The 59,077-nt window shown below is 53.5% G+C and overlaps 1 protein-coding gene and 2 pseudogenes across 1 annotated transcript; 1 reads left to right on the plus strand and 2 right to left on the minus strand.

Moving 5' to 3' along the window:
• Positions 1–6,611: 6,611 nt before the first annotated feature.
• Positions 6,612–12,014, minus strand: LOC149810239 (putative splicing factor 3A subunit 1). Its single transcript, XM_089994342.1, has 7 exons — positions 11,834–12,014; positions 10,894–11,437; positions 10,414–10,634; positions 9,166–9,365; positions 8,277–8,614; positions 6,839–7,688; positions 6,612–6,755 (listed from the first exon to the last, which is right to left on the minus strand). The coding sequence occupies exons 1-7, from the start codon at positions 12,012–12,014 to the stop codon at positions 6,612–6,614; spliced, it is 2,478 nt and encodes an 825-aa protein (XP_089850468.1).
• Positions 12,015–22,165: 10,151 nt separating this feature from the next.
• LOC149810240 (glycerate dehydrogenase HPR, peroxisomal pseudogene) lies at positions 22,166–25,800 on the plus strand (annotated as a pseudogene).
• A 29,336-nt stretch (positions 25,801–55,136) lies between these two features.
• On the minus strand, positions 55,137–57,859 carry LOC149810241 (uncharacterized; annotated as a pseudogene).
• Positions 57,860–59,077: the final 1,218 nt, after the last annotated feature.

A 59,077-nucleotide genomic window follows, 5' to 3' on the forward strand; every position in this document is an offset into this window, starting at 1 on the left:
GGTTTGCCACAAGCTCCCCTTGCCGTAAGTCACTCTTCCTCCTTTTGCTTTTCATGCTGCTTGCTCACCTACCTGGGAAAGAACCCTGCCGCATGAGGATGCCGTGCCACATCGTTGCCAAATCATATGCGCCATTGAATGTGCATACTTTCTGCTGCCCTCTGGGCCAGCACAAAGCGTTGCAGATCACATGCATGTGCAATGCCATATCTCAAGACACATGGACTGGCAGAAATGCTCATGGGACACCCTTTTTGGATTGATTGACTCGCAATAGTAGCACTAACTTCCAAGTAGGCCTTGGAGTTGCCAAGTCCGTAGTGTGGATATGGGAGTGTTGTAAACAAATACAGTGTCATCACAACGAGTCACGCTGCTCTTGGAACTGCAGACAAGGCAGCGTGAAAAGCCGCACTTGGGTTTGGCGATCTAGCTCGGCGGCAAGCAAGCACGCCTGAGGTTGCTGCCCTTTATCGATGAGCAAGCGCAGCACGCCATTGAGGTCAAACTCGTCTTTGAGAACCGGAAAGTGCATCAGCAGCGTAACGATGGGTGTCACGATCTTTGTGTAGCCGTTGTTGGCTCTGTTCAGCAGCCTGGCTGTGAGCTCTTTCAATACGGGAAGACCCCCGACCTCCTCGACGGTGAGACCCATCAATGTCGCGACTTTGACTGCCACTCGTGATGAGTCAACATCCGGGACCGCCAAGGTGAGGAATGACGCGACCGCAGCATCTCGGACAGCCCCGCTACTGGCACACAAGACCGAAACATAAAGGAACAGCACAAGCGTACGGCGAAGCCCAGATCTCGGTCATATGATGATACGAATGCCTCCAGACAAAGGCACAGCTGGTGAGCTGTGCGGCATGCCCCCTATTTTGAATTCAGTTGCGTTCACAGATCCATCATCATCACTGACTGTTCGCACTGACGCCCAAACCGCTGATGGAGGGTGCACACATGAGTGGGAAACTTGGGAGTTGTTGGTTCAAGTGTTTGCACTCCGAGCGGATCTTGTCACGACCATGACGGCATGATCAAGCATGCATCATATGCATGCTACTATCTAAGCCATCCCATGTATCCTTGTATGGGCTTCATGGAGAAGAGTATCCCATGTATGGCCTTGTATGTATGGCTCAACATGCTGCAATTTACGGAGAAACGTTTGGCATATGCCATCATTGTTAGTAGTATCAGCAGTACTGGTGGCAAACCTGGAGCAGCTTGCTGTGTTCTCGTGAAGCAACTCCATGAACAGGTGCCTCAGGTCCCTCCTGACCACGAGCACTGCCTGCAGGACGAACAGTGCTCGCTCCTCTAAACTGACCTACATTCCACATGCAACATTGTTAAAAGTTGAAGGAGGCGCCTCAGATTGCCATATATCCCGTGAGGTGCCAGTGTTGGATGGAGCAGCTTGAACATGCATGACAATGCGCAGATGAGTACCTGGACCCCTGAGAGAATTGAGTAGTGACAATTCTTTCAGTGGCTCTGTCTGTTTGAAGGTCAGACTGATATGACCACGATCATTTGTTGTTCGAAACGGCCAGGGTTGGTTCCATGCACGTACTGCTCGTACTTCCCAAGAACGTGAGACGACGGCCAGCGAGGAGGAACAACATAGCGCTTGAATTGCTGGCCAGGCTGGGAAAGGCTGACCTTGCTGAAACAGTATTCTTCCAGGGCTCGCTGAATAACCCTATAATTCACGCTCGGCAGCCTGAGCTCCTCGATGGCACAAGCTTCCACTTTTGCAACATCGAGATCACGAACAGCTTGACTGAGGAGGCCCCAGCGCACGTCCATTCGCTGTGAAAGGTCCATGATAACAAGGTCACATTACCCGCACAACATCATCCCCTATTATCTTGTGTCCTGCCACTCAAACGATCGTAGTGCATATCATACACAGAAGCGTGGGGGTCGCTCCATGCCGAATACCCTTATACTATTCCTGTGCAATTGTTCAACAGCAACAAACGAACGCTCTGGTAACGTTGTGCCAGCCGTGCCGAAGATGAAGATATCCCACCACATGTAAACTGGGGTCCGTCGGCTGCACAAAGCACTCAGACTGAGTCTCAGTCGTGCACAACACAAAAGCAACTGCCAACCCTATATATTGGCTACACATGGCTATCTGGAGATAATTGAGAATTGAAATGACTGAAAAAGCATGACAGAAAATCATGGGTGTAGGCTGGGATGCAAGCGTAAACAAGCATGCACTACTTAGAGATAATCACTGGTGTTTGCAGGGTGCTGGACGGCTTTTTTTGCTGTTGAACGTTCTACAGTTTCAGTGTGACACCCCACATGGGTCTGAGATAGGACAAGCTGAAAAAGGGCCCATGGTCAATTGCTCATGAGGAAACGACGAGTGGAGGCCATGCACCCCAAATTGATACGCACATGTGCAGGGAGTACTTAAGGGTGTTGCAGCCCTAGATACTTTGAATTTCGCGCTGGCAGTGCAATGATGTCATCGAATGCAGAATTTCGACAAGCAAGGTACGTAACACATTGTGAATCAACGGTTCAGTGGGTCGATCGCATGAATTGCTTCCATGTATATCACATGGTTGAGGGTGGCACTTTGAACTCACAGCTTTGAGAGTGGTTTGGTGATCGCTTAAGCGAGCAAAACTGCTGCAGCACACACAAACAACACCATCGGCTGATTCCAGGAAAAACCAAGTAAAGATGCCGTGGGAAGCTATATGTAATTGCCTATTTCAATTCGGCACTGGGCTATCATGAGAATTCTTCTGTATCAGAGACACAGCTGGGGCCAGGCACTCGTGAGGGAATGTTCGGCACTGGCCAGCAATGAGTCGCTATACTCATCTTGGACGCGTCGATCGAGCTGACGATATGCATTGTGTTACCTGATCTTCAATTTGACCCGCCATGGCACGCTTTCACATGTAGGCGACGAAACGTATTGGCCGATGCCGTGCTGTCCACTTGAGCACTGGTTGCCTGTATTTCGCACGAAGTAATGGCGTGCGGCTTTTCGCCCTGCACGTATGTCGAGATTAAAACGATATTAATGATGGTCATGCGTTGGTCCATGGCGGCATGGACACGTTGCCGTGTATGCGCGTTTCCCTTCTGGACAGGAATAAGTCTATCAGCGCGTACTTCATCTGGAAGCGGCAGTTCGACATGCATATACGTGTCTGAATCTTGACGCAGTCGTGTCACTTATCTTGCGGTGAACAGTGCCTTCAAGTGCGCAACACAATTATATGCGAACTGCAGAGGCGTCATGGAGCAGCAAGACACCTTCGACAGTCGTGCCCTTGCGCGAGGCCTTGTGTTGCCCTCGGCAGCTCCAACGTACGGCCCAAATCACAAGGACGTTATTTGGGATGGCAAGTCATTTCAGCTCGTTCCAAAAGGCGCCTCGCTGGGCCGCACACAAGACGCAGTTCTGCCGGGGGGAGCCGATGATTGGACACAGCGAGCTCCCTTGTTCGGAAAGCACGAAATTGATCGGTGGAAAGTACCGCACCATCAACCTGAGTTCCAACGTCAAAGAGGGGTACCTGTTCAAACCAGGAAATCGCTTCAACAATCGGGTGTGAACCCCTCAACTTTAGCCACGTTTTGGCATTTCCGCTCATCCAGCGAATGGAACCGTTGCTTGCCAGAACATGGCGAGATATGCACATGCCACACGCCAGATCCGAATGCTCGTGTGTGTCAGAGATGTTGCGTAGCTAGCGGCCTATGAGCTTTTGATTTTATATCCTATTTCCATGCAGCCCTCAAAGGTTGACCCTATCAATGTAGATGTGGTAAGTATCAGCATTGATGGCATGGAGTTGCAGTTGTGCCTGTCGAGGATTAGTACCATCTAGAAGGTACCTGAGGACACTGTTATATGGTCAATAGACAACGCATGCCCCGGTCAAGGTGAGTGTACACCATGGTGCAGCATACAGCCCTTGTGAGCTCAAAAAGTCGGCAACCCAGGCCAGCCAGGTTGCTGCTGGGGCCGCGAAGCCATGGACTTTGGGGGAGAAATGGGGGTTGATCCCCATTCTGGCTAATCACTGTCCTCCTCGGCATAGTGTTCGCTCACTTAGGCCTGGTGTGCTCCTATCTAGTTTGTGTCCTTGCTCTTTGCAGATGCAAAAAATCGACGCAGACATCGATGGCGAAGTGATCCTGACAAACAGCAAATTTCAGCCGTTGCTAAGGGACAAGGACCGCCAGTCATTGTTTGAGGGCAAGCTCATCTGGAAGTCAGACCGATTCAGTCATTTGCCGGGGCGGATTGGGCATGTCCAGTACGAATCGATGAGCAAGAAGCTGCTCCAGACATCAAGTTGGGAGCAGTCACGACCACAGAACTTCTATGCCCCAGGTTACAAGGAGTACACAACTAGGCCCATGGATTGGGACCGCATGATGGTGAGTCTTTGTCCTCCGTGTTCTAGTTAGAAAGTGCAATTCCATTCCATGCTACCGCTTGAGTCTAACAGTGCGGTTGCCTTTGACTTCGGGTACCCTACGACCCTGAAGGATTCCCCAACAGCCCTGTCTTGCAAGGCCTGTGTGCTCATGTGATGTCAGAATGCGGCGCGGATTGTGCGATGATGATGATGTATCTTTTTACGACCCTACCGCATCCACATGGACATTGGCAAATCCAAGAACTACTTGGGAATCAGTGCCACCATTACTTTCATCTAAGGCAGGCGTACCTGGACCAGCCTGACTTACCATATCCTGACCTGACATGTCTTCTCCATCGTCTTGTACCCTGCAAGAAAGGAGATCAGCCACAGCTGACCAAAAAAACGGCCCGTCAATTCCTTTGGGAGATCGTCGCAACCCATACTCAAAATCGTTGTCAAGAGATCAACTCCCAACAGAGATTCCGATGGGATTGCGATGGGATGCCCAACATTGAGAGCTATCAGGCCCACTCGCTTATGCTCCTCTGTCTCTCAAAACTGACTCCAAAGGGAAAATCAAAGCATTCGGCGACGGCAACCAGTCGTACGGTAAGCTACGTGCTTGTTACCGCCTTGCGAATTGCACTCTCAAAGACTTACAGGATGACCATGTTCTGCCAAATGATGAGAGTTTTGCAAGTCATAAGTATCTATGAGGCAAGGTATGTGCATGCCACATGTGGGCTTCTCTCCTGTATATGCAGCATGTAAGCCGCCCTTTCAGATATGGGTACGCTCCAATACTCAGTGAGTCACCGGCGGTGACCCCAGCCTTGCGGTTGGAACCTTACATTTACACAGGCAGGGCCCGATAACCCGAAAACAGGACACCTCACATCAAGCTTGCCCTCATTATAGGAGCTTGCAATCTACCATCTCCTCATCATGTGTGTCCAGAGACTGCCCACCCTTGAGAGTTCCTGTTGGGTATCTCATCGGTAGTGTCACCGCGCTGCACAAAAATGAACCAAATTGGGATGGAACAAAAACAATATAGTGACGAAATACATCAATGAACTGCTGCTGTGCAGGCCGCTGGGAGACCACTTCCCCCTGCTCCTTCTGGCACACATGTACTCCGAGAAATCGACGGTAGTAGCACCATTGTCCCAGACACACGTGCCCTTGCACGAGAGCATGACAACGAACGGCTTGTACCCGGCCGTGTCGGATGCGTGCCCAACGGGCCAGCAGCATACTCCGTTCATCCCACGGTAAACAAAGACCTTCGGTGGCTCACGCGTGTCACTGCGCAACGCACGCCTGGTTGCGTGCCTGTTCGTGGCCCTGCCGATGTACAGTACTTCGTGGACCGAGGATTTCAGCACTCCACGCGCCGGCTTGTCGTGACGAGGTGACTCAGCTCGTTTGTGAACATGCTCTGGCATGCTTGCCTTGGCAGGACGACGGCGAAGCAGCTTGCCAGAATCGTCTGGTTCGTGCTTTCCTCTTTGGGACAACGGCGCTGAAGGAGCTTGCCAGGTTTGCCTTGATCGAGGAGGATCACAACAGCAGTCCAAGTTGCAAGAAATTGTGCCTCCGGGGTCATTCGCATTCCCGAGGGGGATGGGGCCGGCAGTCCTGTTGCAGCGGCTGTCGCGTTTAGCCGCTGCAGCATTGGTTGTCCGCCACAAGTTTCATGGTTGAGATGCTTGCTGAATGTCTCATCGATGCAGGGCTAGCGGACCACTTCCCGCACAAGTCCTGAACTTCCTGATTTGTGGAGCAAAGCTTGATATTTGAGCTGCCGACAAACAGCTTATGATGTGCCATGTAGCAAGCAACAGTGAAGCAACTGCAGAAGCCCGGGGAGGGCCATCAATGTACCCAAAGTAGACTGGAAGCCTGGACAGTGCTCAGTATGATGTCAATTGACGTCTACGGCGCCAATGGTTATGCCATGTCGGCCCTTGGTGCTCAAGGCCGTGTACGGCACCTTACCTGAGAAATTTGCACGAATTTGTAGCCTGAGGGGATATAGTGACCATACGTGCATATGTAAACGTGTGGGTGGATGCATCCACAGATTGGAAAATTCTGCATGGCACTTTGCCATGCAGAATGCTGGTTGTGAGAAAAATGTCCCTGGCAAGCTGTGAAGGTGTTTGCTCATTGAAGTAGCATGGATTATGTTTAAGTGCGTGTTGCAGTATTGTTGTACATGACCCATGTATCACCGGTGTTTTGCCCACACAAAATGTCTGTGGACTGGGTATCACTCCAAAACCCAGTGATATCTGCATTCTGAGCAGGGTGGACTCGTACGGGATGCGCGTTCTGCACAAAAGGTTGCCCAATGTAATGCATGTTACCTAAGCAAACCGCTTCATGCCATATAGACACAAACGCAGCGGCATTACCCATACAGTAATAGTTACAAATAGCACTGCAAGGCCGAAAGTGCGGCAATTGCCACGGCAACCAACTGAACAATCACCTGCCCCGCGAGTCTTTCGACTCAAATGCAACGGCATGCCACGTGCGACATTGTAATGTGCCAAGCTAAGATCGTCCTTCAAAAAGCCGGCACCAGGCCGTTCTATTTTGAGCTTGTTTGCAGGAGTGTCCAGCATGCTTGCCAGCCGATTCTTGAGCTCAGAAACTAGCTCCCCAACGGACGTCATGTCCACCTGAAGCACTTGGCCATTGAAGGGCGCATCCCCTTCGTCTGCCACGTGCACAGTCACCTGGCAAGGCCCCGGATGCTGGCTCAAAAATTGCGCCTCCGGAAGAAGGGCCGTTGAATCTGTTTTCCGGCGCTTTGAGTCGGGCTCCTCGTGAGCTGGCGCGAGAGCAGGGAGAGCCCCATGCCCGGTTGGGGGCGGCGGGAAGTGGGGCTGCGGCATTGGCATCGGCGGCATGCCACTGGGGGGGGGGGGCATGGCCATCCCACCTGGGGGCCGTGGGAGGACCATTGGGCGCGCCATACCAGGTGGCGGCATCATCGGCATGGGGGGCCGCTGCAGGTGGCCCTGAGGGGGCCCCATCTGGCCCTGCGGCGGAGGGGGGAGGCCTCGAGGCGGCATGGACTGCCCCATCGGCGGCGGTGGCAGACCCTGCGGCCGGGGGGCGGACATCGGCGGGAGTGGGGGCTGCGACTGAGGCGGAGGGGCGCTGACGCCAGGCGGGTTGGCTGGCAGGGGCGCCAGCGTCGGCCCTGCACGTGCCGTGACAAAAGGCTTGAATGAAGAACATACTGAAATAAAAAGACTAATCCGCAAAATATAAAGTCAGAACTAGTCAATAACATCATACCGACCATGTTCCTGTTTGTATAGCTACTGTATTTGCACGTGGCGTGTTATGTGAGAGGCTTGACCCAGCGCACAAGTGCTTCACTCACACGAGTAACCATCCCTGTGCAGCAAGGTCAACATATGCCATATTGCCTTTGACAAGCACGATACGGGCACCATAGTGTACACACGCCTATTGGGGCGAACCATCTACTCGCCCATGCGTCGCAGAAAGGGCGTGGCCAAACAGCGTTGGCATTCAAAATAGTGAACCTACTACTTCCATACTAAAACATTCTTGGAGTTGCCAATGTCCATGTGGATGCGGTAATGTTGTCAAGATACGTCATTCATGACATAGACAATAGCAGGAAATAGTCAACAAGCAACCAAGACAGCACATTCGAAGAGATATGTTGTGAAGATACATCATTATCATCATCATTGATGAAGGCTTTGTTGACGAAAGTACAACAAACAAAGTCGCACCTCGGCCGGAGGGAAGCTGGGGATTGGCGGTTCCGACGGGCGCAGGGCCCAACTGCAGGGGGGAGGGTGGGACCGGTCCGGACGCGGGGGGGCCGCAGGGCCGTCCTTGGGCAGCGCGACCTGCTGGATTGCCGCTGTGAGCTCCTCCGATGACGAGCCAAAGACGTCCGGCCGAGTGCCGGCGAGCCGCGTCAGATTCGACATGATCTCCACATCGTTTGCCTTTGTCGTTTCTTTGATTTTGGCCAGCATGGACTCGCGCTGGTCCTTCCACTTCGGGTCGATGAGGTTGATGCGCATGTGCTCCTGCATCTCCGAGAGCGGCACAAGCTCTCCGGTGATAGGCGAAACCACATACTTGGTGGGATCGTATTGTTGCCCCGTTGGTGTGCGCTTGTAGTCTTTCACGACCTGCACAGCGGATAGACTGCTAGAGAGTCACCGATATCACTAGCGGTGATGCATATAGTTGCGCTCATCCTCAACACAGCACCCATATCCTGCTAGGGCGAGTAGACTGTATCCTGCTAAGTCTCCTACAGCACCCACAGCCAATCGTGTAAAAGTTTCAGCGAGAGCGGGAACAGCAAGGCGGCGCACATGTCAAGGCACCCACGTCGCATGCGATACTCGCAAGGACAGAGAAGAACGCAAGTTTGACATAGAATGCCTGTGATGAACTAGTTGTATGCGCGGCAATAGTGATAAATTGTGGCACATACATGCATTTCAACTTACTGTCTAACGTACCGAGAAGCCTTGGCAACACGTCAACAACGGATGGTACCGATCAGTACCAAAACCTGCCTGGCACTGCAAAGCGCTTCGTCAAAGCGTTTGATTTGCGTGTCCGGATGCCAAACAATGCATGGATTTGAGGGACAAAAATGGTGGTCGAAACCCGATCTGGCGAAGCACTGGCACTGCAGAGCGTCGCTGCAAGTCACGGCGGCGAAGCGCACCTTGACAGGCGCTTCAGCTTCATCGTCAGCTTCAACCACAACCTCTCCCGCTCGGCTCTCTGGAGGAGCCTGTGTCGGGGGTGCCAGCTGTCCTTGGGCCACCAGCGCTGCCTCCTCTTCGTCCATTTCAGTCGCCTCGCCGACCTTCTCTGCTTCTTTCGCTGCGCCACCCTCTTCGACTTCCTCCTCCTCCTCCTCCTCTGCAACGATAGTAAGCAGTGTGTCAGTTCTTGTTCATGCGCTCTACATGGCTGCGCCTAAAATGCATCCGTCTGGTACCATATATGCTGTTTTCATCATGTAGTTGTGCAGGCACTGATCCGACAAATGGGCAGCCAACTGCGCTTTTGTACCGCCCAATACATCGCTTATGTTGCGAGTAAATGGAGCCCGAAGATAGGAACACAAGGTGCAATGCCCAACGGAAGTTCGCAAAAATTGTGAGACTACCCCCTTAACTCTGTTAGCTATTCTGGGATTGCTGTGTTGTGGGTGCTGAACCGAGTGAGCCTCAGAGAGTGAGGTGGGGTCCTGCAAGGGGCAATACATGGAGAAGTCAGGCTACTACCCATGAGTCTACTGTGTTATTGCATGCACTAGGGAAGGGGTTGCAAAACAGTTTTCAAACGCGTCTCACAGACAAGCCAGCGCAAGCGGTTGTAGGCATAGTTACCCCTGGTGATCTATGTGCCGATGCTGTGCCATCCGTGTTGCGATGAGATGCAGGTATTGGCTGTGACGAAATGTTTCGAGATAGTCACTGAATCTCAGCCGTCCCGAACCTAGCGTACGCGATGATAACGCATATACTGCCCAGCATGACATTACCGGGTCAGCTTGGTGTGTTCCAACACTGACGATGTGTGACCAAGCAATCACGTTCCAGAGAGGAAGTCATATTAGCGGCTGAAACACTCCAATGCTTGCATGATGGATGCCATGCATCATGACTCATGAACCTGGAGTTTAGAATACGATCAAGAAAATAAGGAGACTACTGGGAATGGTGAGGCCCATTTACACAAAGCAAAGCGATGCACCATGCCCTCCGACAAGGACAGGCCGTGACAAGTTATACAGTTCCGCATGTGAGTTTCACGATCATTGCCATTTCAACAATCATTTTACAACCCGGAATGTAAAACACACTTCAACATCGCGCGCTTAATCTTATCCAATCGTGCGTCTTGGTTCGAATACCTGTCCCTTACAAACAATCGACAGGACACGGAAGCAACAGCAGCGCACCCTCGATGGGTCCAGCCTTGTTCATCTGGATGACGTCTTTGAGCGTGAGCGGCGGTGGCAGGGACGTTTCATCCTCCGTCTCCTCAAACTCAATGGTTCGTACAACGGTGAAGTCGTGCCAATCGATGACGAGCATGGCCATTCGCTCTCGTTCCCGCTCAGCTGCAACCTCGTCAGCTTCGGCTTCGCGTGCACGAGTCCACTCCAGTCGCCTCAAACACCTGCAGCAGGAAAATAGGGTCGAAGACACAGATGCAATCCAAGACAACAATCCGAGTCCGCAGCGCCGGAAAAGACGTGCTGATGATGATATATCTCTTTACAACACGACCGCACCATATGGATACTGGCATCTCCGAGAACTACTTGGGACTGCGTGCTCGTTCAATACAGGTGATTAGTGCAACATCGCGTGCAATTGCTTCAGAAGCACGGCACCAACAGCAGCGTGCGCCACGAATGAAGCATCTGCAAACGCACCGAGCAAGGATGGCGTCCCGGTCTGCGACGTCCTTCTCGAGTCCCTCTTTGATCTCCTTGGTGGGAAACAACACACGCGAGTACGCGTCTGTCAGCTGCGTGAAGAACGTGAAGAGCGAGTGAGTGGACTTGAGGAAGTAGAACTGAGGGTTGTGCTGTTCGCGGGACTGCAGTCCGGTCATAAATTGGCGACCGTTTCGAGCCACAAACTGAGCTGTCAGCTTAATGATGTCCAGATCTGAAGACATGAGGCCTGCAGGTGTGTGCACGGTGTACAGCTCGTCCGCGGGCTTCTCAAGGGCCTGTGTTGGGGGAGGTACGTCGGGAGCTGTCGTGGGCGGCAAAAGCGGTGCGACCACTGAAGCAGGAGCTGACGCGCCCACTGCAGACCCACCCGCCTGAAACGCTGCCTTTGCAGCCTCAGGACCGTCCTTGAACTCCATGATCTTGTATTTGTAGTATTTGTTGTAGGGGTCTGTGGGCTGCAGGAAGTTGAATTTGTTGCTTTTGGGCTGAGCCAAAATCTTCTTTTCAAAATCGGTTCCTGCAGCGAAAGCGAGCTAAAGGTTGCCACGTAGCATTGCAGACCAAGTCCTGCTGAGAACTGCATGATCTTGTGCTGATGACAGAGGGATACGGCGCGTTGATGCCCTGGTCCTCTCGTAGCATGCATTCGACTTGCTGGAACTCATCCAAGTAACCCTGGGCAGAGTACAGAAGGGCAGCACACTCCAGCTCCCACCGTGGGTATGTACTGCTCAAAAGTGTGCAAAAAATTTCCATGGTGATCACGTGCATCAAACCCTGTCTTTCTCTGACCCATCAGATTGCAATAGCCATGAGCACATGTGCCATGGATCAAAATGAGCGACAAGAGTTGACGCAAGCTACACAGAACTCGCGTGCTGCAGAGAAAACGTGTAAATGGTGATGAGCGTACCATTCTTGGCGACAAACTCTGCGGTTTTGTCAACGATGGCTCTGATGTCAGGTGGGGGTATGATGAGCCCGATCTGCCTTGTCTGGGTGTCCACCACTGAGAGTGCAGGCAAAGTTGCAGGAATGGTTGGAACGACCTCCCCAACTGCAATAATTGCCCCACTCTCTGCTGCCGTCGCCATGGTGATGTCTTTGATACCGACCTATGCCACGCCTACGCTGCGGAAGGCACACAGCAACACAAGAATACCTCAACGGCTAGCCAGAGTACCAAAGAAAGTCAAGGCAAACAGGTAACCAGAAACAGAACTTGGGGTGGAGCGATGTTTCGAACGACAACGGAAGGGGCAACAAATGTCCTGATCAGAAGAAAATGCTAGGCAAGACGAACTGATTAGTTCCAGTACACAACTTGCATGCTTCGCAAACTGATCTGCATTGTTGCGACACCGATGAGCAGACACTATCTCCCGAAGGAGAAATAGGAGCGGTATGACTCAGTCTCCTGCTACCCACATCACAAGTCCCACGCAGCCTGCAGGGCGGCAAGGGCATGAAGTCAACCACACCATGGATATATCCATTGAGCATTCGCTATGACGCAAGCTTACGCCGACAATGTTGGACCATGTCAAAGCGCACGTCGAAGAGCCCAGATCGTGCTCCCAATTTCGTGCTTCACATCATAGGGTACTCACGTTGATGCTTGTAGTTGCTAGAATATGCCGATTGATGTCAATTTCTCGCCTTACGTTGGTAGTACGACTGCCTTTGGTGCTTTGTGCTCGTGGCAATAGTGCTTGGGAATCCACATCACCATCAGCATAGTGTGCAATGTTGAGGTCACGGCTTGGGGAGTTCTGGAGGACTTGGGTTCAAGGAAGGCAGCTTGTGGGCGTGGACCGTGCAGGGAACAAATTTTACAGGTGCGCACATGTCAACACATGCATGATGATTTCTGGGAAACACAATCGACACCACGCCCCGTCTGAATTGAGCAAGCACCTGGCGTTGAACACCATGGTCCGGTCATGTTGCTAGTGAGATGTGAAAAGTACACGTACTGTCTGGGATACATAGACTGCAAGATGGGACAGCTGCCCAAAACTCGCACTTGCAATGCGGCATTGCCCGGCTTAGCAGCAGGGACAGTCATGCCCTCCTAAAGCACCGCCGCTTACGAAGGCCAAGTTGCCATATCTGCGGCGGGACATCACAGCATTGCCACTACACAGGACGATGCAGAGCTCTGAAAGACGCTGGTATCGAGTTCATCCTTGTGCACCACCTCACCAGCTCATACAGCCAATACATTGGAAAAAACGCCATGACTTTGAAGAGCATTTGCACACCGACTGTGAGCGTGCCTGTCCTACTCACCAGGGCCGTTCTATCAGCTTTGTCCTGGACTGCAAACGGCAAAACACTCACATAGCAGATGTCTTGCATTCCATGCGCTGTTCAGAATGATCAATTGACCTGGGTCTGTTTCGTCTTTGATTTTAAGTTTAGCAGGGTGGACGCAGATGGGACACAAATGACGACCGGGGGCGCGTTTTTGAAAAGCGTGAGGTGCAACTGTTCAAAGCATTCAACATGGCAGACTATGACCCTGACTGCTTGGCCCCTGAATGGCGCTCCTGGCTGAATGGCCACCGCGCGCAGGCTCCAACGCTTGAGGACATGGAACGGTGTGCGCCGAAAGCGGTCTTGGCACTGCTTCCCCAAACTTTGTTCCAGCCCCCATCCCTGTACGCAAAATTGATACATTTTCAGGCATCCGGATCCACAAATCGCAAGCCTGATGCAGCGCTAGCCATTGGAGTTGCTGATGCGCACCCAGTGGTGCTGCATCAAGGTCGTGCGACTTCCAGTGTGCGTGCAGTGCTGTTTGATACCCCGTTTCTTGGTGCATCATCCACACCACAGGAGCAAATGATAGGATAATAGGATTAGGAAGGGGAGTGGCTGTTTCTCTTCCTTTCCAGCGCCGTATTCTCCGCAGTTCTACGTGAACCATACGAAAAGTGAAGGGGTTGCAAAGATTTTTTCAGCTCAGGGCGCATGTGAGCCATCGTTATACGCATGCAATGCATGAACTTGCAACTACTCTGTCTAACCATGAAGTCTTCTGCTGGCGCGCTTACACTGGCGATGGCCGCCGCATCTACAATGTCGAAAGACAGTACAATCATACATAATTGCTGCAGCTGCTGCGAGACTGGGATTTTCTTCATGAAAATGATACATGCGGAGGTCGGGTGCTTGGCTGGTTGGGGGGCGTGGTGTTGGAACAGTGCAGTTGTGGTTGTTGCGAATGTGCGGTCACACTGCTTCTAAGCCCAGCAGTTCTGCAGGCTGCGACAGACCCGCGAGCAGGCCGCGGAGAACGCACGGGTGGTGGATGCGGAGGAGAGCAAGCGGCGCATCCGCAATGCCACTCTTGGGCAGCAGGTGGACGGCCCCAACATGGACGCGTTCCTGCGGCAATTGGTATGTACCTGGTCATTGCTTCGCCAGAATGGGTTTCGACCCCCAGTTCCATCCCAAAAACCCATGCATTTTCGAGCACCTTGAACCCCCGATTCACAGGTTCTGGCCAAACGCTGCATCTGGCATGCATTGCTGATGCATTCCTTGTCGTAGCTTTCACGTTCAAGTAGTGGTCGACAGCACGTGTATGCGCATACGACCCAAGCAATACCCAGGCTCTTGGGATGACGGAGAGATAACGTGTTTTCACAATGTTATCGCATCCTCAGAATTATCCAGTGTGTCCTCGTCACCGGTATGCACCTGAGGTTGCATGCGCTGTTCCACGGCATTTGGAACACGACAAGGTCGCTGAAGTGAACAACAAGGAAGGGGAACCATGGGTTACTGCATAGGTTACTGATGGTGGCATACATGTGCAGCTCTGACCTGAATCGTATGATGGCGATGTATCATTTTACAACACTACCGCGTACAAATAAACAAATTCACCCATTGCGCATCAAGCCATATGATAGGGTAATGCATGATCTGCCATGTGCCAAGGAAGTTCAGTGAAGTGTGTTTTGCCGAATGCTTATAAAGTTCCAGCCAGCTCATTCCAGTAAGCATCAGGTTATGCAATCTGTGTGACATGGTATTAAATGACTTGCAGGGCCACAACGAGGATGTCGGAAACATGGCCCAACGTTCACATGCCGCACGTGCCCCGGAAAATTCGGATACGTTTGAACCAGGACAATGGAACCCACGGCAAAAATGAATAACGCTGTGTGTTAATGTTTCGCCAGTGGAATGTAGACCTGCCATAACAGAAAGTGGTCCTATCCTCACTGTTTGTGCAGCTTGAGTACAAGACAGGAGGATTGTAACTGCTTGCTATGAACACGTATTTCGAGGTTTGCAGAGACCCTTGCAAGGCCGTTGACGTGGCCTTGAGGCGAAAATAATCTTTTGAAGTCCAAGGCCGCCTTCGTACGTGGCGTCCGCCGGGAGCTCAGCTGTGCTTTGTGCAAGGGCAACGCGCGCATATACTACAAGTCCCTCTCTCGTGTCTCTCGTGTCGCCGTGAACGTCGGCTCGGACTTCCATGCGGGGTGTGATGCACCGCAGGAAGATCCCGGCGTGGCTTAGGTTGCTAGTTTTCTTGTGTGTTTTGTCTTTGTTTGTGTCTTTGTTTTCAGTGTTAGTTTCTGTGTTTTTCCCTGTTTGCCAGCCCTGTCGCTTGTAATAAATCTGTTGAGGTTGCATCAGACAGCGGTACGCTGTAACCCTGTCCAATGTGCGGGTGTTTGCATCTCTCAGCATGGCCGCCTGGAGGTGGATAGGCAGCAAACGGTTGGCCATATGGCACCCAATGGAGAGAAGAATGCGGCCGCCCTAGCACTCAGCCTGGGAGTGCCGCCTCCATTTGCCTTCTGGGCAGTGAGGCTGCTCAATGGTTCAATCACCGCACGGTTACGCGCAAACAACAGCTCCCACATCTCACGCGATCCTTGTGGCATGTTGCAGGCCAGGTACAATTATGCTCAGGTAAAAACATCTGCTGCGGCCAGGTCATTGTCTAGATCGTTTTTAAAGTACCACCTTCACACAGTTGATGCGGATCTTACAACTGTTGAGATCTTACAATGTACGTTATCACTACAAACGCTAGTCTTGACTATTAGTCTCTTCCCCCAAAGACATAAAACATGTCCTTGAGTACATATAGCTGTATCTTCATGCACTGTGAGGTTGGCTATTCTGGCAGCCACCTCGAGCCTATCTATCATTTAGTATGACTCAACACTCCCCTGTGGCAGTGGAATATGCCACAAGCAATACAATGAGACACTAAACACAGTCAAGTCTACGGCCGGCTGTGGAGCACTCCCCTGTGGGATGCTCCCCTGTTACACTCCCCTGTGCGACGCTCCCCTGTTACACTCCCCTGTGCGACGCTCACCTGTGCCGGGGTGATGTCTCCCCCATGACAGCATGTCATGTCACCCGGCAGCACCGATGCGGACTCCGGCGCGTGCCATGAGAGGCAGGAATTTCTCGACTCGGAAGGCATTGGTGAAGGGATCAGCCTGATGGTTGGCTGAAGTGATGTACAAGAACGTCAGTTCTTTGCGCAGCGGCGTCCCTGCCAAAGTGCCAGAATATGCGGAAGTACTTGCTCTGCTCCGTGGACATGGGGTTTTTGAGCAGGGCGCATGAGCTTTGGTTGTCGCAGTTGATGTTGATGGGCTGGTCGAGCGCGACCCCCAGGCTCCGGGAGCAATTTGTTGTACCACATGACTTCGCACACGGTGGAGTCCGCCGCACGATACTCGGCCTCGCACGTGGACTTTGCTGCGCTGGGTAGGAGCTTGCTTTGCCAGCTACTGGCGCCGCCGGTGACCACCACAATGTAGCCTGCTTAGGAAAAAGAAAAATAAAGAGAGAAGAGAAAAAAAAAGGAGCGTGACGTATCCCAGTCACCAGCGAGGTTCGCGTCGCTGTACACCCGCTCTCCAGCTTCGGTGCCATAGGTGATGCCCACCCATGGATAGCATCTTACGTCCCCCAGCAGGTGGATTGCTGCGTCCCAGTGCGCTTGCTTGGGGTTCTGGGTGTATCGGGGGAGGCAATTCACAGCGAACGTATTGTCGGGCCGGGGGCCGTTGGAGAGGTGCATGAGAGAGCCGATCAGCGAGCCATACTGCTCCTGGGGCACCTCCATAGGGTCGCCGTCCTTGAAGAGCGAGAGGGAGGGCTTCATTGGCAGGAAGGATTCCTTGATGGGATAATGGCTGTACTTTGCGAGGATGGAGGCAGCGAGAGCCCCTGCGAGATGGTGATGGTGGGAGCAATGCGGTCGCGCTCAATGTGCATGCCAAGGAAGAGCTTGGGCTCACCGTTTTTCGCGAAGAGGAGGCTCATAATGAGGTCGATCACGCGTTACACCACCTCTTGCTAAGGCCTGCAACGAGGCAGTCGTCGATGTACACGAGCGCGAGAAGGATTCCACACTCGCTGCGCAGGATGAACATGCTGGGGTCTGATTCCGACTGGACGAAGCCGTGCGCGCGCAACTTTTCACGCAGGGTGTTGTGCCACGCGCAAGGCGCTTGTTTCAGGCCTTAGAGCGCTTGGAGCGGGCAACAGCACAACGCCGGGTTGTGCACGAAACCTTGCGGCTGCTGCATGTACACCTCCGCTTCGAGCGGCGCATTCAGGAAGGCATTTTTCACATCCAGCTGGCTGCACTCGAGATCCTCATGCGCTACAACTGCCATGAACGTTCAGAATGTCTGCAGCTTGGACACTGGGGTGTACGTGTCATCAAAGTCGAGACAAGGGTGTTGCGAGAAGCCTTTGGCCACCAGGCGCGCCTTGTATCGGCCATGCGCTTTGACGTCGAACGTCCATTACAGCCGATGGGGTACTGACCCGAAGGCACAGTCGATCTTGGGACTAGATCCCACGCGTGGAGTCCTGTAGAGCGTTGTATTCGGCGTGGATAGCCTCCAGCCACAAGTCGCGATCCTCCCTGAGCGGGTGTGTGGCTTCATCACAGCTCGCAGGGATCAGCCCGTGTGCGTTGGCGGTGCAAACTTGGAAGGCGCGCTGGCCCGGTGGCGAGGCCACGGAGCGCAGCGGCAGTGTGTGGCGTTGTAGCGACGGGACGGGAGCCGGGGGGGGATCTGGGCCCGGCAGGTCCGCGGCTTGGAGCAGGTGTGCCAGCTCCGCCGCGCTGATCAGGTGTTGCGGTGCGGGGGAGGGACCCTCTGAATGTGCCACACGAGTGTGGGCCACGAAGAAGTCGGTCTTGCGCCGGACACGGGCCACGCGTTCGGAGGCCTGCGTGGGAGGCAGTGCGCGGGCGCGCACTAAGGCGGGGGCAGTGCGGCTACAGGTGGTGCCTGGGGGGGGAGCAAGGGTGGCGGGGCGGGCAGGGCCGGTGGCGCCGGTACGTTGGGCATGAGGGGCTTCCTGCACACAGGGTGGAGATTTATTAGCTATACACGGTTTATGCCACTGAGCTGGCGGGTGATCCTGACGTCACCATCACACTTTTCTCACACAAACGTCGCGCCCATTCCGAAGCCCTCACACAACGGAATTGAATGCGACCGGTCTTATTGAAACCAGTGATCAAAATAAATCTTAGCTCTGTCGGGAGTGTTTGACCTAGTTGTGCATACTTTGGCAGATATATTTTTCGCGGATTTCACATCGCCCGTAGAGGGTCAAGACGTTGAGCAAATGTGCTGAAAAAGCGCGAAATGAGTAGGTAAAGGCGGTGCCTTTCACCATACGCCCCGGGCCGAGACGCGTCGGTACATATTTTTAAATTTACAATCGGACAAGTATTGAGAAAGTTGTGGTTACGGGAGTGCCGGGGATAGTCATGACTTTGGCCATAGGGTACTGTGCCTTAATCAGCTCGTATGGAGACGTATGAAGGCTCTATAGACAGAACTCGGAGCGTACTACAATGTTGATACCGGCGGGATTTCGAGAACTTGAGTTTCCAGACCACAGTCGCAGCTCAAAGATGGGCTACACCACAACAGGTTTTCGCGCGAAGTATGGGATGACTTCATTTGGGCCCAACTACCCGTGATAGACGCTACAGGCCATGAGCTTTCGGGAGTGATGTGAAACCACATATGCTAAAAAAACCACGCTGCAAGCTGGTGAAATTGTTTCGTCTGTGCACGTGGGGGCTTGATTGTGTGGCATGGCGCCTACGTGCACGTATATGGCAATCATTCATAGGACTGTATCTCCGGCTTCACAGCACACCAGGGCAGGGGACCACCGCAAAAACATAGCAATTGCACTTGTGCATGATGTCAGGAGGGCGGGGGGAGCCCCCCTCTCGGCCAAGGGTCGGGGGGGGTCGAGGGGCAGCCACCTTGTCACCCCGAAAATACACGACTGCAGGGGGGATATGCTGGGTTTGTTGCTATGTAATTCGCATGACATGTCAAATTTTGATATGTTCGAGCCCTTCACCATGTCCAGGGCCGTCTGGGCTGTCGATTGAGCCATTGCAAGGTGGGTGGTTCAAGTCAGCATGTCGTGTGTATAGCTAATAAATCTCCACCCTGCATGTCCGGGGGGTCTCGTCAGTGTCACATTCGATTTCATCATCGCTGTCACTGCCTGCGCCGCCAACCACGGGCATGTCACCGTTGGCTGGCAGGGGTGCGTCGGCAGCAGTACCGTTATGACAGGGTGCCTGAATGGAAGAGCAGGTATGACAGGCGCGGCGTCACGTTCACCAAGGGCACGTTTTTCTGCTGTGAACACGACGTCGCGGGAGGTGCGGAGGGCTCCATGCGGTATGCGCACATTGTAGGTTTTGGAGCCAGCGGGCTCAGCAAAGCCGACCAGGATGCCAGTTTCAACGCGGTCGTCAAGTTTCTTGTGGAGGGCAGTAGGCACGTGCACGTGCGCGATCGCGCCAAATTGTCGCAGAAAGGACAGGTTTGGCGATGACCCGTGGAAAACCGCATGGGGCGAGTTTTGATTGGTCTTAGTGTTGACAGGAAGCCAATTGTGGATTTGGTTGGCCATTATGAGCGCGTAGGCCCAGTACGAGTTCGGCAATCCGGTTGCCTTTAGCATAGACCGTGTGTTGTCCATCAGGGTTCTAAGTAAGCGTTCTGCCACGCCATTTGTCTCTGACGAGTAAACGGCTGTAGGCTCATGCTGAATGCTGGTAGAGTGAAGGTACTGTGCAAGGTCAATATTGACGAACTCACCGCCGAGGTCAGTGCGGAAACCGAGGACAATGTGACTGGACTGCCGCTCGAACATGGCAATGATGCCCGGAATGATGCCCGTGGACATCCGGCTCAGGTATGCCTTGTGCTTGGCAGATGCATTTACTAGCAAGTCTGTAATCGCGCTTATGAGCAACAAGTCGGATGCCAAGGGCATCATCCCGGGCGTCCTTGCCATGTTCGAGCGGCAGTCCAGTCAAACTGTCCTCGGTTTCTGCACTGACCGCGGCGGTGAGTTCATCAATTTAGACCTTGCACAGTACCTTACTCTACCGACATTCAGCATGAGCCTACAGCCGTTTACTCGTCAGAGACAAATGGCGTGGCAGAACGCTTACTTGGAACCCTGATGGACAACACGCGGTCTATGCTGAAGGCAACCGGATCGCCGAACTCGTACTGGGCCTACGCGCTCGTAATGGCCAACCAACTCCACAAGTGGCTTCCTGTCAACACTAAGACCAACCAAAACTCGCCCCACGCGGCTTTCCACTGGTCATCGCCAAACCTGTCCTTTCTGCAACCGTTTGGCGCGATCGCGCATGTGCACGTACGTGCCTACTGCCCTCCTCAAGAAACCCGACGACCGCGTTGAAACTGGCATCCTGGTCGGCTTTGCTGAGCCCGCTGGCTCCAACACCTACATTATGCCAACATAACCTACAACATAGCCTGTTCAAATCTTTCAACGTATGTTTAATCTAAACACATAAGACATGTTGTTGAGTATATATAGCTGTGTCTTCATGCACTGTGAGGTTGGCTATTCTGGCGGCCAGCTAGAGCCTATCGATCATATAGTATGACTCAACAACAACTACGATTGCGAAGTGACCTGGAGGAGTGGCGGTCGGTGCCAACGTCTGTTCCACGTTGCTGTTGAGTCGTTGTTGTCACCCCCGCCCGGAATGTGTGAAAGTGATGAGCTCTTGATGTGCGATATTGATAGTGAATGACCTAGTCCCAGTGTGTGTCTTGCCTGAGCCGTTAAGCTAGAAACAATTGTACCTTGCTGGCGGCACGCCACACCGATCATTCGAGGTCTTGAATGATGTGGGAGTTGTATTCTGCATTTCATCGTGTTGATTGTTCTTTGATCAAGCCCCGAGCAGCATGCTGCCTGGGTTGCGATTTGGTGGCGGCATTTCCGAACTGCAGGGTTTACTGAATCCCACTGATTGCTGCCTATCCACCTCCAAGAAGCCGGGTTTGTCTGTCTGAAAGTTGCATGTTCTGCAGGGTTGACCTTAGATTCACCTCAACCGGCTAGTCGCAGTTCATATTGACGAAGGAGACACGGGACAAGGATGCCATCTTGCAGGCAATGTCGGGAAACTCCCTCCGCTCGATGAGCTGTTGCCAGCCCTTCTTCTGTGCTTTCAGACTACTGCCATACAGGCACACACGCCGAATTACCCCCTCGAGTCTTTGCCTTCCGCAGACAAGTAGTTCGCCGATTCCCATGTAGCTCTTGGATTTGCCAATGTCCATATGGATGCGGTAGTGTTGTAAAAAGGACATCAGAAAAGTGCAAAGTCTTGCGCCCATATTATTTCCCATGCACTTTCCTTGGCTTTTGGGTCCATCAGGGGGCACCTGGGTACCATGAACATGATACTATGCTATTCAAGCCAAACCTTGTGGCATAATGCTGATTGATCGACTCCCCAATTATGTCACTTTCTCATGTCGGAAGTGAAACGTTGATGGATCGGGAACGTCCGGAGCATCGGAACCTGACATGTTGAATGATGTGTGTCGCTTTTCCTTACAAGGTGACAGCAAACATGCGGAGCATCGTTTGCTTTTCAGCGCCGTCCAGGAACAGTGGCCTTCAGCGATTCTGTCAGCAGGATTGCTGGCTATCAACAAACCGCCGGATTATTAGGCGGATTCAGCCTGTTTATCACTTTTATAATCCTCCTGATCTCAACGCCCACGCATCCCACTCTCCAATTGATAAATGTTGAATACGACACAATACAATCATCAATTGTGACCAGACGTGCACCACAGAGGATCATCCGAGTATTTTTGGACGTTCGGGCTCACGGAGTTCGACGATTTCGGGTTAGGCCGATTTTACATCCCCAAAGATCATAAAGTTTATGCCTGCTGCACACGAAAGAACATATCTGTGTTATTCAAGCAAGCCCCTGTTTTTCGTTGTGCTGTAGCAACATGTTTCGACAACTTGCGCTCTGTGCGCGTAGGCGAAACTCGCGGCATTCACAAGGATGCCCTTGCTGTCAGGGGTTCACTAATGTATCTCGGAAGTTTTTATCCAGCGAAGCTATCGTCAATGGTGTTCCTGTGGAGGTGTGTCTCATCTGGTGTTGGAGGAGGGTTGTAGGTTTTCCCTTCCTGTGGCCCTGAAGCCCAAGACCTGAATGATGCGGCGATACGAGTACGCTGCGATGAACTGCTAGTCGCAATGTGGCAGATTGTCTGCTATGTTTTGGGACCACAGGAACGAGAACCACTAGGTCGGGAATGTTGTAGCGATCGGGACCACGGAAATGGAGAATATTTGTTGCAATATTCGGGGTGGGAAGGCCAACACATGTCGCCAAGTCCTTCATCCCGGCAAAACATGATTGTAAGGCTGTGCAAAGGAATATGTTCCCAGATTTTGAGCGCATGGCTGGGAACAAAGGCCATTGAGCACCTGCTCGGTGAGTAAATAGGCATTCCGTCTAGATGATGTACCTTTTTACAACTACATCACATCCACCACATCTACATACATATATTGGCAATCGCATGACCAAATTGCGACTCCCACATTCCTTCCCTTTGTAAGAAAACTGCACCTGTTTCAAGTTGCTTTTCTTGCAGAAGTCCGCATTGTAGTGCAATCAATGTCTGTATCTCCCACATCATTCCTTTTAAACGAGGTGCATATGTATAAATATTGTATGAAGGTTCATCTTGTAGAAGTCCTCATAGTTGCGGCACGTGTCCGATGTTGCCGTCGGTTGCTACTTTGAACACCTCTCTCTGTTCTGCTCATTGATAACTCACGAGTGTTCTGGTTGCCGTTGCTGAAAGGCTCTTCATCTTGACTCAAGCGTGAAGAGCTTTTTGTTGCATTGCGAACACCCACAGACGGCTGAAAGACGTCAACCAACCAGATATGAATGAGAAAGTCCTAACATGGGGATTTCATGTTTCTAAAGTTACAAGACTTGGTGTGGCAAGTTGCGTGGTCTGCATAAAGTGGGCCACATGAATGGCATGGCGAGCTTGATGAGTTCGCCCATGTGTGCACACATGAACCCTTGAGTTAGCCAAAGGACGGGCTCTAAGCTGTGTCTGGAACGCGTGCATGGTATGCATTTGATGTTACTGCAATGATCTGCTAGATCGGGGTTCGGCCTGCACTTCTGTCCCAAACAACCATGCCTTTGCCCACACATTGCACCGTCTGGCAAAAGAAGGATAGATATGCTTTATTTTACGATTCAGAAAGGCACATATTCCCTTGGGCAGATCATGTATATGCAAGGGAGTGTACATGATGCACTGTAAGCCGAGCAAGATGGCAAGCATTCAACATGGGGACCATGCGGTGCGCACGTGGTGCTGCAAGTCGTTGACTAGTGATGATGATGATGTTTCTCTGTCCCGACCGCTGACGTTCCATGAGCTGTATTGTTTCGAATGTGTTGATGTGGTTGTTTTCGGCCTAAGATGTAGCTCTTGCTCTTTCTCTGTGCGATGTAATGATGTATCCTTATGACAGGAGTATCCTTTATGATAGGCTTGCTTGTTCCGACCGCTGACGTTCAATGAGCTGTTTCACTTTGAATGTGCTGTCTTTGTTGCTTTTTGTCTGTTTCCTGACATTACCCACGTGATGTAATTTTGTATCCTGATACAACATTACCGCACACGGACATTGGCAACTCAAGGAACCACTCGGGAATCATTGCTACAAGTACCGTCACCTAAGGCAATCGTACCTGGACCAGCCAGACCTACCATAGCCTGATCTGACAAGTGCCTCAAAGAATTCGTTGCCACTACAGGTGCATAATGAAGGGGGCTCCAAGCGAGTTGTCGTAACAAAGGACCTCCCCGGTTCGCGCTGGCTCGATGTCCTCACCTCCTCCGGCTGCCGTGTCGAGATCTGCAAGCATCCGGACACCATACTCACGGTTTCCACTATCACACAACTCATCGGCGACAAGTGTGACGGTGCCATCGGACAGCTGACCGAAGACTGGAGCGACGTTGCTTTCTCAGCTCTCAAAGCCGCAGGGGGGGGCGCGTTCAGCAACTACGCGGTCGGGTACAACAACGTCAACGTGCCGGATGCGACCAAGCACGGGGTGGCAGTCGGCAACACACCGGGCGTCCTGACTGAAACTACCGCAGAGATCGCGGCAGCTCTCACACTTGCGGCCGCGCGTCGCGTCGTCGAGGCTGACGTGTTCATGCGAGGGGGCAAGTATAAGGGCTGGCTGCCGACCTTGTTTGTCGGGCAGCTGCTGCAGAACAAAACCGTTGGTATCATTGGTGCTGGTCGCATTGGCTCAGCCTACGCTCGCATGATGGTTGAAGGCCACAAGACGGATCTCGTGTACTTTGACCCGTACCCGAACAAGCACCTGGAGAGCTACGTGGCCGACTACGGCAAGTTCCTGCAAGCTCATGGGGAGCGCGGGGTGACTGTGCGGCGGCTGGAGACGATGGAGGATGTGCTTCGCGAGGCAGATGTGCGGCTCTTGCTGACGATGTGTGCCAGTGTATGTGTAGCGCATACCGACATGTGTATTCATGGCGTAGTCAGGATACGTCGTGACTCACTTGTGAGGAGATGATGTCTCTTTTGACAGCACTACCACATGGACATTGGCAATCGTGTCTCGGTGAAACGTTGATTTGGTTGGTGGTGACTTGAAGGCCGGCTTGGTGAGCAGCACTGGCAGGTGAGGTTGCTGAAATTTTTTGGACATGCCGTTTTGTGTCAGGGGACACTGATGCTCGCCTTCAGAGCACAGTGTTTGTGTGGCAGGGTGCCTGCAGGTGACCAGGTGTACCAGGCTGTCATTTCATACGGCAACTGCTGCTTGAGCTTGGAAGCGTGCAGATGCGTGGCTCGTCGGTGCGTCAGTGTCAACACCACACCATGGCACCCCCTAGATGGGAGCCACTGCAGAGGGCACTGCGTGTGCCCCTGTCCTGCGCCGTTTCTGCATCAGGTCTGGCAAGTGTCGGTGGTGCTGTTTCTTACACCCTATCATCTGTCCTTGTTCGCTTGCAGGTGGTCAGCTTGCACTGCAACCTGGACAAGAGCACGTTCCACCTCATGAACAAGGAGCGCCTTGGAATGATGAAGGAAGAGGCTGTGCTGGTGAACGCTGCAAGGGGCCAGTGCATTGACGAAGCTGCCCTTGTGTCACATCTTAAGGCCAACCCCAAGTTCTTTGCAGGGTTGGATGTCTTCGAGGATGAGCCAGCGATGAAGCCAGGGCTAGCAGAATGCAGTAATGCTGTGATTGTTCCGCACATTGCCTCTGCGTCCATGTGGACCCGGAGCGGTATGGCCACCCTGGCTGCGTGCAATGTGGCTGGCCGCGTGCGAGGCGACCCTGTTTGGACTTCGAATGACGTGGTGCCGTTTGTAGATGGCGAGTTTAGCGCAATCCCGAAGGCTTCCCCTAGCATCGTTAATGCCAAGGAGCTTGGCCTTGAAACGATGTGATGCTGGCATGACCTTGTTGCGGCCTTCTTTTTGAAAGTAGAGTGGTGCAAATGTTCACTGGATCATGTCTGTCTAGAGCTTGCAGTTCTCAGATCTTGTAAGGGTGAAGTGATCTGCTTGGTTGTTTGCCTGATATACGAGCAGGAGTTTTGAATGACAAAAAACACCCTTGAAATGCAAAAGAATGGACAAGGGCTTGCCATTTGCAACTCTGTCTGCAGTCACTTTCGTGAAAGCTTGGGTGCTGACTTTGCAAAGCCACGAATAATGTGAAACACACCGCGCCTTCACCAAGCTCATGTACTCGATGAATGAACAATTTAACCACTCCTGCTGCACACATTAAACTGTGCAGGAGCATTGTGTTTGTGTCATTCATATGAACACATGCGGACATGAGATGCCGGAGCTTCACTTGTCAACAACCAAACCGCGTAGCCCCTCGAGAGGTTATATTACACAGCCATCAACGCCATCAACTGGTCGATGGTAACGAGTCAAGGTAAGTTCGATGAAGAGAGGAGTGAGATAGACTTGGCACAAGACGATGTCACGAAACAACAAGTACAAGGGCAAATGACCAGGCACACCAGGCGCAGGTAGCGCACACCTGGGGGGTCCTCACAAACAGACTTTTTAGCTCAAGATGCACACACCCCAGCTTTCACGATGCAATCAACCGAAACAACGCATACACCCCCACAATCCAAAGCTGCGGGTGCAGCATCTCAGGCAAACAAGTGTTGTCAACTGACTGACGCAACCGTGTACCACCATCACTCGGCGGCAGACGCAAAAATGACAGCGTGTAGAAAAAACAGAGTGTTTGTGAGAGCACAACGAGATTGTGCACATGATATATCCCAACAGACAAAGCAGGAGCTGTGCTTGAGCGGCTGCTTACGCAGCAGCTCACGTCTCATGGGCAGGTTCACACTCCGACTGTCCGCATGTGGCACTCGTGCCATTGGAGTCGTCAACGTGATTCGTGTCTTGAACCTGCGAGCCTCGAGTCTGGCCATGGCCGTTGCTGTTGTTGTGACTCCGGAAATTGCGATTGGGATCGTTCGTCTGCGAGGAGCGCGCGCCTGCGTCCTTGCTCGTCCCGTTTGAAGTACCATTGCTGTACCCTGTATTGCCGAACGATAGCATGGTATGCGAGCCAGTCAGCGCTTCGCTTGTCATTTGTCGGGAGTCTCGCGCTGAGCCTGAGTGGCTGTGCGGCGTTGCAAGAACCACAGACGTCACGTTCCGTGAGGACGAGTTGCCTGAGCCACTGCCAGAGGTGCCGTCACCGGATGACTCAACCTGTGCCCGACCCATGCCGTTGTCCCTGACGGACACAAAGTTTCCATTGCCATGGCTTTTGACTGCCCCGGCGTCGTCGTCCGTAAAGGTCTGCATTGTGGTGGCCTCGCATTCAGCGGTGCCATGAGGAGAGGACGGCTGGTTGTACTCCTGGCGGGTGCTGGTCTCGCAGGTCCGTGCGCTCTGTGTGCACGCAGCGTCGGTCTGGGTGTACGGCTTGGAATGAGTGCGAGACATGGGCTTGGTCGACTCTGACTTGCTCTTCTTCAGGTGCATTCGATGCTTTTGAAGGTGGCTGGCCACGTTGTCGCGTGTCAAGCCGTCCACGTTCATATACTGCAGGATCAAGCCGCGAGTCAGATGACGCACGCTTAGGGATGGCCATTTAGATTACTGGTTGTTTACTCGGCCAATACAGGTTGATTAACAGCACTTATATAGTAGCTAAGAATCTCCTTTAAGCAGGTTCTGACTTAAATGTAAGGAATGAGTCAGAATCTGACTTAAGTGTAAGCATTGAGTCAGAACACGCAACTAAATTCAACCTCGCGACCAAACAAATGCCTTAACGACAGGCTTCCGTGGTTCATATCAAAGCAACTGGGGCCTGCCAGGGCCTTAGCTTGTACTAGGACTTGTACTTGGCATTCACTGCAGAGATGGAAGAGACGGGCGCGGAGACTCCGCGCCCTTCTTCCCTCCACTAGCCCTGTCGTAATAATGCGCAAGCTTCATCTGGCACTGATGCTATTAGACCTAGCAATACCTGGAGGACGTTGGCGAGGGCGCTTCTGAGCACGAAGAAGGCCTTGAGCAGGAGTCCAGTGATGAATTCAACTTCCTTGCTGATGTGGCGCAGCCTTAGATGGATAAGGGCTGTGCGGTGCATGCATTAGTTCGCTTGTTTTGTGCTCATACAGTCATGTGCATGCTCAAAGTAAAGCACACATGTACTGAGTTGCCCAACATCAGTGAGGCTTGGATAGAAGAGAAGAAGGGAGTTCAATTGCAACGCAGAAACTGTCATTTCACAAACGATTCCATGCCCTGTCAACGCTTCAGCGTAATGCTAAACAACCAATAACTTTCGCCCCGGAAAACCATTCTTGAAGGGCCAAACAACAGCTAAATTCCAGATTTCATGTCTGCTTAACTTAAGCCGACATTTGTTCACTTATTTAATAGCTAACTATTACCCGTCAACCTTAAACGGCCATCCGTACGCACGCACAATGATGAGCCGAACCTCGACGAGGGCCCAGTGTGAGGCTTACTGAGCCGCACGTGTATGCTGCAATGACAAGGCAGCGGCACATGAACATTGAGGGGATCGAAGTGGATAGGCGTACTGACGCAGGCTAGAGCTGCGGGCTCGACTATTGTGACCGTCACGCATGTAGTGAACACCCTGTCTGTGGCACATTCAGTAGCAACAAGGTGATTGGTTAGTGCTTTGCAGTATCATTCCGTACATACCTAGTCGAGACTCTAGTTTTAGAATACACGTAAAGAGGCAACCAACCCCCATTTTCCGAAACAGAGGGTGTGCGACAATGCGTACTGCAGTGCAGCTCCTCAGGACAGATATCACGCGCAAAATGGAGAAACACCCTCGTGTTCTAAACAATTAAGAGAGCTTTAAACACAGAGCTCCGAATTACCATCCAATACGTGTTGCGAAACCAGGTGTTGCTGTGTCTTGACGCCGAGCATGTCAATGTCAACGTCAGCATAGAGCTGGGAGTGGCAACGGTGACTTCAAGCAAGTGCCCAAAAAATATCTGAACATGTGGTGAGATGATACCTCCAAAACTGTTTTTGGCACAGCAACCTCAATGCCGCCAGCCCGCAAGACAGCCTCCTCGAATCGCTGGTGAAGCTCAGGCGTCCAAACGAGGCGTGTACGCTTGAGCGCAACGGCCTCTAAATGGGCCTGTCCAGGATGCAAGCCACCTTGATCAGAATTCAACCGGGCGCATTCATCAGCTGTGCGTTTGACACCACGGTTGCCGTCACTCATGCCCTGGCGTGGTTGCATGGTGCCCATGTGCTCATAACCTGCATCATCGCTCAAGTCCATTAAACCAAGATCCACACCCCTTGAAAATTCAATAGGGGAACTGGAATCATTGAGTCCAACATATCGGAAGGAAACTCGGCAAACTTCTCTGCGTACTCTAAAGGCCATCTTCACGCGATATCAAAATATCAACGGTATATGGCAGGGGAACTCACCTGGCATTTGGCCTGGGTTGCCCATTTCCATCAGGCCAGTGTCATTCCTTCGAAACATGCCCGTGTTGTACATGTCGTGTGAGGGGTAGGACATCTGGCGAGGCCGCTGATGAGTGAAGGTTGGGTGGTAAGGATACATGCCAGCCTGGTGAGAGAATCCCTGCCGCGAGAATCCGTTCGCATCCCCTGGCATGCACGGATAGTTCATACCTCCTCCATGTGAAAGCTGAGTATGCTCATTCATATACTGGTTCTGATAACCAGCATGCGGGTGGAGGTCGCCTGGCCGCATGCCTCCAGGCATGCCGTATCCATACGAGTACACATTTGGCCCAGGAAGGAAGTACGTATCGTGCATGGGGATGCCAAATGAATGACATAGCACTGGTGGCACGAGTTCGATGTTGAGAGGCGTCAGGTCTGGCCGCTGATCGTTGCCAACCTCAGGGAAGGTGTTGGCATCCCGACCATGATGATAGTCATGGAAAGCCATCAAAGCACGTCGGTGGCCCGCAGAGCTGGGTTCCGCTAAGGATATCAGTTTTGTAAATAAAAATGGCACTGATCACTGCGTAAAGGGAGAACAACCGGCAGCAAGCAAACTTAAGGTACTGGCTGCAAGCGTATCCAACAGGGAGATATGCGGATTTATGGCAAATAGCAACACAAGGCGGGTACGTAAGGTGTGTTCTTCAGCATCTGCAAATGCGTGTGCTGATAGCGAAACGCAGGCCAAAGTAACAAGGATTGCCCGAGAAAAGTGCAAGCGCCATGGGATTGCTAGTCAGGATCTTTTTGGCAGGATTTTCGCCGGAGAGCTCGATGAGTATCTGACCGTCACAGATATGGACGCGATGCGTGCATATGACGCATCCAAGCCCACACGTGGCCTGCACGTGGCCAGCTGGGGACATACCAGATCCACAAATCTCATATCTGCGAATCTATTCACAGTACGCGAGATATTTATCAGCAGATATTTCAAGTGGTTGGCACGTGAGTGCAGCGACGCCAGCCAGCGCTATGCAGCGAGGACGACACCAAGGAGCATGAAATTTCGTCACATCTTGTTTATGCCTGGCTGAAGGTCAACGTCACATCGTCATCCGTATTTGTTTCGGCAGTGTGCACTGTCTGCCAGCTGCGGACACTGTGGGGATATGGGGATACTAACTTGGGGAAACAAGATACTTGGGCGCTTTTTTTACGTCACAGCTCATACCTGTGGCAAAGTGGGTCAATAATGCTCATACTCGAGTGCGTCGGAATTTGTGTTTGGAAATGGTGAATAACATGCAGAAAACTGTGCGAAACGTCGTGCTATCGGCCAGGCTATGGCATGGCCTATAACAGTAGCTAATGCACTATTCACAATTCCGCAAAACAATGCAAATGCGGTGGATGAGGGCTTTCAGGATATGAGTTGTGCTTGGTGGCAGAAGGCATGTCCGTATCGCCCTGCAGAGCCTGAATTATGGCGTGCCAACGAAAAGTACCGGTCCAGGCAACAAAGTGCGTTAGTGCAATAAAACCCTGCTTGTACACAATTGCTAAGCGTGACTTTCTGAATCTTAAGGCTCTCGCTGTATCGTCGTGGTCGCGACGTTCGTGCGGTCATGACGGACCAACGCGCTGTGAGCAGTCCAGCGCAACTATTCAACTTTCAATCAACGGGCCATTGATGCCCAAAGACGAAAAATCGTTTGTCTAAGTGGAATACAACAGTCGTGGTTCACACTCGGTGTGTTCTGTTTTTACACCATTTGGCGTTCGTTACGATGTAAACTTTCATGTTGTGACTACAGCAGCTTGCGCATACTGCTGCAGTGTGCAGTGCAGAGACCATGGCATGGTTTATGCCATGTTCCTGGCAGCTCAGGGCTGTTCATGAGCAGAGCTATGTCAAGCCTGGCCTCACGTGCGGACAAGCCGCAACATCTTTGTAACCCATGATTGATGCAATCACACACCAGCATTCATCTGATGAGTGAATTTCAGATCCAGGTACACCAGTGCGAGTCATCTTCAGCAGTTCTTTGCTAGGGCAGCCCACATACAGCGCATGCACTTGCTTCATATCCTCATCATTGAAGCATCCACTCCTTCCCCCAAGTAGATGGAAGTTCGTGGCAGCTCTTGCATCTCTTCACCTTCCCTGCATCAAGCAACCAGCCAGTCAATGTGTTGACAGCATGACCTCTCGCCTGGCAATCCTAGCAATCGACACAGGTAGAGGTGTGACCTCAGCAATAAGTTCTTGCTCCTTTTGACACAAGACAGCACCTCCTAATGGGTATAGGATTCAGGAGGAAGGTACAAGGTACACGGTGCAAGCAGGTTGGTCCAAGGGCAGTCCACAATATGTTATGGACACTTTACCCAAGCAGGCCTTGTACAGACCAAACTGGCACATCCGAGGTGGGCTTGAGGGGCTGACAAAGTCCTGCCCGCAAAACTGATTGCGCTTATGGAAAGCACCCTATGATGAGGTAGTTTGGGTACCTTGCAAGAAGATATCCAAACATGGCAACGAAGAGGCAATAACTCGATCAATCGGTAGTCACGCCACGTAGTCAACATGAGTGAGGCAACCTCATGCATTCAACACAAGTAGAACGCTCTGTAGGAAAGGGTCCATGCACAGCTCCTCATGGCAAAGTATCCTCCCTAACAGTGTGGTTATGCATGACAAGAGTGGAAATGCCCGTCCAATGTTCTTTATGAAGCTGGACAGCAAGAGTGCGTCGGTCTCTTCAAAGCGTTTTGCAACCATTGTGGCAGCATTGGCTGAAGCTGTTACGGCGTATGTCGTGCGGTGGGTCTTTGACCCTGGGCAATTCAAGTGTTCTCGCCACGAGCGCGCCCATGACTCAAGCCTCGCAATCAGTCCTGAGAGTCCCCCTCAAAAGCACATGCTATCTAAATCACAGGTACCGTAGTATATTCAATTACACAGAGAGACAGAATCACCATAGCTCAGGCCGCAACAAAGAACCCAACACACACTCGCAACGGCACAATGACCCCTTAGGGTACGTCAGCAACAGGAACTAGCAGGCCCTCCTGGAAAGCTTCACCGGCCGCTCTCGCAAACACTCCAAGGCCACGGCAGTACAGGACTCCATTACCCCTGCACAACGAGACACTGAGCTCACGTAACGCATTGGAGACAAAGTCGCCCTTAAACACAACCCCAGCGGTGCTCGCCGCGGTGGCCAAGATGTTGAGCAGCTGTGTCGCCAGCTTGCCCAAGCGACTGTAAGACTCGTGTGACAACGGGACGAAGGCGTAACCATTGGGATCGGCGTTCTGGTACCGTGAGCGCTCCCGCTGGTCGCGTGCAGCTGCCGCTCCGCCAGCCCAGCGTGCTGCCTGCAGGTGGGAGGCTGCAGCAGGGTGCACCACTGAGATGTCGAAGTCGTTGAGACCGTCCTCCAGGACAGCGAGTATGTCTCCACGTGCTTGGTCTTGAGCTGCAACGGCTGCGCCTTGAAAGCCCGGCAGCGAGCGAAGTAGTGGTTCCACTGACGTGGCAACACCCGCGCGGTGGGCAATGCGGCGCCAAGTCCCAATTAGGAGGTTGTGGCGCAACATCACTGTCCCCGCAAGGGACCTGCATGTCATGGCGTAGTCCATGTTGCCTGGTTGCATGTAGCGCCCGCAATAGCACTGTAAGCCGGGAGTGTGGGTGGGCAGCTGCGTCAAGCCAAGGCGGTGGCGCATGGAGCTGATGAAGTCTGAGTCCGTGAGCTGCAGCGTCCTCGCCACGGGTAGGGTTTCCAGCCAGATGGATGCCGGGCGGCAGGCGCAGCTGTGCAGGCGGGCGAGATTACGCAGGCTGACGTCGGTGTCGGTGCCGAATGACGCAAGCAGGTCAGAGTGTTTGCGCTCTGCTGTAAAGCGCGAGAATGTCCGTTGGGCGGAAGGTAGGACGCTGTCAATGTTCTCCTCATTGACAGCGAGAGCTGTGGGGGCCACAGCGAGTGCTCCTCCCCTACCGCGTGTAGCTCTTGCCAGTTCTGCGTGAGGCTCGCTGAGTTGGGTCCTGCGAAAGGGCGAAATTGCAACGGCCCATCTCGCATGATGGTCTCCGTCATGGCTGCTGCAGACAAAAAGGAGGCCTTCGCCTCCTGCGCGCTGGTGGTGCGGATGCCCATGCCCCCGAGGCGGAGCGGTAGGGTAAGCTGGCCGGCGCGTACGTCCACGTGTTCGGGGCGCTGCATGATATGAAAGGTGGCTTTGGCGGAGCGGTCCTTAACGCGTTGAACTGCATCGCCGACGAGGTGCCACGGGGCAACTCGAGGCAGGTGTGCGAGGCGCATCTGCGCGGAAGAACGCAGGAGAATTGGTCTGGCGCAGAGAGGGGTGTGTCCAGCATGTTGTCAATGCTTTTGCACCGTAGTATATTTCGTTACACAGAGGAGAAACTACCACAGCCGAAGACGCAACAACCACCAAGACACACGCGTTCGAAAATTCAAAGCCACAAACGGCCGCACAACAGCACAGAACTACCATACTCAAGGGGCACCGAAACGAACGTGGCGCAACCCACTTGGCTGGGAGTCAAGTACGGTTGCGCGCAAAGGCAAAGTATGGCAGAGCCATGCTCCGCCAACCGTTCTCAGCAGTGCGCTCCTCACGAGGCAGTCTCCAGAGCGCCGTCAAGGAAGGGAAAAAACCAAGGCGGGAGGGTGGAAAACAGAAAGGGAAAACCAGGATCATTACCGGGCTCTCACCGTTTTCACCTAGTAAAAAACCCGGGGAAAAAGCCACCCTCCCGCCAAGGAAAAAACCTTCGTCTTCACCGTAACGCCAAACCTGCATAGCGCCCACAGAGTAACCGGTAACACAGAAACCCAGGCTGAAAAAGAACGAATTGTCGGCGGCAAGCGGGAGTATCACCACCAACGAAAGGACAAGAGGCCGCAAGAGCCGCAGGAGTCGCAAGAGCCACGGGAGTCACAAGGGTCACGTTTGAGCCGCAAGAGCCGCAAGAACCACTCGAGCAACACAGGCCGCAAGAACCACAAGAGCCCTAAGAGCGACAAGCGCCAGATCAGCACAGTAAGCAGGGGGGGGCAACAGCAGCTGGCACAGGCGACCGCACGCCAAGGGAACAGGAAAGAAGCACATGCAAGGAGGGTGCTTAGCTGGGCAAACGCCGTGGGCTCAAGGTGGGTAGGGCGCCCAAGACGCGCCTCAAGGTGAGTCCAAATCCATGTCCGACTCCACATCGGACTCCAACTCCGACACCGATTCGGGGGGCAAGCCGGGGAGGCCAAGAACACGGCGGGAGAGCAAGCGGGGCCGATTGGCAGCCGCGTCAGGAAGCCGAGCAGCGGCCAGAGCGCCGGGCCAGGAGACGGAAACGGAAGGGGCGAGCGGGCCCATGCCGACGATGATGGCCGACGCACCAGCCGCGGTGGCAGTCGTGAAAATTGTGTTGATGACTACCGTCCTTGCTTGCTCATGGACGATACATTTGAGCATGATTGCACCTGAACTCTTGCAATGGCAGATGCTTGCTCATCACGAATGTACCTCCAATTTTTTTTCGCCTGGTTGAGTAGTATATTTCATTACACGGAGAAGCAGAATCATCAAAGCTCGAGCTGTACCAGTAAACCAACATTCACTCGGAAAGGTACTAGTAGAGTAGTATATTTCATTACATAGAGAAGCGGAATCATCAAAGCTCGAGCTGTACCAGTAAACCAACACACACTCGGAAAGGTACAAAGACCCCTCAGGGAATATCAGCAATTGGAACTAGCAGGCCCTCTTCGAAAGCTCCACCAGCCAAGGTCGCCAAAACTCCTAGGCCGCTTCTGTACATGAATCCATTCCCCCTGCACAAAGAGACACCGAGCTCATGCAATGCACACTCAACAAAGTCGCCCTTGAGCACGACGCCCGCGGCACTCGCAGCAATGGTATATAGTAGAGTAGTATATTAGACATTTGGATATATTTTTTTGAAGCGTGACGCGTGACATTTAGTATTTGTCCGTCTTTATGGATAAATCGCCAGAACGTGACGTGTGACATTTAGTACTTGTCCGTCGATAAGGATATCAGTGGCGCCGCAGGCGAAACTATTTTGGATGTACAGCATGTTGTGAGCAAGCATTTGCCATTGCGCGCATCGCAAGAGTTCAAGTTCAATCATACCCAAGCGCATCACCCATGTGCAAGCAAGGTACGGCTATCATCGTTCGGCAGCTGATCCGCCATCATCGATCAAACGGGCTGGTGCAGCCTGGGGCAACAGAGCTTTCTTCCTTGCTCGGCATATGCTTTGGCGTAAAGCAGCTAAACATTTCTTTCTGTCTAGCATTGTCTCTGTCGCCACGGCGCAATCACTATCGCTGCTGTCACTAGTTAGTGTTCACAGGGATAACATGGCTCTTGTATGATTCCATTCATGACAGGCTTCATTCTGGCTTGCAATTATGGCGTTCCATAAACAGAAAAATGTTTGGGCAGCGTGACGCGTTACATTTAGTATTTGCCCGTCGATACAAGTGTTTTTTCCCTAGCGTGACGCGTGACACAACATAAATGCCGACACGGATGGATATGTCTCAGCGTTACGCGTGACCATCCGAATGTCTAATATACTACCTTTGTCCCATTTACGGCCGACTGGGAAAGCCGGCAACTGAGCTGCTCAACACCCTGGCCATTGCTGCGAGTGCCGCGGGCGTCGTGCTCAAGGGCGACTTTGTTGAGAGTGCATTGCGTGAGCTCAGTGTCTCTTTGTGCAGGGGGAATGGATTCATGTAGAGAAGCGGCCTAGGAGTTTTTGCGACCTTGGCTGGTGGAGCTTTCGAAGAGGGCCTGCTAGTTCCAATTGCTGATATTCCCTGAGGGGTCTTTGTACCTTTCCGAGTGTGTGGTTGGTTTACTGGTACAGCTCGAGCTTTGATGATTCTGCTTCTCTGTGTAATGAAATATACTACCTTTCCGAGTGTGTGTTGGTTTACTGGTACAGCTCGAGCTTTGATGCTTCTGCTTCTCTGTGTAGTGAAATATACTACCTTTCCGAGTGTGTGTTGGTTTACTGGTACAGCTCGAGCTTTGATGATTCTGCTTCTCTGTGTAATGAAATATACTACGGTATGTCAGCTCCATGCGCCACCGCCTTGGCTTGACGCAGCTGCCCACCCACACTCCCTGCTTACAGTGCTCTTGCGGGCGCTACGTGCAACCAGGCGACATGGACCACGCCATGACATGAAGGTCCCTTGCGGGGACAGTGATGTTGCGCCACAACCTCCTAATTGGAACTTGGCGCCGCATTGCCCACCCCGCGGGTGTTGCCACGTCAGTGGAACCACTACTTCGCTCGCTGCCGGGCTTTCAAGGCGCAGCCGTTGCAGCTAATGACCAAGCACGTGGAGACATACTCGCTGTCCTGACGGACGGTCTCAACGTCTTCGACATCTCAGTGGTGCACCCTGCTGCAGCCTCCCACCTGCAGGCAGCACGCTCGGCTGGCGGAGCGGCAGCTGCATGCGACCAGCGGAAGCGCTCACGGTACCAGAACGCCGATCCCAATGGTTACGCCTTCGTCGCGTTGTCGCATGAGTCTTACGGTCGCTTTGGGCAAGCCGGTGACACAGCTGCTCAACGTCTTGGCCACCGCAGCGAGCGCCGCTGGGGTTGTGTTCAAGGGCGACTTTGTCTCCAATGCGTTACGTGAGCTCAGTGTCTCTTTGTGCAGGGGTAATGGAGTCCTGTACCGCCGCGGCCTTGGAGTGTTTGCGAGAGCGGCCGGTGAAGCTTTCCAGGAAGGCCTGCTAGTTCCTGTTGCTGACGTACCCTAAGGGGTCATTGTGCCGTTGCGAGTGTGTGTTGGGTGCTCGTTACAAGCGACAGGGCTGGCAAAACAGGAAAAAAACACAGAAACACTGAAAACAATGTCACAAACAAAGACAAAACACACAAGAAAACCAGCAACCTAAGCCACGCCGGGATCTTCCTGCGGTGCATCACACCCTGCATGTAAGTCCGAGCCGACGTTCACGGCGATACGAGAGAGGGATTTGTAGTACATGCACGCGTTTCCCTTGTGCACAAAGCACAGGTGAGCTTCCGACGGACGCCACGTACGAAGGCAGCCTTGGACACCTGGTTCCCCCCCCCTGCCGCCAAGTCGCCAAGCTCCGAAAGGAAACGCGAGGCGGCGGAGCCCATGCGGCCAAACGACTCCACGGCGAGTGGGATGAAGTCGTAAGCGGAGCACTCCCCAAACTCCTCGAAGGCTCGTTGCTTCCGCAGCTCCGCCTTCGCTGCCGCGGATCCGGCAACCTCTGCGGCATCGCGAACAAACGACGCGGCCACCGGGTGCGTAACAACGCAGTCCATGACGCGGAAATGGCCGTCAGGCCAGACAGTCAAAATATCCCCGCGACGAAGACCACCAGCCCCCTGCGCCCCCGCAGCTGCAAGGCTGCTGTATTGCGGTTCCACGCTAGACGCGCAGCCCGCACGGTGGATGGCATGGCGCCAGGCCGAAACCCAGTAGTTATGGCGCATCGATGCCTCACCTGCATTGCGGTTGCACGAGAGAGCGTGGTCCGGCGTCGTGGAGTCGCCGGCGGTGCAGTGGCAAGGCGGAACATCCACCGCCGTTGTCACCCCTAGACCGAGCAGGTGACGCCCCGCTGCAAAGAATTCTCCATTGCTAAGGCGCAAAGTGGGCGCGGTGGGCAGCGCAGTCAGCCATGCAGATGCAGGTCCACAGGACGCGCTGCGGATACGCGCCGCCGCGCGCCGACCGTCTGCGGTGGTAGTGTCGCAAGCTTCGAGGAAGGTCGCGCCCAAGCGATCGCCAACGAGGCGTGACACGGACTTCTGAACCCCGGGCAGCTCCGCTTCAATAAACTCGGTTGGCAGGTCACGTGCGCTCTGGTCCCATTTGCATGCCTCGGATGCATCATCAAAGACACGTTGCCAAGCGGTCAACAACCCCGGCATTGTCACACTCGAGAAAGGCTTGCATGCATCCGGGCCTTCCTTCATAACCGCTTGCGCTTTGGAGGCCCCCGCCACCAGCGCCGTGGCGTCGCGCAGCCCAAATCCGCCGTGCCACAAGGGGAGTTTGAGCTGTTGAATCGCACTCACCGACCGCGCTCCAGTTACAGGCACCTGAAAAGCGCAACAGCGGCCGCTGTAATGGCTTCCTCCACTCGCGCAACGCTGTGTTGCAGGGAGCCCCACGGCACCGTGCGCATGAGGTGCGCCATGCGAAGGGAAAGGGAGGATCGGAGCAAGGCAAAGTGTGCCTGAAGACTGACCGGCAAGCCCTGAGTTTGTGAATCTGTGCGATAACGGAGTCCGCGCGGGCGTCCAGGGTCGCTGCCTCATACCTGTCCGTGCCGATCGGCGTGCCGCATACCGTGATTCCCTCCGGGTGTGTCGGGTTCTTTGTTGCGGCCTGAGCTATGGTGATTCTGTCTCTCTGTGTAATTGAACATGCGGTATGCGTGTCTCGGCACCAGTTGACCACACTTGAACAAGCACGTCTTTTCCACAATTAAACCTTCTGACGTCTTCGTTGTTAACAAGGGAAATTCAGCAGCCCACATGTTAGGCTGTAGGGCGAGACAGCCGTGACTCATCCGATGTCAGGATCGTGACGGGGTATTGAGTTTTTACGTTGAAAGCTCTTTAAGAGCTTAGTAATACTAACACAAACATCAACTAACAAGACGACACTGGAGAGCTTGCTGACAACAATTGGATTAAACACACCCAGTTGCTTAATGAAATAAAAGAGTCTAAGCGGCAAGCGCACGACGACGGTCGCAGCTTGAAAACGCGTCTGTGGTTGTATGTGCTGGGGGACGTCTTGCAAGCCGCTCATCAACCTCATACATCACGCCACCAATTTTCACATCCAACAAACGGTGGCAACAACCGCCAACACAGTCAATGTACCCACACAGGGTGCAATACAGTTGTGGACCAGAACACCTCGTTGACGCAGACCAATATCATGCATGTGCTAAAGAGAAAAAGGGGGGTATCGTGAGTTTGCACATGCGCGAAACGAGTCTGCAGCCTGTCAGGCGGGAAGGCAAGGGGTTATGGCTCCAACCATCTCGGTGGCAACAAACCCATTATCAAAGTGCCATTCTTCGACGCCATGCTGTGGCCGGCACGGCGAGGAGTCACTACCGGCGCTTCTCTGCTTTGCCACGCCCCGCAACAGCCACCTTTTTGCCCTTGTGACTGGCATCCCGCATCTTAAGACCCGACGCCTTACACTTGAGGATCGCCTTGCGAGCTACCTCGGCCCCGGCAGTGTCGCCGCCCTTTGCGTGCAGCTGTTCGATAAAGTGCCAGATGCTCTGCAGGTTTGAGTGATACTGGTTGCCACCGGTGATCTGAGCCATGATGCTCACAACCTGCTGCCCGTACTTGTATGCCTGCGTTGCACAGAAGATGATCGATCAATCAGTACTAGATGACACAAAAGCCAAAGCTACTAAAGGTCACTGCTTGGTAAACATTGGCCGCCTATAGTCTGCGCTGCTAGGTTCTGTACCTGCCTACCTGTCTACGTAACAGGGATCATGCTCAGAACTGTTGTTGCAAGACCTGAACTGAAGCCAGGACGATGAACAGCATGGATGTTGATGTCAAAACGATGATGTGAAAGCCACACAAGCACTTCGCATGGAGTCGAAACAGCGGTTCCAGGTGATGATGCTCACATCCATGTAGTGCTGCACTTGTCGGAGATGCAGATCCCCCTCCCCCACATGCTTCCAGGCTTCGTTGAAACCCCTCCAAACACGGATGTTTATAGCTTATACTGTCACTGCCACGGTCTGTCACATCGGTCACAGTAGCGGTCACTGCACAAAAGTTGCGGAAGAGGTCAGCGTTCATCACCACGCTTGTCAAAAGACCTTCAGCAACTTCCATAAGAAGCAGCAGTACCGTAGGTTTTCTCGGCAACAAAAAAGTGAAGTTGTCAATGACCCCCTGCTGTGAAAGGATCGGCAGCGGTAACGATGGCTCCCCTGATTCGGCCCCCATTGTCTAATGCAGGATCGCTCATTGCGATCCAATTCATCATTGTTACAAAACTCCCAAATCCATCAGCCGACGCAGGGGCATTGGCGACTTCGTGAGCAACCTGGGAACCACCAAGCTGACTGCGCTGACTGACCGCATCGCTCAACGCGATCTCCAAAAAAGGTGCCAAGGGAGGCTCAGAACACACCTCGGCATGCTCTCCGACATCCATGCTAAGCTCAGCAAGAGTACGGTACAGTGCTGGCAGGTTCCGGCTGATTGGCTCAGCATACTCTGTGATCTGTGTGAGGTTCTGGAACACACTACGAGCCTCCCGCATCAAGCTCTTGTCGTTTGTGCGCTCCGCCTGGAGTTTAAGGTTTCCGGCGAGGAATGAGAGGTATATGGCGGTGCCGGGATCGTCCTGTACAGCAAGCACACGTCCATGTCAGAGCTTTGCCAGGATGCCATTTCGACCCCCATGTCTGTCTCAAAAATCCACGTATTTTCGGGTATCTGACCCAAAACATCAGGAAGGTCTGGCAAGACACTGGTCCATGTTGCTTTGATCAGAGGCATCGGCAGCAACCTTGCATGTCGCTCGGAAGCATCAGCAGTAATAGCCCATGGCATTCACGTCAAAAGTCGTCGGCAGCAATCATGTAGGCCGCCAAATGGCGACGTTGTTCCTCTCAGCAAGCCTATCACACTGCTTTGCAGGTTTGAAGAAGCGAGCATTGCCAAGACGCAAATGGTCATGCACCATGAAGCCCAGGCGGCTGACGCAGGGTGCCCTAGCACACCGAATGATTAACCACACACTTATGGCTGGCAGCTGGCGAGTTGAGCGTCTGTTTGCGCAAGACCAGCGGCCAAGAATGGCACCCCATTGCCCCTCGAGTTGACGATGCATTTTCTACAGCCATCGCTCCAGCAACCTCATGGAGGATGGCAACTTGGAGTGCAGCTTGGCAACCAGCGTAAGAGAGGAGATGAGCATCGGCGAGTTACCTTGCCATGGGCCCGCTGAGAAAGCTCGAGCGCGGTGCGAGCATGTTCGCCGGCTTCAACAATGCTGTTGCAGCGGCTGGTGAAGCGGGCAAGGTCGAGGTAGCAGCGTGCGGTGCTGGCCCACGCCGCCTTCACCGGGTCCCTAGGGGCCTCTACTGTGGCACCTGCCGCCGGTGCGGAACCGCCGTTTGCCTTGGGAATGGCTGAACCCGCGCTGTGCTCTGCCTCCGCTTGCTCTGCGCGCGCTCGGCATTGCTGTGCCTGCGCAACGCTTACCGGCGTTATTGCTGCGGAATTGGGCTGGCTACAAGACAGAGCTTTGCCAGACCCAGTCACTCTTCAGGTCGTATGCCCGAAACTGCATGATTTTTGGGGGTGAAATGGGGCCGAAACCCAGAATGACCCCCAGTTCTGCCGAAGCACTGCTAGAAGAGAATGCTGCACAGGAAGCCACTCGCGGAGACCTACCTGTGCGTGTTGGGACAGTCATCGCAGCTTGTATAGGAGGGCTTGGCACGCAAACTTAGAACGGCATTCCACCGAGTCGAGCGTGAATCACGCGGCATTACGCGGCCACAGATGGATTTGAGAGAACTCGCCAATCTCGACTGAGTCACATTTTATCCGACACCAAGTCAGCCCAACTTGTCAAGCCTCAAGCGTCACCAAGTCGACTTGCATTGCTTCTTTGCCAGGCTCCCATCCCTTTCCTCAACCGCCCTCACCCCATACAAAAGCCCGCCCCTCAGTGTTTCGCAGGCAGAGTGATGTTTTTGGGGTCGAGATGCCTGAAACTATATGAATCATGGGCACTGAAACGGGGGTCGAGCCCCAGTTCTGGCGAATCACTGCCGCACCTGCTGGAGAAGGAGTTCACGAGCGCTATCCTTCTGCTTCAGAAGTTCAAGCACCTCCACCAGGTTGTTGCGCGCGAGCACGACATACTGCGAGTCTAATCCGTGCTTCTCCAGCACTACTTCCATGTGCTGCTTGTGCAGTGAGAGAGCGCGCTTGTACTTCTGCTGCTTCCTCAAGACCGTTCCCATGTTATTGATCAGCGTCGCCTCGAGATTGAAGTTACCGCCCATCGACGCCGCCTGCAGCGCACAGCTAGCGGGTGAATAAAACGGCATTCCTAGTCCTAGGAATGCGATGGAAAGGCTCAGGCCGGGCATGACAGAGCAGGCCTAAACCAACACACAGCAATACCGATAGATGTGCATGCAGCCTGAACGACCGCAACCCCCAGCGCATCCCACCTAGCTGGGACTACACCATATTTGCTTAGTGTCAGCTAGCGAGAGGAATAGCTACTCCCACGAAGCAACATCCGAAGAAATCGCGACAATTGCGGAAGCTCACTTGCACATACGACGGTAGCGCTCTACCCACAGTGTACCCCACCCCAGTGCATCCCACGTAGTTCAATTACACCCATGTCTATGGAGCGCAAGCAGTCTGATCGACGGTGGCGCCCTCGCCCTCCGATGCATCCCACCCAAGCGCGGACGGCGTGCCTGAATCGCTCCATCAAGCATCCTCTCGGCCTCGTCAAACGCGCTGACTTGGAAGAAGAAGTCTGCTGCCGTCGAAGCGTGCTCAGCGTACTTGCTAGGCCTACAGTTGTGCGTCGCACAGAACTCGACATCACCTAGCAGCACAGCCACTCCCCGCTCCACGATCTGATCATGCGAGTAGGATCCTGCAGGCGGGAAGACTGCGTCATTTAACTGATCAGTGATTCGCAAGCCCCTGTGAATTTCCGGGTCCAGATGCCCGATGATGCACAACATTTAGGGTGACAAAACCTTGCGGTCAAACCTCAAGCACTGGCAAAACATTGCGACTGATAGGTGCGGATGATGTCACATGTTTGCAACACTGGGCTACACCTCTCACCCTGCAGACCTTCATGAGGTCGGCCACGCAGATGGGGCCTGCCATCGAGCATTCTGGTCTCAGCAGTTTCAACCGCGCTCGTAACTTTGTACCAGCTGCAATGCCCCCTACTGTAGACTCCGCTGGACAAATCCTGCTGTCCAGCAACATGACACAGACCCCATGCAACGGCGGACAGCAGTAGCAAGGCATACATTGTCAGAAAAGTGTAAATTGTGTTGGGGGGGGTAGCGTGCGGTGCCGAGAGGCGGTTCCCATCAAAGCGGGGTTTGAGAGTGACATTCCAGGCCCCCAAGCCCCCTGATTAAACCCTTGCAAATCCCGACGTTCTCCAGCTTGCGCACAAGGGGATGGAGGTAGCGGCATTCCAAGGTATTGCCCGATGGTCGATGAGGGTCGCACCCGACTGCAATGACTGAGCGATCTTAACAAGCTGCTCGTCCGCGGCCTGTTCGTCAGCGGTGGGCGGCGCGGTAGGCTCGATGTCCTTGCCTGCCAGAACAATGGGGCTGTGCTCAAACACGTCTGTGTCGTTTGCGGCACACTCCGGCGGCGACGAGTCATCCTCCTTGTCAGCAACGACAGCTTCCTCCTTCGAATCTGGCGGCGACGCGGCATCCTCCTTTACATCCACTGCTACACCCTCCTCTGGTTCATCGTCATCGACGATCTCGCCCTCCTCTGGGGGCGATTTCGGTGCGGAACTTGCACCGTTCGACGCGCTGGAAGGCGGCGTGGCCGGCATGGCAACCGGCTCTGTAGTGGAGGCCTGAGCTGCCGCTGCTGACACCCCGGAAACACCGGACACGCTGCCCGCTACCGCTGCCGTGCTGCTTACCGAAGCATCGCTGCCCATGGAAGCAGCTGCAACCACAGGCGCCGCGGCGAGCGCAGGGGCGCTCTTTGCTACAGCCTCTACCTTGCGAGCTCCCGGCGTGGCTGCCGGGGCCTTTGGCGAGGCGGCTTTGGGGGAGATGCTCTTTGGGGACTCGGCGCCCCGCGAAGCAGAGGGCGGCACGAATGGCCGAGCGTCCGCATTCAGCTTTGCGAGCGCCACCTTGTTGTGCTGCTCCTGCGCGAGCTTCTCTTTCGCAGCCGCCGCCGCGGCATCTTGGTTCGACGCAAGCAGCGCATCTGCATGATCATCCGAGTCCACGACCTCGCTCCAGGACCGCCTTGGTGCGAGCTCTGCCGATGCTTTGCTATCAGAGGCGGAGTCGACGGGCGCTGCGGCCTTCGCCGCCCGTGTCGGCTCAGGTGGTGCGGTGTCGGACTGCTGAGCGGGCTTGGATGGAAGGGGGGCAGTCGGTGCTGCTTCGGAGCTCACTTTCACGGTCTGCACGGGTTTACTGGCTGGCTTGTCCCTTGGCGTCAGAATCACGCGCTCCTGTTCTGCAGATAGCTGCGGAAGCTTGGGCGCTGCCGAGAGTTTCACGGCTGCCGCGTTGTCTGCCGCAGAGCCTGCTGAGGCTGGTGGATGCGCGGGCGTGGGTGGGGGCGCGGACGTTGGTGACTTCCGGACCGTGGGCCTCAGCGAAGGGAGACCCTTCACACGAGGTGGCTGCAGGTGAGCACGTGTGCTCGGATCTTGTGGCAATGCTCGAGTATGATTCTCGCTCGGTATTGGCACGGGCACTGGCGCCGACGTGGGCGCAGGAACGGGTTTCAGCGCAGGTAGCCCCTTCGCCTGCGGCTGCACGGCTTTCGGTGAGGCTGCTGCTGCTCCATTGTCACTGGATGAGGATGCCACAGGCACAGGCGCTGAAGCTGCCTTGGGCACAGGCGTGGAGCTCGCTTCACTGGGCTGAGCTGGCTTCGATGCCTCAGTTGCTACGGTTGGAGTGGCTGCTGCAGTGGGCGCTGGGGCTGCAGGGGAGGCTGCAACAGGTTTCTTCTTGGGCCTGCCAAGTGCAGGCAGTCCTGCTGCCTTTTTGGCGCTGGGCTCTGGCTCGCGTTGCGGTTGCGATACGTGGGCAGGCGCCTTCGAGGGTGAGGCTGCTGGGGTTGGCTTTGCGCTGGACGCCGGCGTTGGCTTCTTTGTGGGCTTCTTCTTTTTCCTTGGTGTGCTGCTCGGGGTGCTGGCAATGCTGCCACTGCAGCAGTAGGACGTATGTCAGGGCTGTATGGCTTCGCGCTGGTCAAAGGGTGGCAAGTATCCCGTTCGCGCTTGTCCTGACTTTGTACGCAAAGCCTTGGTACCAGGGTAGCAAGCACCCAGTGTGATGCCAAGGGAACACTGGAAGCACAATGCCAGAAAAAGGCTCGCTGTATCATCGACTTCACATTTCGAAGCCAGCAGACACTCCTTCCCTCTGTTGAATTTTTTAATTAACGAGCCCAGGGTGGTAGAGTGAGACCACGACAATGTCGGAACGTGTTCAGGTGGATCAGTCATCAGACAGCGTACCCAACGTGGCCAGCAAATGGCCCCCATGATCATACGCAATGAGACAGAATTCAGACTGTGAAGATTGAGTGAGTCAGAATGCAAGCTTGTCTTCGCAACGCAGCGACGTTTACGAACTACATCAACACATAGTAGGGTGCCAGTCGAAGATATCAGCTCTCCCGAATATCTTGTCGTGCACTCCTGCTGAGAGCATGCTCTCCTCAAATCAGTCTGCGGGAATTAGAATCACTTGTTGCTACATTGGTCTGCTACCTGGATCCGTGCACGGACCAGACAAATTTCGGATTGCTGCGTTCCGAGATGCCTACGACGTTATGATTGCACAAAAACCCTAAGTGCCGATTGCAAAGCCACCGCAAAAAGGCAACCCTTTACACCGGGTTTCTTTAAGCAAATCATGAAGAGAGGAAAGCAAGAGGCGTGTACTCGCTGCTTTGCCAATGTTGCACAATGGTGCATCCCATCTGAAGCAAGGAGGCAGTAACCATACGATGGTACAGAGGACGCCAGAAATGAACGAAGGCCTTTGGAAATGCTGGGACGCGGTGCAATCAGGTAGCTCAGCAGATCTGAGCAACGGACATATGCCGACCCTAACGTTGAACAGCCTATACCTGTCAAGCACCACGCGCGCAATGGGTTCTTACAGCGCTTGCATGTAATTACAACGTAGCTGTAATTCACTTAATGCGTTGACCTTCGAGACAGAGTGGCGTCACTCTGCGAGGACTTGGGAACGGCACCTTGCTTTAGATACAGCCGCTCGAGCCTTGCGTGTGGGAGCTGCCTTCCGTTTTGGACGTAGACCAAGTACAGCACCGACAAAGCATAGAGCAGTAATTGCAACTCCTGCAATCACCAGTGTGGTGCTTCCGCCAGGAATCTTGGCCACAGCGGTGGCGAAGCTGGAACTGCCTTTGTGCTTTGAGACCTTCCTCGGAGCGGCCACCACAGGTTCCGGAGAAGGCTCGTCGTCCGCAATGTCCTCGATGTCATCATCTATGTCGAACGACAAGTCGATGTCATCCTCGCTCAGGTCTGCCATGGCTCTGTTCAATATACAGCAAGAGAACCTTCGTCAATCAAGATGGCAACTATGATGACAGTCTCAGACGAGACCACTGTAAGAAAGGAATTGTTTCATGATCACACAGTGCTGCTTCCCTGAATATAGAGGTAGGTGCAGTGCCATGCAGCATGGTCCATGCCATGAACTGTTATTCGAGTAGTCGCCAGTGTTGTTATGACTCAGCCGGCTGGCTGGCGCGGCTGTGACACGGTCTGCAACTTGGTGACAGTTTGTTGCCTACCAGTTGAGCATGCCAGCCCTTCATGTGCAGCCGCTCATCAACAGTTCCAGGTACGTCTGGTGCCAGGCATGTGTATCTGGTGCCAGGCGTTTACTTCGCGGAAAATGCGGGCGTGCGGTCCAGTCACCACGGCGCCCCAGGAACAACAGGCTTCAATGCCGTTGACAACGGTGTCTTCTTGTCGTTGCATGCGCGTATATGTAGGACACTGGGATTAAAGAACACGCAATTTATGTTGAATGAATGATTCCAGATGGGACGCTCCTACCGCGATTGTTGTGATCCCCAGTACCCATGTAGGTTGCATGCAAACGGATGACTGATTCTCGTGCTGTTTCATTGAAAGCAAACACTCAGGTTCAATATTAAGAAGACCCTGCTTGCTTGGTCGCGTCCGATACCGCCACATCTCATTTCCATCATCGTGCCAATCTGTATACTGGAGAGCACACGCCGAGAAAGTGAAAAATTGCCAAGATTATGTTGATCATCTCTTTCAAGACATGAGCAGATATGTAGATGCGTGTTACAGCAACTTGTGGGCAACAGGTGGACAATGCATGGGCAGGACTGCCGCCCATGGGGAGAAAAATAATCCGTTTTCTGGAAAAATACTGATATCCCGATGTCTCGACGGAGCAAATGCTTGCGGATGCTCACAAAGCAAGCGATTTTCGCCGCCTGCTGTGACGCGTCGTTGATAGGGTTCCTCAGCGCTTCAAGAAGGCAGCGGGCATCCTGCCCGGCATGTTATACAGGTATGCATCTGGAAGCTCCCCTCCTCACATTTAGCCTAAACCAAGGTCGTGATTGCGGCATACTCGAAGGTGGTGTCCTGGAGTTGCTCGAGCCCCTGGGCGAAAAACCCTTGCTCTGCCGCAAGGCATGTCGATCAAAGGCTCTTATCACATCCTTGCTTTGAATCTGCCTGAAGATTTATAAGTTTTATTTGTTGTACTTGCATTTGTGCGTTCTGCACACAATCTCTTCCATCCATCATCCCAGCCAAACTCCCCAGGGCAAGCATAGGATCCAGTGTTGAAAAGAGCTACGAACCAGGGGCACCCTGATGCTTATAAGCGCATGCTTGATTGCATATGGGGCACTCAGTTCCCTAGCAGCGCGTGCTAGTGCTGTCTTATTAACTCAAGACCAAGATGTACCTCTCCATACCCCTCTCCCCATGGGCGCCTGGGTCACCGAGGATCGCTCGGGACGCAAACATGAAACCAAGATATCTCAAACAATACGATTAAGAACACACGCAGCAAACAGAGGATGAATGGCTGCAGCCCGGGGAAAATTAGTGTGATCTCACGTCCAACCTGTTTACAAGCTCATTCTGACGAGGATTTGAGCTCCAACCGGGCAGCTGAATGGAGCAGATCTCCCTCTGTACACTTCCTGTCCAAGTGCAGGCCTAGGCTATGGGGGTGACAGACACGCAAGCCTGCAACTGCTTGCAACTCCTCGGGTGGCAGCTGGTGAGAAGCAAACTGGCCTCCAACCGCTGTCACAACCTCGGCGATCGCTGCTGGTCGTGGACTCCTCGATCCTGTGTGCGCGATGGGGGCGTCGCTCAGCACACACCCAAGCGGTTGCAAAGGGCCTGGCAGGTGCTGGCTCGTCAGAAATGAGTGGATCTCGCAACAGGCGAGCGCTCTTGAGCCGTAACGTTCAGCAGTATGAGGATCGCATTCGCCTCGCCGTGCTGCAGGTTTGCCTCGAGCGCAGTGGCAAACCATCGGATATGCTGCACACAATCGAATCCATTCTGTGCTGCTTTCACACCCCATGCGAACAATTCCATGTATACTGCACGCAATTGAATCAATTGCCTGTTGCTGAACACGACTCATGTGCTCCAGTGCCACTGGCAGTGGCTCTCAGGAATTTGTGCAGACACATAGCTGACGTTGGGATGACGGCGATGCAAATGTTTCGGCACTTGCCTTTCCTTCGCATCCACATTGACATGGGCAGCTCTATGTACGGTGTCGTGACGCCGTTACCATCTCATGAGGCAAGGGGTACCTGGACCAGTATGAAGAGCACATGTCATATGCTGGCCTCCTGTACTTCGGCACCAAGATATTCTATTGCAGCCCTGGTCGGAAAGGCCAACAACAGTGTGTCATGCATGAGTGTGGGGCCATCCGTTGCACCGCTAGGTGTAGATACTTCGAGAAGCGTCTTTTGATGGTTCTGTCTCTGTCCTGAGAGCTTTTTGTGACTATCAGTAGAAAAAGCTGCTTGTATGAATTGTCGGGATGGTCGAGGATGCGGCAGGGAGGTTCCAAATTTGGGATTTGCCAGGTCTCGAACTGGCCACCACAGATCCACTGTTCTGTCGTCGGGACACTACTTTCCTGCTTTGCGGGTTCTTTGCCGAAATTTTCTGTTCACATGTCAAAACTTTGTGAAGGTCAGCACTGCAAAGGGCCCGTCCAATGGCTCGGCACAAGCGCTGCTGTCCGTGATCAAGTTCTTGGACGAGCTGGATGATGAGGCTGTGACATGGAAGCGGTCTGTTATGGCAAGGGGCCTGGAGGTGGCTGTGACGGGGCTTGCCGCTCACAGTGTGCGCCTCGTGAAAGCCGCACGATCTCAGCCGAGCTCCGGTGTGTCTGTTGACGACGCGATGACCCACCTGCGCACTGCAGAGGAGCTCCTGCGCCTTGCAGTTGCTGACTCTCAGGTGTGCACCCAACTCCATTATTGACCCAGAGATAGTCTCAAGCAGTTCCAAGGTACTCCAGCCAATCTTGTGTATCGCACGCCTGCCGGGACTTGGGGTCTCCACATTCAGGTTCCAGTTCGAGTTTTCTGTGGCCTGTGTCTCTCCAACTGCTGTCGCAAAGATAGACACTGGGCTTCTGCTGTTGGGGTTGTGGGATGAAGAAAGGACGTGTTTAAGACGAGTTGAATGAAGATGCTCATGACTTTGTTGGGCATTTGCTAGATTGGACGTTAGATTGGGCGTTTATATTTGGATGCACGGGAGTCGTGATGCTGTGATACTTGGCGTGTCACTTCCCAAGACTAGCAAGCTAGAGCTGTGCCGAGGAACGCTGACACTTTTGCGCAGATGAAATATATCTTGTGTCTATTCCCAAGTAGTTCTTGGAGTTGCGAATATCCATGTAATGCGGTAGTGTTGTGAGAGAAGCATTCCAGATGCATCATCATTACATTACAGAAACAACGGCAGGAAAGAGTCAACAAGCAACCAAGACAGCACATTCGAAGTGATACAGCTCACTGAATGTCAGCGGTCAGAACAAGCAAGCCTGTCATAAACGCGCGGCCGCTCACACGAGCCACACTTTGAAGAGAGCGCCGGTACATGACGGCATTGCCCCTGCATCACCTCAACCCATGCATCGCCCCTGCACAAGATACAATACGATCATCTGGATTTCTTGGGAGTTGTGGTCCTGAGACATTCTGGTGCGCTTGCAAAGTGTGATGCCGAGGAAAGAATGTTGACAGTTGTCGCGCGCTTGCAGCCGATTCTGCCGCTCAGCGAGTGCCGAAGGTCCGCAACCGCTCTCCTCGCCGCCTGGGCGCGGAGCCCCACCCCCGCTCGTGCCCCGGAGCTTCTCGTTCAGCTTCTGTGCCTCAATCCCAGCTTAAGGTGTGCTATTACTCCCCCTAACAGTTCAACTGTCAATTGCGAACTTGAAGGTATTCTAAGGTATATACTGTGTGGTCGTCTACACTCCCTCGAGTGCCATGGCACAAATACTCGTTCACCGTTACGGGAAATGGATTGACGGCATGTCGTTGGTCGCGCTTGCCCCGTTGTCACGTTGCATATTGTCGTTCGTTATGCAACGAAGCATGAAGATCATTGTTTAGCATGCCATGCAACATGCTGTGGTTGTCTGTCTGCTTGCTCGCAAACAATGCACACCCCCCCCCACAACCCCAACTTCTTCCACCAGATCGTGGTGCAGCTGCTAAGCAAGCAGCAATCAGCAGCGCCACCTATCTGCCCAAACTGTGTCTGTCTGCCCTGCAGGTTAGCAGCACAATGTTAGCGGAGGTGCTGAACAGCTGTGCAGCCATGGCAGACGATAACATCCTCTCCGAAATGTGGCTGCACATCGCAGAAGAGCACTTCCCCCTCGAGAAGCCGATGCCCCCTGTGGTCGCACAGGCAAGCACTCAATGCAACTTGCGTTCAGCGCCCTGTGGCAATTTCGATAACATGACTGCCGATGTTCTGACATAGGGCATGACAGCTCTTACGACGTTGCCACTCATCAACACAGATGATGTTTCCTGAAGCATGCTGAATAGACTGGGTCCCATGTGGTGCTGATGACGATGAATCTTTTTGCAACGCTACCGCATCCACGTGAATGTGGGAACTCCAAGTACTGTGGTGCAAAACCACATTCAAAGCCACAGGGATAAAAGGGACCAAATGCACTGGGGGAGAAGGAGGAGGGTCTCGTGAATGGCGACGTTTTGTTTTCAAGTCTCATCATTTGTGTGTGCAGGCGCTTTTCGCGGCAACCGTCGCGTGCGACATGCATAAGTGGTCGCAAGAAATTCAGCGAGCCGCAGGGCAGCGCACAACCATGCGAACGCCAAGCCCAGGTGCGCTCGAACTCCTGCACCGCCTGGCGCTGCGAGCGGAGGCCGTGCAGCGCGGTGATGGCCCCCCCCCCCCTCGTACTTTCCGCTCACCGTGTTTACTCGCCTGCCTCGGGACGCAGCTGAGAAAGAGTGGGCCCACGACATGGTCGGCAGCGTGAGTCGGGCAATCACAGTCCACAAGGCAGCCAGCCAACTCCTGTACACCAGTACGGCATGACGTATCCCGCAATGTGGTTCGCCGCCAGTCATGGGGCGCTCAAAACGCCCCTCCTCTCCGATGAGTCAGCTACCCGGCTGCTACGCATGTGTCAGGTGCCCTCGGATGTGTGGCGCCTGGTCACCAGCCCGCTCATGAATGCGGCGCCTCCCTCAACCCCCACCCACGAGGTGTTCTCACCAAGCAAGTCCCGTGACGTGAACAGAGCGTCAGGGTCGACGGTGCACACTCGAAGAGACCAGACAAGCAGTGCAAGCACAAGCGCACCATATTCCGCTGTGGCCGTTACTTCCTCTGTGTCGGACGACCATGATGGCCCCCCATCTACAGATATCTCATCGACGGTGCCAATCACCTCGTATCAGCACCATGACACTTTCAAGTTGCCAAGAGCTCAAGATACTGCTCGCCGCGCTGCGGAGACTCGCCTGAAGCTCTCGCCGAACGTGAGGCTTGCCGCTGTGCATGCCCTGTGCACGCTGGGTGCATATCGGAAGGCATTGCAGGTGGTTCTGGCGTCGATGATGTGGCAGGACGAAGCGCGCCGATCCAATCATGTGACCATGCACGATCTGCACGAGCTACTCCTCCACGCTGAGCCTGAAACGCTTTGCAATGCACCTTGCTCGCTAGCCACTCAGGCCCTCATGAGTCAGCTGGCGCGGGCGGCTGCCATCGAGCCGAAACCCCTTGCAGCACGCTACATCGCCATCACGCAACGCCTCATACAGGTCTGCAGTTGCCCAACGTGTGCATTCCTTGCTAGCATTGAACAAGTGCTCGTTGTTGATCCTTGCCTAGCGGATACTGCTCGGTTCAAGTCGTGAACGCTTGCGTTACATGCATTTGTTGTAACGTTGCTGATGTTCAACTGTACATCAGCACCAGTTCAGAGTCTGCTCGGCTCATTGCACTGCTTTGCGGGGATCACGCCAATAATTAACCCACCATGAGCACAGCTCACACTTTGCGCTCATGTGCTTTGGCTGCGTTGACATGTGCATCTGCGCAGGCGTGGAATGTGCCTTGCTCAAACGACGTGTACACCCAAATCTTCTATCACGAGTGCCAGAGGCCGCATGCGCTGCTGGACCTCAAGGCCAACGCTGATGGGTGCGGTCTTCGTGACCTCAAGCAAAAGCTTGGCTGGCACGCAGCGATGACCGCACTGCGCATGGCTGGGGCAGAGAGCCAAGATATTTTTCAAGTAGTGGACAATGCCCTGAGCATGACGGCCAGCGACAACGCTGCAGCGATCGGTAACCAGTCTGAGTTGTTCAGCGCTGCAGCGTTTGCGCTGATGCGTGACCCCTCTGCTGAGTTCGCCGACCGCCTTGCATCTGTCACTGCACTGCAGACTCTGCCTCCGCAGCAGCCTCAGGTAATGCCCTAGTTGTACACCTTGAGCTGAGTAGGTGGCGGTGCTTGATGGAATGCTTTGTATTTCTTGCTTGCAACGCAAAGCACAGCTGGAATATCTCGATGCCGGGTTGCAATTGCATAGCCTGTGTTATGTGCTTGTGTTAGGCTGTGAGTTGGCGCCTGTGAATCTGACTGCAGAAGTCTGCCAACCATGCGCGTCTCCCGCTGATGTGATGTACCGCAATTGACGTAACTTTCAACAACCAACCGCGTCCACATGGACATTGCGTTTAGGGCATGTAGGAAAGAACTAGTCTGTGGTCCTGGATTTGATCAAGGCTATGTATCCAAGCACCCTTCTCACGTACGTGCCCACCGTTGTGCAGGAGACAGCCGACGCAGGCGCATTTGTGAATGCTGTTCTTTCTGGTTTTTTCACGCACGAGAAGTGCTACTCCGACATATCAAACCACGCGCTCCCACACATGTTTGCTTTCCTTCTATCCCTGGATGCCCCCCTCAGCTGGGCGCGCACACCTCACACTCTGCCGACATTCTCACATACTGGCAAGAGAAGCCCGCCGACGCGGGCTGCCTGGATCTCACCGTCTGCTTCAGCAAGCACGCCTGCGCCTGCTGATGCTGCAAGACAACCTCTTCATTCGCACACCTGAGGCCGTCCATCTGCAAAGATGGCTGCTTGAAGGGGGGGAATCGGCAGCTGCATGCTTGCAGGACAGCTCGCAGCAGGCTGAAATCGTCTACGACTTTGACGGCACAGTTTGGGCACTGAATCATGAGTTGGCGGCGCTCAGTCCACGGGCGAGTCCCGCGTCACACGCTCTTCATAATTTCACACCGCCGGTGGCAGCTCTCCGACGGACAGTTCGTGGGGAGCACGTGGTGCCAGACATGCCTTCCGGCCTGAGGGGTGCTTGCTTTCGTCTGCCCTCTGGGCTACGAGATCGTGGTTTCGATTGGCTGGCAATCCGCGAACGATTTGCCGGGGGGGTAGCACCGACACCCTCAAGCATGCTGCCAACGGCACCGTCGCTGGAGGCTTTGCTTGATGATCTGCTGGGCATGAGCGAAGCGGACAACGCTGAGAGCTATGTACGAGCTAGACAATTTGACCGGCTCGGGCCATCAGATACTCTTATTTGCATGAGGAAACGACATCGCAACAAGCTGCATGTGGTGCTTGGTGCTCTCCGCTTTTTAAACGGCACCAGCGGCTTGCTCGCAAGCTTTCTGATGACGAGTTGATGCAGTGTGTGTCTGATGTTTTGCGGACTGCGGCAATGATGCCCGCGTAGCCATGTCGAGGACAGGTACACCTGCTCTCAGGCACACTAGCCAACAGACAAAGCGCTGTTAGATTTGTCTGTCATTCGAAAGTGCCTGGTGGTCCGAACCGGCACACTTACAAGCCTGTTTCTTAGAAACCAGAAGCGTGGCGTGGTAATGCGTGCACCAACGACAACGCATCTGGATTGGTCCTCTGCGTATGATTCACATTTCCCGCAGCTTGATTGTTCCAGACCCATGTCTGCGGGTAAAGAAAGTTCTGTGAGTTTATTGTGAGCTCATCACATCTGCACTCACACGTAGACTTGAGTCAAGGGCAGGGCGATGTGTACCTCTGCTGCAGCGTCTTTGCAACATGATGGCAGCAAAATATAAACTCCGCCCTTGCACGTACGTGGTGATGAACAGCCTCCACACTGGTAGGCAGGCAACTGAAAGAACAACGACTGTCACCCATGCTTGTTGGAATCTTCACTGACTCACTTAGAAGCGAGCAACACACTGTCTCAATTACATCCAAAATGCACAAGGCTTTGTGGGCCTAATCTATGGTGGCAGTTGAAACGCCAAAGACTGCATCGCGATTGGCAGCGTGCAAAAGGGCAACCATTGCCATGCCACCGTGGCCACTGAACTAATCGCCACCCTCCTGCTCGGCCGGCACACCAGCATTTCCTATCAGGCTTTGAATCACGGACATCGAGACCAACTTCCGGGCAAACAGCAAGTACCCTGTGTGCCCGCGAGCGGCCATCTGGGGCGTTGCACACACTAGCGTCCTCAAACACTTTTCATTTTGTTCAGGCAACGGCGTTGCGGCCACATTGTTGTCCGGTGCACTCGCTTCAGCCTCTTGCTCAGATGGCTCCGCCTTTTCAGGAGCTCGCTTGTTCCCACGACGCCGTTTCGCAGCCCTCCCAAACTGTGTCATGAGGTGCGGGGCAGCGAGAGTCTCTTTCCGGACATCGTAAAACCGCAGCAGACACTCCACACACCGCACTTCAGCAAAGCCGCTGCCCCTGAGCTGCTCTGCTGTCCTCTGCACTTGCTCGATGCATGGCGAGAAGCCGCAAAAGCGGCCGTTTGGCTTGAGGCAGAGTGCGGCGGATTGGACGACCTGCACAACGCGGAGAACAACGATTTGCAGAATAGAGCCCCCATTCAACCCCCCTTTCTGTCCCTCAAATTCATGCATATTCAGGCATCTGGACCCAAAACGAAACTCTGTCCGGCGAAACACCGGCTAAGATGCTAACCTTCTTGGTATGCAGCGGGACTTGCTTGTGCCCTCATCGATGCGGTGGTGAAAAAAAGCATCACATTGGATGCAAGAAGATGCGGCACTCAAAATGACTAAACAAGCTGCTTGAAAGACACGTGCAAGAGAGTGGGTGCTTGAACGAGAAACATGCACTACACCAAAAGGCACGCAGAAAACATGCAGAAACCCCCACGCAGAGCTGCAGCTGTACGCATGCGTTCTTGATCACGAGTGCACAACTCGAGGACTCGTGCCTTGCCGGGTCTTGGCAAGTCCAGGATGGCACCATTGGCTTTGCCGTGCAAGGCACGCCAGCACAGGTGATGTTATACCTTTTTACAACACTGCCGCATTCACATGGACATTGGCCACGCCAATTATTACTTAGCAACGGGTGAGTGCGGGAAGACACAGACGAGCAACAGGCAACCAGTGGACATGAGGGCGGCCCCAAGCAGAACAGAACGCGCACACGCATGCTCAATGAAGGGTGCTTGATGGACAAAGACATGCTCGAGGACTCGTGCCTTCCAAGGCCCTGGCAAGTCCAGGATGACTCCATCGGCTTTGCCATGCATCTCAGTGGGAAAGCCGAGAGCTTCTATGTCGCGGTGGGCCCCGGTAACTATGCCGGAGACGCCGTTTTGCACAAATTCCTTCTGAGCCTCTTCGCAGCGGATCTTGTGGAACTCAAAGGTGTGCACGTGGCCAGAGGGGGCAACTGCTCGAGCCAGGCTGTGAGTCAGCGAGCCACTTCCCGTGCCGGACTCCAGGACCTGAAGCATGACACGGACTGTCAGCACCAGTACCAGCCTTCTCATAAGATGCAAATTGATGTTTGTAGTAGTATGGCCGACATCTGAGCCTCCAGATACCATTGCGTCGGTGAGGAAGCCGGACCATGCAGCTCCTGTGTGGATGCAGAGACTCACTGCAATGTTTCGATGATCACCTCGCATGTCCATTGTGCTTATCTCTTTGGTCTGCATTTATAGTTTCGGTGCATGCACTCCCTAGCACCCTTTGCAGTCCAAAGAGCCCCTTAGGCAGGGGCGAAACCGGTCACGGCTGCCGAAATTCACCACACCTATTCCCACTCCTTCACACGCGCTGCAGTGTAACGTGCAAGACGAGTGCTTCGCCGGAATGGGTTTTGGACCCCAGTTTCTGTCCCGCATACTCTTTCGAGCGTCTGGGTGGACTGGCAAATCATACGGCCTGGCAAAACGCTTTGCAGGACCCGCAACTGTTAGGCAGGCGGAACTGGCCTACCACATCGCAGTCAGTGATTGGCCAAGAAACACTCAAGTTGCCAATGCAGTCGTGTTGGGAAAACGACACTCCAACATCAATGACGATGATTTCTCAATGATGCTTTCCCATGTTGCTGGAGAGCATGCCTGGTGGCTGCTGATTTGCAAGCAAAGCACAACGCAGACTGAAATGAATTGAAAATTTGCTTGGAACGGCCAGGCTGTCATGTGGGTAGCAATATCAACGAGGCTCTCATTGAACCCCAGGCTGCGATTGGAGATGCCAATATATGTATGCAATGTGATGCCAGGTGGATGCGACAGTGTGATAAAGAGGACCTTGATGGAGGATTTTGATGGATTATACAATCCCATGACAAGGATGTAGAATCACCATCATCAGAGCCTTTGACAAAGGGTCAGCAACTCAGGGCAGCGTTCAAAGCGATGTTCGAGCAGGGGAACATAGAGGACATAACAGCGATGAGAGGTGAACGCAGAAACGCACCACGCAACCTGGGCGTAGGTCCAATCCCATGCATATGAGGCTGATGTCAGCGACGTACAAGATCTGAGTCCTGTGCTGCAGCACTTGAGTCCACAGCTCTGGAGTGGGCAACAAAACGTAAACCCAAGCTCCTCGTTTATCAAACACCTTGGATCCATATGGCTTACCTATCCAGTCCTTGAGCGCCCAGTCACCGAACCGTTTGCAAACCTTGCCTTGACGTTTGTGGACACTGTCACCCCTTTCATGCTGGCATGGTTCTCGTACACGATGACCAAGTCACCTTCCTTTATCAACTGCTCTGGCCCTTCTGCGGCCAATGCATGCAGCACCATGCTCGGTCTCTAAACCGCGAGTGCCTGGATGCGAGTGCCTAGATGGTTGGAAGATTGCGCTGTCCTGCATCGCATGCTTGATGAGCAGTGGTTGCCACATGAGTGTATGTTGATTGGAGTCATCGGTCATGCAAGCAAATCAGATGACCCAGCTTGCAGAAGTACGGATGAAGAGGTTCGGAGCCACGAAGCTGAGGAGGATCAAACAGCTACATTTATGATTCGCAAGCGAAATCATAGAGCAGCTGGAAGCAGCTCCTACGCCTTCATCAGCTGCAAGCTTCTGAATCGAAGGCACTCAGCACGCGATCCATGGAAAATGGTTGAACACGGTTCAAGGCACAGTACTCACCAAGGAAATGGTCATATGCCAAACAATTCATAGGCAATGATGTAAATTTCATAGACGCGAATACTCGCACAATGCCTGTGACAGCAGATAGGGTTCACATCGTGCCTGTGGGGCACCCAAGGCATGGACTTCGTCATGCTTAGTTTGCACCAGCGTCGACTCGAATGAAACTTTTACATATATCTTAATCAAGGCCAGTCCCGAAGCAGATCAGGAGTTGCACTGCCTCAAACTGCGAAGTGGCGGTGATGTTGTCTGGCACAAGATTGCATTGTCAGGAGGTACCCAAAACGCGGGCGAAAGCGTTCAAGTTGAAAGGAAACATAAATTCGCATACTCGGGCTTGCAGACTGAATTTTCTGCTGTAAAACAGCGAGGGGACACCATTCCACCACTCGCACACGCCCATGCTTGCACGTCTACCCAAATCTCATCACACTCCTGTAGAAAGAGATCGTTTCAAGCACGATTTTCTTCCCTTGATCGTGTGGTCATTCATGGGTGGCGTTGCGCTGACTGCATCGTTGAGCGTTGAGAAATCAGCCAGTATCAATGGGTTTGGCGAGGAGGCAATTGCACACGTACGATGAAAAGCAAATGGATAGTCAAATAGGTGTTTGTCTGAGGGTGGGGGCGTACAGGTGATGAGATGGTCACTCCGTTTCCCCTTCAGACGCCCCACTCCTGATAGTGCTCGCTGGATAAAAATTGCGTCAGAATTTGCTATCAAAGTACATCAAGCAGTCCTTTCGCATACATAGCACTGCCATCTCGTTGGAGACAGACATCATTTTCAGTTCGCTGGATGCGCAGACTATCGATAGCCATAATGCAAGGGTACACGATGATGGATCTACCAGCATGGC

Source organism: Nuphar pumila, unplaced genomic scaffold, assembly GCF_984573655.1.
Source record: "Nuphar pumila unplaced genomic scaffold, dmNupPumi1.hap1.1 HAP1_SCAFFOLD_432, whole genome shotgun sequence".
NCBI lineage: Eukaryota > Viridiplantae > Streptophyta > Magnoliopsida > Nymphaeales > Nymphaeaceae > Nuphar > Nuphar pumila.

Excerpts from the sequence above, each read along its gene's own strand:
- LOC149810239 (XM_089994342.1), bottom strand. The coding sequence starts at position 12,014 with ATGGCGACGGCAGCAGAGAGTGGGGCAATTATTGCAGTTGGGGAGGTC. Across the intron at positions 8,615-9,165 it reads AAGCTGAAGCGCCTGTCAAG|GTCGTGAAAGACTACAAGCG; the intron begins GTGCGCTTCGCC and ends TCCGCTGTGCAG. Across the intron at positions 6,756-6,838 it reads TTGTAACTATTACTGTATGG|AACGCGCATCCCGTACGAGT; the intron begins GTAATGCCGCTG and ends CCTTTTGTGCAG.